Source organism: Cicer arietinum, chromosome 3 (genome assembly GCF_000331145.2).
Source record: "Cicer arietinum cultivar CDC Frontier isolate Library 1 chromosome 3, Cicar.CDCFrontier_v2.0, whole genome shotgun sequence".
NCBI classification, from domain to species: domain Eukaryota; kingdom Viridiplantae; phylum Streptophyta; class Magnoliopsida; order Fabales; family Fabaceae; genus Cicer; species Cicer arietinum.
Window position 1 is genome coordinate 63,521,855 of NC_021162.2, and position 68,333 is coordinate 63,590,187.

The 68,333-nt window shown below is 29.4% G+C and overlaps 6 protein-coding genes and 2 non-coding genes across 11 annotated transcripts; 2 read left to right on the top strand and 6 right to left on the bottom strand.

Moving 5' to 3' along the window:
- Positions 1-139: 139 nt before the first annotated feature.
- LOC113785912 (U6 spliceosomal RNA) lies at positions 140-242 on the bottom strand. Its single transcript, XR_003472093.1, has one exon. It is a non-coding gene; the product is annotated as a U6 spliceosomal RNA (small nuclear RNA).
- Positions 243-1,113: 871 nt separating this feature from the next.
- Positions 1,114-6,580, bottom strand: LOC101502528 (probable protein S-acyltransferase 7). Its single transcript, XM_004492941.4, has 5 exons — positions 6,265-6,580; positions 5,272-5,454; positions 2,525-2,821; positions 2,105-2,338; positions 1,114-2,005 (listed from the first exon to the last, which is right to left on the bottom strand). The coding sequence occupies exons 1-5, from the start codon at positions 6,349-6,351 to the stop codon at positions 1,502-1,504; spliced, it is 1,305 nt and encodes a 434-aa protein (XP_004492998.1). The 5' UTR covers positions 6,352-6,580; the 3' UTR covers positions 1,114-1,501.
- Positions 6,581-14,845: 8,265 nt separating this feature from the next.
- On the bottom strand, positions 14,846-19,718 carry LOC101503039 (probable serine/threonine-protein kinase PBL7). 4 transcript variants are annotated; one of them, XM_012713646.3, is made up of 6 exons: positions 19,055-19,718; positions 16,802-16,971; positions 16,493-16,682; positions 15,830-16,218; positions 15,451-15,511; positions 14,846-15,285 (listed from the first exon to the last, which is right to left on the bottom strand). In XM_012713646.3, exons 1-6 carry the CDS (start codon positions 19,185-19,187, stop codon positions 15,128-15,130), a joined length of 1,101 nt encoding a protein of 366 aa, XP_012569100.1. In that variant the 5' UTR covers positions 19,188-19,718; the 3' UTR covers positions 14,846-15,127. The 4 variants fall into 4 exon arrangements, with proteins under 4 accessions (XP_012569100.1, XP_073221919.1, XP_004493003.1 ...); XM_073365818.1 differs by adding an exon at positions 18,916-18,958 and having other exon boundaries at positions 14,846-15,511; XM_004492946.4 differs by having other exon boundaries at positions 14,846-15,511; positions 16,802-16,966; positions 19,055-19,717.
- A 2,462-nt stretch (positions 19,719-22,180) lies between these two features.
- LOC101504031 (zinc finger protein CONSTANS-LIKE 15-like) lies at positions 22,181-26,860 on the bottom strand. The gene is made up of 4 exons (XM_004492948.4): positions 25,973-26,860; positions 24,720-24,860; positions 23,203-23,462; positions 22,181-22,437 (listed from the first exon to the last, which is right to left on the bottom strand). Exons 1-4 carry the CDS (start codon positions 26,648-26,650, stop codon positions 22,326-22,328), a joined length of 1,191 nt encoding a protein of 396 aa, XP_004493005.1. The 5' UTR covers positions 26,651-26,860; the 3' UTR covers positions 22,181-22,325.
- An 11,007-nt stretch (positions 26,861-37,867) lies between these two features.
- On the top strand, positions 37,868-40,949 carry LOC101504771 (uncharacterized). Its single transcript, XM_004492950.4, has 6 exons — positions 37,868-38,224; positions 39,331-39,429; positions 39,539-39,647; positions 39,733-39,804; positions 39,921-39,926; positions 40,576-40,949. Exons 1-6 carry the CDS (start codon positions 38,043-38,045, stop codon positions 40,690-40,692), a joined length of 585 nt encoding a protein of 194 aa, XP_004493007.1. The 5' UTR covers positions 37,868-38,042; the 3' UTR covers positions 40,693-40,949.
- Positions 40,950-43,173: 2,224 nt separating this feature from the next.
- Positions 43,174-45,070, bottom strand: LOC101505091 (GEM-like protein 5). The gene is made up of 3 exons (XM_004492951.3): positions 44,385-45,070; positions 44,001-44,275; positions 43,174-43,606 (listed from the first exon to the last, which is right to left on the bottom strand). The coding sequence occupies exons 1-3, from the start codon at positions 44,686-44,688 to the stop codon at positions 43,400-43,402; spliced, it is 786 nt and encodes a 261-aa protein (XP_004493008.1). The 5' UTR covers positions 44,689-45,070; the 3' UTR covers positions 43,174-43,399.
- A 2,544-nt stretch (positions 45,071-47,614) lies between these two features.
- LOC101505412 (uncharacterized) lies at positions 47,615-50,822 on the top strand. Its single transcript, XR_012162501.1, has 2 exons — positions 47,615-48,029; positions 50,474-50,822. It is a non-coding gene; the product is annotated as an uncharacterized protein (transcript).
- A 2,494-nt stretch (positions 50,823-53,316) lies between these two features.
- LOC101505746 (protein AUXIN SIGNALING F-BOX 2) lies at positions 53,317-57,037 on the bottom strand. Its single transcript, XM_004492953.4, has 3 exons — positions 55,787-57,037; positions 54,641-55,136; positions 53,317-54,254 (listed from the first exon to the last, which is right to left on the bottom strand). Exons 1-3 carry the CDS (start codon positions 56,236-56,238, stop codon positions 53,487-53,489), a joined length of 1,716 nt encoding a protein of 571 aa, XP_004493010.1. The 5' UTR covers positions 56,239-57,037; the 3' UTR covers positions 53,317-53,486.
- Between the last annotated feature and the right edge of the window lie 11,296 nt (positions 57,038-68,333).

Consider the following 68,333-nt stretch of genomic DNA (forward strand, 5'->3'; position numbering starts at 1 on the left):
AAATTGTCATAGAAATCGAATCTCTCTTTTCATAGTAGCGTGGGGCTTTTATTCAGCGACGACAACCAGAAGAATGGGAGAACGAAATGCAGAAAAAGATACAGATCTGAACAGAGAAATCGTAAGAAAAAAATCCAAAAAAAATTTGGACCATTTCTCGATTTGTGCGTGTCATCCTTGCGCAGGGGCCATGCTAATCTTCTCTGTATCGTTCCAATTTTATCGGATGTCCCCAAAGGGACAAAGCTTATAGGTTCAAATATTGTATATAAAGAGTGAACTAATGTTAGCGTTAAATGATGTGGGACTAAAAGCAAGCAAGCGCAAAACTAATAAGCAAATCCTTCTCGTTCTCGTCCTTCACCGGAAGCAAGCGCGACCAACATGCATTTCCCTCTCATTTAGTTGAGTTTCATTTCATGCAAATGCAAATGCAAAGATACTCATATTTTATTTTAGTTGAAGTGGCCGTACATAGTAGAATAGACTTAATAAGTACCTCTTGTGTAGCCTTTTTTTTCTACACTCTTGCACCCTGCAGTCTTTTCATAACCTGTCACCTCATGTACTTATTTCTCTAAATATTTTTATTTGTATAAATATTACTTATTTTTCATATTTTTTCTATACTTACATTTTTGGTATAGCATAGTATAATATACTACTTGTCACCTTCAATTATCATTAAAAAAATAAATAAAAGTTATCATTTTCAATGTTATAGAGAGCCCATTTCAATAAACTATTAGCTTTCATGAAAATGATCAATTTCATATATTTTTTTTACTAAATTTTATAAGTTGTTTAAACATATTTACATATGTTATAATAACCCAATGAACTCTTGTTAACATCCCTTAGTTAAAGACCAAATTTTAGTTAACAAGACTTCTAATCCAATATTATTGTCAGAACTTTATTTTAGATGATCTCTTTCCAACTATTTACCCAGAATTGAACTTTTCATATGTCTTGATTTCAAACATGTAAGTTTACATGAACGGTTGCATATAACACCATTATCCTCGTACAATTAATGAGCCCTGAACACATTGGCTGTCTAATTACAAGGTGCATAATCTTTGTCCTTGAATATCAATAATGCTAATGTAGTTGAGGAAGAAAAATAGATATTGAGATTTGGACACTTTTGACAAATTTATCATCCTACACATCAATTACATTCGGAGATTAAGTTAGCAATAATAATTTCATTTGACAGATGTTCCTTCTTAGAACAAAGCATAAATAAATACAACATCAAGCAAAGCAGAAAGAACAAAACTCACTCTCACAACACTCCAAACAATTTCTTCTTAGAATCACAAAAGGCTAAAACAACACTTAAAAACACACTTCAAATGCCTACAGCCCCACCATTTTGCACATACAATAAATTTGCTGTATAGTTACCACATGAGAAAAGTAACTTCTTTTAATAACCATAAAATCAAATCTTCATGTCCCTTTTGCCCCCGCAATTCGCTACACAACGGCTTGCTTAAGATGATTCTCTCGTGTTACTACTGTTACCTTCACCAGCACGATTTGCCTCCCCAACCCTGGCTGCCAATGCTAGCACTTCCGGAGACATTTCCCAGCTTCCACTTTTTCTTCCCCAACTAGATCGTCTAGGATGATGCATTCCAGCACGGTCGACCGTGTCATCAACAGTCGTCCTAATTTCAGGAGACAACTCACCATCTTTTATAGACACGCGGTCATTGTTTAGTTGATTATCTGAATCGTCCATCCCAGCATTCATCTCCCATACTGCTTTCCTGCCCATTTCTATGTCATCAGTAGGTTTTCCCAAAGTTTGGTTCATAAATCCTCCACCCACGGATCGAGCAGGTAATGCCGGTTCATTTGGCACCATTGCCCTGAAATCGTTCTTCGAGGAGGGTATGCTGATGCAGAATATCTCTTTGAAATTATTCACCACTCCCTTGTTATACGGGTTTGCCCGCCGATCATATCGGTATCGGAAGTTTTCATAAGTAGTCTGCCCGAACAATAACATACATCAACTCAAGTTGTATATACATTTCAAGAGCTAGATTATATTTAAAGCATGTGGATAAAAAAGAAAGAAAAATGTTACCTGATTTGTACTTATCAGATATAAATGGAACGCCGTAAGGCCACCGACAAACCACATTGATATGAAGGTGTAAATTATTAAAACTATGGAGGCTGGGGTTTTGATCATTGCTTTCCAAATTGTTGTCTCCTCTGACCCCATAATTCTTCTAATATAGACCCAGCAAAATGCAAAAACATATACACAAAGTACCGTAGTTGAGAAGACGAACATGAAGAAGAAGCGGTAATTACGCTGCATAACAATTGTCCAAGCATTAGCATACATATCAAATATTCAAGAATGACTTAAACTGAAAAGTGATCAGAAGAAAAAATTAATGAAAAATGACGAATTCATAGAGAATGATAATGCCAACCTGAGCATGAGCAATTTTCAATAGCAAAAAGAGAAAACATATAGACAAAAGATCCAACTTACCAGCCCAATACACTGTCCAACCCAGGGACAGTGGTGATCAAACCGTTCTACACAGTTATTACAGATCGAGCAGTGCGAGCATCGAGGAGGTCTATAAAGCATACAAGTATCACAATACTTGACCTTAACAGCGACTCCATTGACCTCAACTTCCTTAATCCGTGGCAACCGCAATTGAGGAGTCTGACCAGAGCCAACATCTGCATTACTATCAAAACCTTCTGGTTCTGGAGGATGTGCATTGCGTGGTATTATGCCAGGATCTCGACCAGATGTTAACAAAAGAAGAACCAAGTCCTGAAAAGATGGTAGCATCAGCATTCGTTTGGAAATAATATCTTTTAGTGTGCATAGACACACAAAGGTCATGCAACAGCAATTTCAACTGTTGTGCCCAGGCTTCCCTTCACTGCTAATCAAGTAATGAATAAAAAACTAAGCTGTGAACAGAACTTCATCATTTCGCCATTTTGGCAACTTGTAAGCCAAACACCAAAATAAAGAATTTACATGAAACTCCAAAATTAACCTTTCAAAATAAGTTCCTCACATGTACAATTTTAAACTAAAAACAAAGATAGAAAAGCATAGCCTAACTGTAGCATAACATACTATGAATATCATCCAAGCCAATGTCATTATTAATCCTCTATGATTTTCCCAATTCGAATCCCTAAACCCTGTAGTTATAATTTGCCAGACACTAGAGTTAAGAGTAACCATGTAAAGTTGCAGAAAAGAACCATTATGTTATTACTAATAAGCAATAACAACCTACTTATACTTAATGTGTTGCTGCAACTATGATCTGCAACCAGAAAACCTGGCAGTTCGCCAGATTGAACAATAAAGTATTCTGAATCAAGATTAGAAGGATTAAACAATTCCCCTCTGCCTTGAGTATTCTGTTGCCCTTTCAAGGAAAGTTAGAAAATTTTATGACTTCGATAGATAACCTTTGTTAGTTGGTTACTAGTGGGAAAGAAAAATAAGCCATGTTGCTTATAAATAAGAGGAGTGATTTGGAGAGTGTATCTTGTCAAGGGCATTAAGGCATTGGAAGAGTATGAAGCAAAGTTTCTCGAATACTCTGGGAATTTTACGGTGATCCAGAGGTTTTTCCATATTTTCTACGGTAATACTAGTTTATGGTTCCTATCAATCGATATCAAAGCAGTTCTGATCCACGAAAAAGTTTCAGTGGTAGGAAAAATATGGAAGCACAAATCTATAGGAAGGATGCAATCAGTGAAGCAAGAAATGAAAGAGGAGCTACTGCAAGAGATGAGGGAACTGCAGCTGTTGAATGGTGACAGCAGCTGAATCTTGAGGAGGAGCAAAACCACGTATGCTGAGCAGTGAGCACAACACAGAAGTAGAAGAATCGTGATTGGGTGAGCCAAGAAAAAAACAGGAACAGCAACCAACGAGGAGGTCAACAAAATGGAATCTAATAAATTATTCACGGAACAAATAATAATGATTACAGTAAATTTTAATAGAAAATTTTAAAATTTAATATTATAGTTACCATGTGGATTATAAAGGTTTAAAATTGAGCTTATAATGTCAAGCAGATTACATCTTAGTGATTAAATTATAAGGTTTATGCAACCAGTACTTAAGTCATTGAAATTCATCAACAAATCCTAGTACCTCAAGGTCAAAAGTCAAATTTTCAAGCAAGATCCACATACACAATGCTATCCATAATCTAAGCCTTACTCGAAAAAGTCTATCTAAAAGGTCACGATCATTCCTCCCCTCCATCACCTTTGTTCTCAACAGTCCACGTCTGTCTCACATTCAAGATTTAAAAAACTCCAAAGTTTCTTGAAATCTCCATTATCTCAGGTACTTTATTTTAAGTGGAAATGTTAAGCTAAAACCCCTCTAGCTTTTTGGTTCATTCTATCCATTTATCCTCTAGCTTTGACAATTGGATTTTGACAAGGACATTTTGGAAATTAAAAAAATGCCTCTAAAATTAAAATCCTTCACATAGATTACAATACTCGGGCCATTACATATGAGCACGTTCGATGGATCTTCAGTAAATGCCCATAGTTTCAAACATTTTCTATTCATAGGTTTTAGCAGAAACAGTGGTTTTTTACAGCAACATGCTATAAAATGTTATCGTTTTGTGTTTCTAATTAAAACTGAATACTCGGGAAGAAATCTCCATCCGTAGACTTACTATGGAGAAATTTCTTCCCATGGCTTCAATTTGTTGTACCATGGAACTTTTCCAGAGAGCCCCACTCATAATAGCTATGGAGCAGAGAGATTGCTGAAATCGCTCTCTAAATCTTCATTATTATTATTGTTTCGCTACATTATTTAAGGAGGAGGATGTTCGATATCCCTTCCCTTACTAAATGATGATACTTTCATATAAAAATGGACAAGGACAACAATCCATGCTATTTGGCATAACCATGGACTCAACTTACTATTTATGATTACGATTGTAGGATTGTGTTAGCTGCACGTATAGCAGACTAGTTTGAAATAACTATGGCTGGTTTTGTTTTGGTAATGATTCCAAAATGAACATGTTAAAAGGGAACCTTTTGAAGTTGTATTTTATTCAGAAATTAACAGATTAGCTAACTACTAATACATCATCTGTTTTTTAGATTGAATAATATAAAAAACAATGCTTCTCATTATTCTAATCAGATTGGATTATCAATGCAGAAAAAAGAAATTCTTGTACATGTATATGAAAGAAAAGGACTCACATAAACTGTGAAAACAACTGCAACAGCCATTATGGTTACCCCCCAGTGGTGAGGAAAATGATCCAATAGTTTTCTGGCAACAAAGACACAGAAAAATGCGACAGGTGCTACAATAAGTAAAACTGTCAGCGCCAGTGATCTCACATCTGGTCCAAATATGAACCTTCCCTGAAGAAAAAATTTCTGCAAGAAAAAGGATGAAAGCAACAAATAAGAAACTCTATATTTGTGATGGAACAGAATCACCTATAATTCAAAACATAACAGTAACAGTCAGTATTTTTCACTTAGTAGTTTATTGTAATATCCAGAGCATCTTTGGATTGACAGTGAATTTAACAAAATCACATTGCGCCACCGTGATTTTAACAAAAACCACACTTTAAAGCTTCACCAAAATCACAGTGACACTATGATTTCATCAAACTCACCGTAATTCCAAAGATGTACCTAATGTAAAGAATTATTTTTCAATACTGAAAGATTCTTTACAGTTTTTGTCTTTTTGAAACTGTGGAAAACTTTGATCTTTTCCCATCATGTCTAAACTCCAAAGCAAGTATAGCTTTCAAACTATTTCAGTAACAGTTAAAAGCGACAGAAGCTAACAGAAAAGGCCCCTTCAAATATATGCATCATAGTAAATCAATTCCTAAGTTAAACATCAATTTTCTTTGTAAACAATATTTCTCTAACTCAACACATAAAAATAAACCCTTTCCAAAATGGGAACACTTCCAAGCTCTAACATATGTACACAATATCAGTATAAATTAAAAATACTCACACAAACAAATTTAACAAAAAGAAAAGCTACTACTTGAATTAGAGAAGCATAACAAATACTTGCTAAAACAAATGGGGAATTTTCTGAGAGCAGAATTGTGACAAACCAATAAAAAAGTCGATAGTAATAATTAAATAAAAGTAAAGAGGTGAAACAAATAACCAACAAAAAAGGGGGGGAAAACGAAATCTTGAATGGGAACTAACATTGCTTCCTTTCCAGGCTTGGTAAACCCGCAACCCACCGGATCCTGAACCCGGATCGGAGCGCTGCGGCGGAGGCACAACGTACATATCGCAAAGGCACAAGCTTTAAGGGATTCAGAGTTGAAAAACCCTCAGTGATTTCAGAGATTGAGCACCACAAAAAAGGTGAAAGCTTGAAGGCTCTTTAAGGATGGAAATTGAGAGCCATGGAAGAATTGAGAGACCCTTTTGAGGGAAGTTTCCGGCGAAGTTAATGGGTCGCGCCGGTTCGGCGACAACGCATGAGGGGTTGGTCGGGACAGAAGACAAAGAAGGTGGTGGTGCAGTAATTAATAATACTAATATGTAATTTTCTTTTTTCTCTTGTCTGTGGTGAGTGGTGATTGGTTTGTGTGTTGTGTGTGAGAGCTGCTTTTCTTTGTGTGGGAAAGGGCCATTGCAATTTGCAAGGGATTTCCTTTTAAAATATTCTTTTTTGATATTTTATTTTCGACAATTAATTTCTTTTAATTATCATATACTATAATTTTATAGGGTATCATCATGCGATAATCAATTTCAATTCGAATATTAATTTAAATTTTACTCATCATCTAATTAAACTCTAATTTTGTTTACGTAAACCCTAAATTACTAATCCCTTATATTTTTGAAAGTCACAAAATTATAAAAAATATATAAATGATTGTGTATAGAAAAAATATGTATGTATATATTATAGTTATAAAATTTCCACTGTTATTTTTAATAAATTAATCAATAATTTAGTATATAAAAAGTAAATTATTCTTTTTGTGGTTTTTAATTAAAATAGATTTTTTTTTTATTTATAAATAAAGTAATATAATTATTGTCAAAATTTTATATGCAAACACAAAATCTCAAACAAGTAATATTATTATATGATTTAAAGTTTAAACGCAAATAACTTTTTCTATTTTAAATCAATTCTATTCTATCTATAAACAAAGTTATATATTGAAATATCACTTTTTTAAAATATCACATTTTCTTAACCTAGGTTTATGTTTGACGATTTTGGATTCTCTAACGTAATGTTCATATTATATTTTTCATCTTAATTAAAAAAATTCACGAAATATATATTTTTTTATAAAAATAATTTATATTATTAATTAATTATAACTGTTTTATTATTAAATATATCTAATTTTTACTGTAATTAATTATAAAATTATACTCATAAATAATTATAATATATTGAGATTGTAAAATAAATTACATTGACTGCGTAAGATAATTATTATATTTATGGAAGAAAAAAAGTATACGTATATGTATTTCATTGTTTTATTGATTGTTATAGTAGCATCTTAGACTAGTCCCCGCTTTTTTAATTATTTACCTAGTTGTATTATGCATTTTTCCACAGTGAAATAATATAAGTTGATTTCAATTTTCAGTCAAAAAGAAATTATTTGTCTATTATCGCAACACATGGAAAATGACGTGCCTAATATTTTGTGGTGGTAGACCGATTGAGGTGTGTTATTCACTTATTTACTATTAACTCTTCTTGCTTTCGGCACTCAACTCTCCAATTTAAGACAAACAGCTTTTCAATACTCAATAATAATATTTTGTCCAAAAACAACTACTTCCTAAATATCGTTTAAAGTCATGTACAATTCTTAGGAGTTATTATTGTGTTTCTAGTTTTTATAGAACGATAAGTTTTATTGACAAAAATCTTTTACTATTAAAAAAGTTTTTCTTATAACTTGTATTTTAAAGAATAAAATATTATTATTCTTTAGTTTATTTTTAAGATTCAATTTGATTTTTTTATTTTAAAATCTATTATTTTGATCGTTTAACTTTATTTTGTTGACTTTGTATCAGTTTTTTTGTTGTAAAATACATGTAAAGAATGATACTGAAGACTAATGTAATATATGATATAGTTTTAAATGTAAATACTGATATTATTATATTGAATGTTTTGTCTTGAATTCGAATTAAAATTTATGTGAATAATTATAATATAATTTATTATCTCTTTTACAATTAAAAAAATTAATAAAATAGACTTCTCATTTGTTAATCTTTAATGACACTATTGTGTCATGATCTTGAACGAATGTTGTGCAATAATTATGTGGTTACCTATAGAGTTTGCAAAATATTTCTAGTCTACAATGTTACTTACCATGTGAGAGTTACCTATATATAGTTATAGAGTAAATTGGTTTAATGGTTTGGAAGAAACTTATCAATATAGACATGGTTGAATAATCAAATTGACATTTTCTAAAGATAAATAATCAACTTAAACCTCTAACTTAAATGACATTTAAAAGAAAATAATTGAAAAAGATAATTAATATTATATTTATTTTAAAATAATTTATTGTGTAAATATAATATGAGAAACAATCATAAAATTTCCTCAATGGTAACTTGGTAAGGCTCTAAAGCAATCATTAAAGGCTTTCCAAAACAATTAAAATTTTACTTAATAAAAAAAACGTATACAAAAAAGTTTTGTATTTAATAAAAAGATTTTATATTTTAATATTTTTAATTTAAGATTAATAAAATTTTATCTAAAATTAATATTGTCATAATAAATATTAAATTAATTAACTTAATTAACAATTAAAAAGATATTATATAAAATTGATTATATTAATTAAATAAATGATTTTGTACTCTAAAATATTTTAAAAATAAATTTTCATTGATAATTTAACAATTTATTAAAATACTATTATAAACTCTACAAAATCTCATAATAAAATTTGTTTTAGACATATTTATGTTTTGGGTCGATTTTGATCAAGTATATATCTTAAAAATAAATATAAGTGTGAATTTTTGGGTACGAATATAGGTGTGCTTTGTAATTTATTCTTATGAACAAAAATATCTTTTTAGTAATATTATGGCATTATAGTATTGTAATTGTAATTGTAATAGTAATTTTTATACAAATATTCTTATCAATGCACTCCATAAATAAATTCAATTTAAAATTGTCCAAGGTATAAAACCGATAATGTGATGCAATGTACAAGTAACTAAATTATCATGCAGATCTGTGCCAAAGATTTGAGATGAACATTGATTTGGTGACTCTTTCAACTTTATACTCCATCCATTTTAGTTAGATCGCCATCGTTTAGCTAATTCTGTCGCTATTCCTAACGATCCAATTATCTATTTTTATGGTAGTAACCATGTTGAAAGAGATAATAATAATAATAATAATAATAATAATAATAATAATAATAATAATAATAATAATAATAATAATAATAATAATAATAATAATAATAATAATAATAATAATAATATTATTATTATTATTATTATTAATTATTTTATCAATTTCTTATATTACCAAATCGTTTTTATATTAGTTAAATTGATATTCTATTCTAACAAAAATTAAGTTATATATATATTACAAAAGAAGGCCTAAAGGCATGAATAAAACAATTAATAAGTAACTCTAATAAGTTTAAGGAAGGAGATCCTATAATTATCATCAATTAAAATAATTTTCAATTTATTCGATAAAAAAATTTGAAGAATGAAAAACTCAATATTGTTTAAAGTAAGACTATAATTGGCTAATTAATCTGCACAATAATTTTATTCACGTCATGTAAGGTTGAATTTGATATGCCAATCCAACTGAGTCATTTTTCTGGTTCTAAGGACTAAGTTTGGAAAATTGTGGGCATCCACGTTCTCTTTACATAACATATTTATCAAAATTTTAGAGTCACTTTTGACCACTAGGTTAGTAATCATCTTTTGTCAAGCTAACTCCAACTCATGCGACATTATTCACATCTCAGCGATGAAAGCATTACACATACTAATTTTTCGCGCCTGTCTCATAATCCAATTATCCGAAAAAGACATCCACATCCTCCAATGAAAGTAGAACTCTAGTAAGTACCATCACAATTGAGCTTGATTTAGTTGTTATATGATCGACTCCAGTGGACATGTCTAGTCTCTGATCTCAACAAACTCACATTCTTCTTCACACGGTTGCCATTTTCGATTCCCTTTGCAAGATGCATGATTGTTTCAATTGGGTTATCATAATGGTGAAAGTCTTCTTCAAAAATTGCGTTGTTCCTCCATTTCCACAAGTACCAACACGATATCATAAAAAGATGGACCGCCGCTGAACTCTCTGATAATTCGTAAGATCTTCTCTAAGATTGAAAAATATCCAATCCCTACAAGAAAAATAGTAAACCTGAGTCATTTGGTTAGTAGGAACAAATCTAATTCATACATGTGCCTCATATGGCATCACATGAATCAAAGTTTCTACTAGTGGCGTGTATGATTTGTCAAAAGTCTCTCATGTGACATAAACCAAGTGAAAGTATGAATTATATGGGGCTTTTCCATTTCGATATGATTTTTCAGTCAGTGTCAATAGCAGTAACAATTTGAGTTGTAGAAGGATATTTATAAGCATTGCTAATAGGAAACTCATCAACCCCATTATCACCTCAGCCCTACTTGTCTTCACCATCTTCAGGAAAAGAATGAGGAATAACAAAAATGTGATTAACCATATCGGTAATGAACCATTTTTTATGCAGATCAAGGTTCAACTTCCCTTCCTTGTTTACAACATCTTCAACTGTCAGACTAGTATATAAAATTACACTAGTTTGAGCCAAATTAAAGATAAGAGGTTGCTCCATAGGAATCTAACAACCAATCTAAAAATTGATCTTTATTTCATCTCCAAGCTTCCAAGTAATATTATAATGAAATTTGTCTCAAATATTCGCTAGAGATCCCCATAATAGGGAACCATTAAACATGCAAATCATATTCTCCAGCAAGTTTTGATTATTGCCATACTTATTCAAGAGAATCTGATACCGCAAGTCTTTAGAATTAGTCAATAAATTCCAAAGCATTTTTAGAAGAAAATCACCATTCATTAATTGAGGTCATTTGATGCATATAACACTATTCTCCTTAGGCATACAACAAACATCCTAACTGATCAAATGAGCATTACGAGATATCTCGGTGTCTCCCCAAATAAAACCTCAAATTTTTTTCGATTCACTACAAATAAGTGTAGTAATTTTGGCATACTGCATACGAAAGTAAGGGATATAACTCAATACAAACTTACTCAAAGTAATTCTTCCTAACAACCTCAAACACTGGTGCTTCCAATCACTCAAATGTCTTTGAACTTGCTCAGTAATATGCCAAAACCTATTTATAGACATCCTCCTACCATGTGTAATTTTTGCTCCAAAATATTTCCCCAAGCTTAGAGTTTATCTAAACCTCATATGTGGCATAATTAGAGTTTAACTAATTCACGAATTTGATTTCCCTATTTTAAAAGTTGACCGTTTTGGTTCCTCCCTTAGATTTTTGAACTAAAAAAATAATAATCTGATATATTTTAAATGACGTGACATACAATTTCATACTATAAAATTCATCTAGATGCATTAATTATTTATATATGATTAATTAAATTATAAAAAAAGATATTCAAAGTCAAAAGTTGAATTTTTATAGAATTTTTATTACGATTTTATGGATGTTAATAATTATACATAATCATATTGTATATCACGTTATTTAAAATATATCGTATTATTATTTTATAATTAAAAATAAGAATAAAAAACCAAAATTATTAAATTTTAAATAGAATAATCAAATTTATAAATTGATTAAAATAAAAGTATTAAAATTATAATAAAGTATTTATATTGCATGTCATGCGACGCTTTCCGTAACACATGTCCCCAAAAGAAGCAAAGCCAATTTGAACCCATACCAACTTTTGAGATTATGTTAAAATACACCTGTCCAAATAGGAGAAAAGATTCCAATAAAAAAACTAGCATTAAATATTAATAGTTGTCATGGTTCCACTAAGTGCCATAATTTCTATCCAATTGTCAAGGAGAGAGAACAGGCAAGATGCAGGAAAAATATCACTAAAATAAAAATTGTGTATTTTTTAGCACCAGTCAAAAGACTAAAAAAAACATAAAGTTTCTATTGGAAAATGTATTTTTTACAGAATTTTGAAGGCAAATTAGAGAAATATTAATTGTTAATAGATTAAATTAGAAGTAAAAGTTTGAATGTTGAACTTTTTTCGTCATTTGAAATATACATTAATGCACATTTATTTTACTAAGAAAGTTTTTTGACTAATACTAAAAAAGCTGAAAGCAACAAAAAAAGCATGATCAAATCATAGTAAATATGCACAATTTAGTTCAAGATAAAGACTAAAAATGATAAAATTTCATTTGTAGAGATTAAATTTAAATGATATTCTCAAAGCAAATATTAATTATCTTAAAATAAATTATCATTTTATTTTTTTAAATAATATTAAATATATATTTTTTCAATTGTATTGTTTAATTAATAATAATTGCTTCATTCCACATTGCATTAATGATAATAGTAAACAAATAAATAATTGATAATAGTAATTTAGTAAAAATATTCAAATGACCCACTTATTGTAGGACGGAACGAATAATCATTTATAAAAAATAAAAAATATATTTAACTCTCTAGACATTTTTGTAAATGTGACTAAAAAGTTGAAAGCAACTTAGAAAACTGATTGTGTTTGAACTGAGTGATTGAAAATTTTAGAAAATTTAAAATTCTAAATAATTCAAATGCTTTAATTATATTTCCTTCATTTATAAATTTTGTTGTTTAAAGTGAACAGTTGTTTATTTAAAAGTTGTGTAATTTTTATAAATTTTAAAAGTTTTGGGACCAATTTTGCAAATTAATTTGACCAATTTAAAAGATTATTTTGCAAATTTTAATGACCAATCTGCATAAAATATAGGGACTGGTGAGCAAAATTTGAAACATGAGTTCAAACTTGTAAACTTTTAAAAAATTATAAGGATAATTTTATGATTTATATATTATAAAATAAACAGTGAATTTAAAATTATTAATTTTTAGGTACTCTAAATTTAACTTAGACAAAATACATCATAAAATCTTTTTATTTTAAAAATTATCCAAATTTAGGTTTAAACATGCAAGTTGTATCTCCAAAATGTAAGAAATTTGATTTTAGTACTTACAATAAAAAAAATTAAATCCTACAAAATACAAATATTTTCATTTTAGTCTCTAATTTTTCCTGTAAGTTTTTAAAAGTTCAGTAATTAATAAATTTAAACTTAACTCTTACAAAATTCATGAAATTTGGTTGTAGTGATGCAAAATAAAAAATTTGTTTTAGTCTCTGCAAAATGCAACAAATTTGATTTTAGCCCCTTATAATAAAATTTGTTTTACTCTTGTGTACCGCTTTTATAATAAATTATAATTATTATCATTTTTATTTAGAAGATATTAAAAATATTATTTTTATTAATTGATTAATGATAAATACTTATTCCGTGTATGATGATATATTCTACTAGCTTCTTTATCGACTCATTTTCAAACAAACAACAACGTAAAAAAATCATTGTTAATTTATTATAATTGTTCTTATTTTTATGCTAACGATATTAAAAGAATACTAGTTTTAATAAATTATTTATTGATAAACATTTGTCTATGCATGATTTTAATAAAAACTGTGAAAATTTATTATTATAAACATGACAATTTTTGTCACAAAAGAATTAGTTAGCATTTGGATTTTATTAATATCGTCAACATAAAAATGAAAACAATTTGAATACAATAACTATAATTTTTTCGTACTCTAGTTTTTTTTACTTTTTTTGTTCTTTTTAAAATGAGTTACAAATGAAGTTTTTGGAATGTACTAAGTATAAATGTATTATAAAAATCATGTACATATTTGACCATAAAGAATAATTTAAAATTAGTATTTTTTAATATCTATAACATAAAAATAAGAACAATTATATAATTTATTTTCATGTTGTTTGATTAAAAATGAGTCGTTAAAGAAGCTCGTTGAACTTTTAATCATTCACGGAATTAATGTTTGCTATTAATTAATTAGTCAAAATTAATATTCTTTTATATCTTCGAAATAAAAATGATTATAATACACTAATTATAATTTATTATAAAAAACCGTACACAGGATTAAAACAATTTTTTTTTATGTAGAGAGTACAATAAATTCTTGCATTTTGCAATGACTAAAATAATTTTTATTTATTTTTTTTTTTCAAGAACTATAATCAAATTTCTTAGATTTTTCTGAGACTAAGTTTAAAGTCATTAATTATTTAACCGTTAAAAAGTTAATTGTGTTAAACATTAGAGACTAAAACAAAAACGTTTTATTTTACATAAACTTAAACTAAAAAAAACATTACAGAAACTAAAATCAATTTTTTTTTCTTCATTTTGTAGGAACTAATTATATATGTAAACTCTAAATTTATTATTCAAATAAAATAATTTACACCTAATGATCTAAAAATTTACTCATCCAAACACACTCTAGATGTTTCATATTAACACAAGAATAAAATTCAGTAATGTACTGTCATCTATTTGCTATCTGTTTTTATTTTATGTTAAAAATGGAAAATTTGTGTTTCCTAAGTATGTTGGAACATAGAAATATTGATAAAATATCATATTTTAATGCACCAACCATAAATAAATACCAAAAAAAACTTATGTTAAACACATGTAAAGTTGAGCCTAATGTTCACAAATGCCTAAACAACACTTCTTCAAAAATAGCTAGCCAACAAATTTTATTTAGCTACAACAAAATCTTGAAGTTTCTTCACTTTTTTCTAATCTGCATCAAAGAAATTATTTTCTTCATCCTCCCTGGACTTTTATGTTGAATCTGCTTCAGTATCACGATGTATGTATACAAGAGAATAGAAAGTTTTTACCTCCTTATTTCATCAGGACTATTTTGACCGCATTGTCTTCTCTTATCTCTCCATGTCTCCCCCCATTGCTTAGCCTCTGCAACAGCTTGCTCTCTTAGAGAGTCTTTAGTCAAAATCACAGATGTTTCTTTCAGGGATTCATCGTTCTCCATCCCTACCACGTTAACTATTTCAGATACTTTTGAAACATATTGCTTGGATGTCAAGTAATCAAATGCTAGTATTATATCGCCTGCATCAGGCCGGAGACGTGGCTCTTCTCGAAGACACATACATGCTAACTCGACGGCCATCCTTAGACCAGATACAGGGTAGTTACCTTGCAAACGTTGATCTACTAATCTCGAAATATTCCTTTTGTCTCTAAACATTGGGCGTGCCTGTAGCCGGTAGGAAAATTGAGCTTTGTTAGCCTTAGCATAATTATAAGCTGCAATAACTCATGAATGATATGCATATTCATAGATCAAGTAGAAATGTAATGTAATATTGTGAATATCTATTTGATCACACAATACTATCATTCATTTCTACAATGCTAACACACCTAAACAAAAGTAGTAGTTTTGCAATTAATTGTGAAAACAGGAAGATAAGCAATTCAAGAAATAATATTTTCATATTCCTCAACTTTTGAGAATATGTTTTCTATTGAACATTGCTAAAAAAGCAAAAATTATAAACATATATGAAATTACCCAATCAACAAGATGCTTTTCATGGCCGCGGTTATCATCATATGCTCTACGTCCAGTAATCAACTCCAATAACACAACTCCAAAACTGTATATGTCAGATCTCATTGTTAATTTTCCGGTAGTTGCATACTCAGGCGCACAATAACCATGTGTTCCCATCACTCTAGTAGCAACATATGATTGGTCTCCGGTCGGACCAAATTTCGCAAGCCCAAAATCAGAAAGCTTTGGATAGTATTCTTCATCCAATAGTATGTTGGATGTTTTCAAATCTCTGTATATAACTGAAGGCTTCGCTTCATGGTGCAGATAATTTAGTCCTCTTGCAGCCCCAGAAGCTATCATCATTCTGGTATTCCAATCAAGTGGTTCTTTATCAGGCGGAAGATCTACAAGTTACGTCGAAAAAAATTGTTGCACAGATAAATTTAATAACTGTGGAGACAATCTTCACTTGTTACTATTATTAGGTACAATTTGATACACTTGTCAAACTGTTATCAACTATCAGTATATTATTTCATTCTTTCAAGTAAATCGAGCCTTTAGATAAATTTACTTTCATTTTCTTTTGTAGGAAGAATGAGGCAGCATAAATAGATGGAATAACTACTAATTAGTAACTTTGACGTTGAAAAAATGATAAATGTTGCATTATGTTACCATGGAGATGAGATTCTAAGGATCCCAAAGGCATGTATTCGTACACAAGAAGTCGTTGGTCTCCTTCAGCGCAATAACCGATCATATTAACGAGATTGGGATGGTGTAGAAGAGAGAGCATGAGAACTTCTACTAGAAATTCTTTCTCCCCTTGGACACCAGTTGTATCAAGTCTTTTAACAGCTACAAACTGATCAAATGTTTCAAATCACTTATTTCAGTAAAATAGTTAAATCGCATAGCAGATTTATGAGCATTATTGTAAATAAGAAACAGGTAGAAAAAAATCATCCATGCTTGAAGTTATACCTGACTAATTTTATCTATCTTTCCTTTGTAAACAGTTCCAAATCCTCCTTGCCCGATAAAGGTTTCGTCCCTAAAATTTTTTGTCGCCGTTGCAAGCTCTCTGAAGGTAAATATTCGAGCCTTACCAGAACTATCAGGAACCTCTTCTGGAGTAGCTTCTGGTCTCTGTTCTGTATCAAACCAGATTATGTCAACTAACTTTTCAGATTTAATGAAGCTTGTGATCATCTCATTGACATAACATAAGAGGGGATTCTAAAAGGGTAAGTTAAAAGAAGACATCATTAAAAAGAAAAAGCAGAAAACACCCTTCAAAATACATGTATAAACTCAAGAAAGATATTTAGTAACAGAGAAAACAACGGCTCTTATGAGCTTTTGATCATTCTCCATACATGGTGAGCATAAAAATTAGAAACACCTTTAAACTACTGCAACAAAAGTCTAAATATGTTATTCCTCCTTCAGTGCAAAAATGACTCATATCATTAGTTAAAAGAAGGAAAGATGAATTGATATTCTAAATCTGGATAAGATGTTTAAACCATTATCCTGTAATTTAGACTAATTATGAGTAACGCGTCCATATATCTAGGTGACACTTTTTGGAAGTGAAATATTAGGTTCAAGTAAAACTGAAAATCTATATTATGTGTTTACTTAGTACAAATGGATTAGAAGTAGCTGCAGGGGTAGAAATTATGCAGAATTTGTTAATGGAACTGTCTTTCAGCTCAAAACAAGCACTATATATGTTTACCTTCAAAAAAATTTCATGTTAAAGAATGATTGTAAGAAAATGCAACTAGAGTAAAACAATGATAAACTCAGTAGAGGAAATTGAGAGTTGAAGCAGACAGACCATTAGGCAATGCAATTCAAATGACAAAGTTTTCTTAGGAATTGATAAAAGGCGTAATAGTTGAGGTGCAGTGAAAGAAGGAGTTGCTGATAATAAGGAGAAGCAAATTTGTGCTAAATCACTATACAAGGTGAATCTGTAACCCATACATATGACACTAGAGCTATTGAGAAGTTTCAAAATTCACAAGGACTATTTTGAAAACAAAACCAAAAGAAAAATACATGATTTTTTTCCTCAGAAGAGTCAAATGGTGTGTGTGAAGATGCATCTTTACATAAAGGTGTAGGTTAGAAGTAGCTGCAGGGGTAGAAATTATGCAGAATTTGTTAATGGAACTGTCTTTCAGCTCAAAACAAGCACTATATATGTTTACCTTCAAAAAAATTTCATGTTAAAGAATGATTGTAAGAAAATGCAACTAGAGTAAAACAATGATAAACTCAGTAGAGGAAATTGAGAGTTGAAGCAGACAGACCATTAGGCAATGCAATTCAAATGACAAAGTTTTCTTAGGAATTGATAAAAGGCGTAATAGTTGAGGTGCAGTGAAAGAAGGAGTTGCTGATAATAAGGAGAAGCAAATTTGTGCTAAATCACTATACAAGGTGAATCTGTAACCCATACATATGACACTAGAGCTATTGAGAAGTTTCAAAATTCACAAGGACTATTTTGAAAACAAAACCAAAAGAAAAATACATGATTTTTTTCCTCAGAAGAGTCAAATGGTGTGTGTGAAGATGCATCTTTACATAAAGGAGTAGGGAAATAAGTTATATATCATATAAAATAGAGGTTCCAAGGCTTGTGAAATACCATGCTTCCTTTAAATGAGAGTCAAAAGAACATGGTAACTCAAAAGGAAGCCTTTTTAAGTGGTATGAAGTTTGATATTCTCCTTCATCTGTTGATTTATTTATATTCTTTTGCTGAGGCATGTGTTTTGTCACATCCAAATAAAAAACCTAGCCTAACATAACAACAACAGAGACCTTTTTTCCTTTTATCAAAGCACCTTTTAAGAACTATAAACACAAGAATCAGATGAAAAAGTCATTTGTCCAATAATTCCAACTCAACAAGCCAATTTTGTCCTAAAATTTGAAGAGACAAATATGATGGAGAAACACAGAAAAAACTGGAAAAGAATGATAATCTAACATAGTGAATGGCTTAAACCCAAACTAGGAAATTAATATAAAAAATACAATTGTAGTGCATGGATGGTGTCGAAATCACGGCGACCTACCGTGATTCTGCAAAGCGTTACAGTTTTTGTAAAATCCGTGATTCTGTAAAATACACAATGATAACAAACATACATTGAAAAACAAAGAAACAATAAAAATAACACAATGATCATCATAAACATAATATGAAAAGTTTACCTGATGATCTTCCAGAGACAGAGACAGTCCCAACAGATTTAAGACTCTTCTCAACATCCCTTTCCTCTTCTTCATCATTGAGATTCTTCCCTTTTCTCTTCTTTCTAGACCCAAAACATGGACAACGACCCATCACCGTTTATCAACAGAGTTCACCACAAAAACAAAACTTTTTCTTGTATTGTTATGAAACAAAGCCACCAATGACGTTAAAAGATGTTGGGTGGGTACAGATAACAAAAAACATAAATGAAAGCTATGAATCTCTAAGAAGAATATGAAGCGTAAACGAATCTCTTCAGAAATGTGAAACTTTGAAGATACCCTATACTGAGAGGTTAAAACGTCGTTGATTGATGATCGTGTTGAATGGTACATTGTAACAACGACATATAATTGTTACTATAATAATGATGATGTGTGGTATTCTTCATATGTGTTGTGTTGGTAAAAAGGAGAAGAATTTGCAGATAATGATGTTATCTTTTGTATTAATGGAAAATTCCCCAGATTTGGATTTGGTGCTTAAATTGTATTATGAGGATCATATATGTTTCGTATCGTCGTGATTTTGTATCCAAATCTGTCTTGTTTCCACATTTGTCTCCTCTTGTTCTTGTTGCTCTTTCATTGCTGAAATTAAGGTTTGTGATGTATCATGCTTTAAACATGTTGTAAATCTCATTAATTAACTATATATTTTTAATTTGTATACAAATAATACATTTTTTATACATGTATCCGATCAATTTTAAATATTTTAAAAACTAATTTAAGAAAGTGATATTATAATGTGATTTGATTGAATATTTTTTTACAGTTTCGATGTGTGAAAATAAATTTAGTATTGTAAACCTCTTAAAAAAGGTACAATGTAGAAATATTTTAGAAATAAATATAATAAAATAGAATAATAGTGAAATAGGATTGCATATATAGTAAAACTTTTTTAACTCAAAATGCATACTAATTAAATTTATATTACACATCGATCATTCATTCTTAAAATAATTATGATTATGATTATATATTTAGTAAGTTTTATTTTATAATTTAAACTAATTTTGTATATTTTTATATTCTTGCATTGGTATAAAATCTAAAAGTACTATTTTATATATAGTGATGTGATAATTATTGATCCGTGCATCCCATGTTAGATACATGTACGAGTTATCAACTAGTGTATTATTTTCTATTAAAATAAAATAAAAACTTGTCTATATACCAAATCACATCATTATGTACTTTGTGATATTAGTACATAAAATATCTCCACAAATAGGCGAATGTTCTATGTGCTAGCAACATCATTATATAAATCACGATGCATATTTTGTTTTCTCCTTCTTAATTCTTATGTTATTTTATCGTTGGTTTTACATGTTCTTTTTAAATACTCAATAATTTCGATGGAGCGTTGTTTGGTGAAGCTTTTGCTCAATTACTTCAGTTAGAGATATTTTTGTTTAAGCACTTTCACATACTGAATGTGTGTACCTCTCAAAATCAAAATTGAATTGTGATTCGTTGCGTTGAGGAGAACTAACTCATTCGCCAAGACCCATGAATGTATATATATTATAAGAACTTATTCGCTTGTTTTAGTGCAATTAAAGAAACTTATAACACTCGCTCTGTTATTATTAACATAAATTCTGATTTCATATAACATGAGTAAAATCACATAGCAGATCCTACAAGTTCAAAACTACGAAATCCATCAAAGATCAAGAAAAGTAAAATATTGCTAACTTATAAATCAAATCAAAACTTTCTTTAACAATTGAACCTTTAATAGAAAGAATGGAGGATACTGCACAATCAACATCGTGTGTTGGTACAGATTATAGGTGGGAAGCAAAACATCTTCTAAGTAGCATTGTGAAGTGCTTGTTTTTTTTCTTTCATAAGCAGCATTGGAGAGTGTTATATTCAATGACACCATTTTGCAGCCACAATCATGATAGGAAATAAAGAGAAGGAAAATAAGAACTTGTATATGAAAAGAAGGAAATTTAACAACTAACTTCCTGTATGCTTATTGTTGGAATTAATAGAAGTATATATCCTAATACTTATCATGAGCTAGATATATTTGCAGCAGTACAATGCCAATGTTAGGAAAACTTACAGCTGAAGTGGAAGCACAGTAATACATAAGCATATACATCGTTAAAATATCAAATACCCCTAATTAATAATACCACAAAATCAATCAAAAATATTATAGACCTATCCACCTAATGAGGAAGCTTAGGGAAACATGCTTCTATCCTATTTAGAAGTCAAGATGCAAATTGAGTTGAGTAATGTTCCTGTTATGAAAACATTTCTATGAGTGTTTTTCGATGATGTTTACTGTTTATAATGTGACGGACATCGAGTTTTTTATTGATCTAGTTCCCATATCTAATTTGATTTCAGTCGCTCCAACCTACCAAGTTAGCCGAGCTTAAGATACAAGTAATGTATGTATGGTTTATGGGATAAAGGCATTAGCGGTGATATTATTCGCTAAAAGAATATGATCAATTGATTTATCTATTGCTGAGGCAGAATACATGTATTGGAAGATGTTAAGGAAGGTATATAGCTGCAAGAACTTGTTGAGTGCTTGGGAGTGAAGATGCCAAGACCTAAGTTTTATTCTGATAGTTAGGAGTGCACTATGACTAAGGTATATGAGGGTTTTGCGCTTTGTGCACGTTACCGTGCACTTTGAGCATGTCGCAGCAAGTTTTAGTTTTTTGTATTGTTGGCCCAATTGCTTAGCGTTGGAGGTTGGATCAGGCAACCAGATGCTTTTCATTATATTTGAGAAGTCAGTGAATTTTTACCTCTTTGAAATCGTTCTCTGTTAAGTAAGAAGCTTTCTCAGATTGCCCATAAATGTAGGCTACAATGGCTGAACCAACAAAAGCTGTGTTTGGTCTTCTTATTCTTTCTTTTTAGTCTTTTGTGTGATTTCTTCTGAAAGGAAGAAATGGGTTGAGCTGAATAAGAGTTAGTTGCTTAATGATAATGTGGTAAGTGTCAAGAGATGCTCAGAAGAGTGTTGGTTTGGTGAGTAAGGAAGTTTATAGGGAGTAATAAAAATTCATATAAATCTTCTACCAAGAAAGATTCAAATCAATAAATCGATACTCATGAAATTACTCATTAAAACTAGAACCTATCAATATTTCTCTGATATTATAGTATAATAATATATATGTATACACATTCAGGGGCAATGCCGTGGGATGGGATTTCTTTTCTGAGAAGGCACTCATCCTGCTTGAATATCACTTGTATCAGTTGCCTTAACAAATCTCCCTCTCACTCTCTTTCTCGTATCAGCCCTAGCCTTCCTTGACTCATAGCGAATGTGCTTGTCAAACCTGTGTAAAGTTTGATGCCACGGCTTTAAATTAATGATAATGTGATATTTCATATTTCTAAAAAAAAATCTGAGTTTAAACTTTTTACTAAAAACAATCATTAAAAAAGGAAGAATATAACATGGCATTAACGCTGTAAAAAAATTTACTCTTCGATTCAATCATATCTTACAATATAGATATTTGTGAAGACAGTTCAGTAACTGATATAAAAAAGTGAGAGTGTGGTGTATTAGTATGAATATGTGTCAAAAAGTGTTACACTAAACACCAGCCCATGAGGACGGACGAACTTGTACTCTTGGGGAGCCTTATTCCCCCTTTTCTCAATTGTAAGTCTTGTAGGCTTGTAGTAGTATAGAGATTCTACAAAACATGTTGTGATCTGTGAAATTGAGGTAATTGTTTCATAAACATCCTAATTAACAATCTTTTAGCTCTTTCAAGTTAAAATCCTTATTGTCTTGTACAATCCTAGTTTTCATGGCGTGTGTATGTCTATTGTTGGGTTTGACATTACTAGCTCATTGTTAAATTATTATATCTTGAAAGCTGCTATAGCAAAAACAGAGGATAGAATTAGGTTTCTGTAAAACTTATTTATTAAATAAGGATTTTAATTATTTTTAACAAGGGGTTTGGTTTTATATTACATTTGTTATAGTTGGCCTCCCAATCATTCTATTATGGGTAAATGCTTGTATAGGTTTCTGTATATATTCATTTGCATTTGCTTCGAGGTTTCGGATATTCAATGAAATGTACCTTCGAGTTTTCTTCTTCTCCTTGTAGCGTAACATGGCATCCCCTCTATTCCTTGCTTGCTCTTCCAAGATAACCTTGGCTTTTATGTTGCTATCATTTTCACTCCCACTCAAAAGAGGCTCCATAACCGGTACAATGTTGTTAGTGCCATGTGTTATGGATTTAGTCAATTTGGACTGAGATGATAGCCCATCTTTAGTTTTCTTGTTGCTTTCTACTTTCTCCTTCACATGGCTTGATGATGACTGATCTGACTGATTCTGCAAATTTTGCGAAGACAAACAATTCATCAATCATTGTTTCCTAATAAATAAACCAAACATGACAGAAATATATGACAATGAAGGAAATAAAGGCCAAATCATATAAAGTTTTACTGCAATCCTTGCATAACAGTTCATATAAACAACTAATTGTGGAAAATCACCCGTGCAAAAAACATTGGAAATAGTGCTTATATACTATAGGCAAAATACATTTTGCAGTCCTTTAGTTATTTAATTGTACCAGATTAATTCTTATAAATCTTTTTTGTCTCAGATAGATCATTTAAGCCCCCCATTACATACGCACAACTACCATTTTTTTTACACATCCCAAATTTTGAACCATATACCTCAACTTGCTTTGACCAAATTTTATTTATATTTTGGGACAAATTAAGTATAATTTAATTTATGACTCTACAATTTTAGGGGTGAAGTTGTTGTAGCTTTAAAGTTAAACTAACTAGGTACAACTAAAGTTGGAAGATTTTCTATGAATCTTGGGCAATAAAATCTTCCCGACCTTTATTGTCCCTCCCCATGTGAACTCTGTACATTGAATCAAATCCATGTAGGCCCACAGTTTTGTCTGTATGTGTGGATTTCATTTTCAAAGCTGTTAAACCCATGTTTACACTGCAACTTTCTTTTTCAAAATTAGTTGTTGCTTTCAAATCAAAATTCACGGTTTCATTATAATTAAAATGTGTCAGAACCTCACATAATAATGATAGGAAGACAAAGAACCTAAGAAAACATTTGTATATTCCATCAAAGACCTCACATTAGAGAGCCTGAATCTGAGTCACTCAACCAATTTCATCACATTCCCACTAACAGTTTGCAATCGAATGACCTCACTTTACAGTAAGTGGCAAGTAGTAGGCTATAACTTCTTGCACATGCCTGTAAATTAAATACTTTAAATTATAAGACTAACACAATTAAACTCGTATTAATTCCTTTAAAGACATTTGGTGACTCATAATACACTAAGCTCAGAGATGCACGAAGTAAGAGATTAGATGTGCAACTGCAGTGTAGTATAGAAAAAGTTGAATAACACCAGCCAATACGAGAAAGAAAAATATGAAAATTTTCTCTGATTCTATTGTAAGTGTTACTAGTACTACCAACATCAAAATTAGAGACCAATTTGTTTTTCCGTCTCAAATGTAGTAATTCAATTTTTTCTACGTGCTGTTGAATTGGCACAGATTGAAAAACTACTATATACAAAGAATGGCTTACATTTCTTGATAGAATATAATCACCAAGTGTTGAGGAACTCATATCGAGCACATGTTTCATTGATTTCGGAACCGATAAGGAAGCTTCTTCCGCACCATCATATGTCATATCTCTTGATTTTTGTAATTGAAAATCCCAGACCTGCACAAACATAGAAAAACTATTTATAGCATATGTCTAAACCAACTAGTCCATATTTACACATATCAGGATGTGAGTTGAACCAGTACACCACAGCTAGTTCAATCAATACAGGGTGAAAATTTTGATGGCCATAACTTAGGAACAGGTAAAAATATTCAAAAACAGGTAGAAGCAAAACATTATAAAATTAACTAAAAAAAACATTTTCCAGGATCTCAACTGAGTTTTTACATTGAGAATAAAGCTCTTACTGAATATGTTGGTAGTCTTCAATCACATTGTCACAGAAAGCTGCAAGTAAAATAGTTATCAAAATGATGATGCAAGATGACAATGCATTTAAGCTAGAAAATGATGAATTTCATTGTCCAAAGTTTCAACTTTCAAGCCAGAACATTATATTTTTAAAGAGATTGAAGCAACCCTATATTTACCAGCAACCAATTACAATTAACAATCCTATAGAAATATTAAGTGTAAATGCAATTATCAGTTAGATAGGAACGAAAAAACTAGCAAAGAATGGTAAGGAGCGGTCCAAGTAACCGAAACTAATGAGAAGAATTCATTCTACAAAAGCTAAAAGCCTAGCAACAAGAGTAAATGTTTAGAACAAAATCATACTTACATATTAATCTATATTTACAAGAAAAATAAACCAATTTTTTTTGTAAATGCTACATCATTCACCTAGTAACAAACAATGCAGCCTAGTTACTCGAATTTATTATTTATTCATCAGTCATTAAAAATGTAACTAAGCTTTTTCTATTAAAAAAATGAAATTGAACTTTAATCACACAAAAAGAAGAACTAAGACTTCCTATATCATGGCAAAATTTAGACTAGTATCTAGAAGCTTCTCAAATTATACTAATAATTATTTCCTAATTATCTTAAACAGTTACTCCGGAATTAAATAAGAAAAAAAAAGTATTTGAAAATTTAATATATAAATCGAGTTTTCATATATCATTTTGTTTATATTTCATTTAAAAGTGAGTATTAGAAAAACATATTTATTAGAAAAATTATACTATTATTTCTTTAAATTACATTGTTATAAAGTTAATCTAAAATGAGTTTACATAAGATTCAATTTTACAAACCTGAGGAGGTTGATAGGTGGGGTTACGATCCCAGAGAAGAACACCGGGTTCAGTTCCGTAATCATTGTTATTGTTTTTCTTAGCTTCAACTTCAAATTCAGATGGCCAATTGAGCATAGAAGTAAACGGAGTTTGCTGAAGAAGCAATGAATCATCAACTTCATTACTACAATCATTGAAATTGAACTCATTTTTTACTTCACCACCACACACTGAACCTTCAAAATCCCTCTTTCTCTTTGCAACTTCCACTACCTGTTCATAAACCTCATCTCTATTCTGAACAACAGGAACCACGGGACCTTCGAACTCCGCGACGTAAACGGCGTCGTTTAGCTTCAAATCAAGCCCCAGAGCAGAGACGATCTCGTGAACGGAGGGACAGCCGGAGAGACCGTCGAGACGGCGGCGGTTGTGGAGAGGAGGGGAAGAGTCGTCGTCGCCGTCGCCGTGAGCTTCCCAATCGCAGCGGGGACATCGGACTAGGTTATCGGTGAAGCAACGAACTGAAGCGGCGTCGTTTTTGCAGTTTTGGCAAATTTGGTATCGCACGTGCTTGAATGCGAGTGCGTTTGCGGAGTGCACGTGCTGATCACATACTAAGCATAGTTTGGCGGAGTCTGGTCTGCAGTATAGCACCGCGCTTCTTGAGTCGCAGTAGTCACACGGAAACGACATCGTTTTGATTCACAACTACGAAACTAAGTAGTGATATTTTGAGAAGTGAAGTGTGAAGTAGCTTTATGAAGAAAAATAGCATCGCACATGATAAGCATGGGAAAGTGAGGACGCGGAATGTATGTGAAGGTAATAGTAATAGTAATAGTAATAGTAATAGTAGTGGGGACAAGTAGAAGGTGGTATAAAGATATTTGTTTACTTTTTGGATCCGATAGATTATTGAGGAGTGAATCTTGCTTGCATTGCATGTGCCATCTGTGTTTGTGTTGTAACTTTGCTTGCTTGTACAGATTCCGTGTTGTCCCTTTGTTGGAGTGAGATGCCGTGTGACAGTTTTTGGACTTTGGGCTTCTTGGAGGTAAGGTAGGTGGTCTTTTATGTTTGGGCCTATTGGACAGGTGCTCGCAGATCCAACTATGCACGTTCATGACTCATTCACGTCGAAATTTCTTTCCCACAATTTCTATTTGGATTAATCAAATTCAAATATAATTTTTTATGTTTTTGGAGTTAAAATACAAGTTTTAAAGATTTGTTTAATACATAATATAAGATATTAAAAATAAGTTGTCATATCATGAATTAATACATACGATAAATTAATTCTTAATTTATCTTATGTTATATTTATAGTTGAAATTTATATTCTCAATATGAGTTGAGTTATAAACTAAGATAAAATAAAAATAATAATTTATTTAATTATTTTTAAAAACTATAATTTAAAATTTAAAATTAAAATATGATAAAATATAAATATTAAAATAATTTTTAAAATCTAATCTTAAATATAAAAATATAAATGTAAGTCTGCAGTATAGCACCGCGCTTCTTGAGTCGCAGTAGTCACACGGAAACGACATCGTTTTGATTCACAACTACGAAACTAAGTAGTGATATTTTGAGAAGTGAAGTGTGAAGTAGCTTTATGAAGAAAAATAGCATCGCACATGATAAGCATGGGAAAGTGAGGACGCGGAATGTATGTGAAGGTAATAGTAATAGTAATAGTAATAGTAATAGTAGTGGGGACAAGTAGAAGGTGGTATAAAGATATTTGTTTACTTTTTGGATCCGATAGATTATTGAGGAGTGAATCTTGCTTGCATTGCATGTGCCATCTGTGTTTGTGTTGTAACTTTGCTTGCTTGTACAGATTCCGTGTTGTCCCTTTGTTGGAGTGAGATGCCGTGTGACAGTTTTTGGACTTTGGGCTTCTTGGAGGTAAGGTAGGTGGTCTTTTATGTTTGGGCCTATTGGACAGGTGCTCGCAGATCCAACTATGCACGTTCATGACTCATTCACGTCGAAATTTCTTTCCCACAATTTCTATTTGGATTAATCAAATTCAAATATAATTTTTTATGTTTTTGGAGTTAAAATACAAGTTTTAAAGATTTGTTTAATACATAATATAAGATATTAAAAATAAGTTGTCATATCATGAATTAATACATACGATAAATTAATTCTTAATTTATCTTATGTTATATTTATAGTTGAAATTTATATTCTCAATATGAGTTGAGTTATAAACTAAGATAAAATAAAAATAATAATTTATTTAATTATTTTTAAAAACTATAATTTAAAATTTAAAATTAAAATATGATAAAATATAAATATTAAAATAATTTTTAAAATCTAATCTTAAATATAAAAATATAAATGTAATCAAATATAAATATATAGATAATTAATAAAATTTCATCTTAAATTTAAAAATGAAATATAAATAATTAATTTAAAATATGCTTATGATTTTATCACAAGGATGGTTTTATCTTTTATATAATTTAATAAATTAGTATTTAAAATTATAAAAATATGAAAATTAATTGAAATTTCAAAATAAATATCATTTGTTTACAAATGTATTTTTGCCATTTACATATAATATATATCATATATTTATTTATATTCTAAAAAATAAAATAGAATTATTTAGTTATTTATGAATTTAAAAAAAAAAATTATTTAGTAGTGTCAATGAATAGTTTTAAATATAAAATTATTTTATTACTTATTTATATTTTTAGTTTCTTTTATTAAATTATAAAAAAAATTGTCTTATAAGAGATTATAAATTCCGCTAGAATTAACTCACAACTATAAGGTTCCAAATTCAAACTCAGAGCAAGACATCCAATATAGCAATATCGATATTTGTCAGTTGAGCTAAGAATTAAGAAGAATTTATAATATTTAAAATATAATAAGCTATTTTTTTATTAAAAAAATAGTATGTAATTGTTCACAATTAGGGATGACAATATCACTCGGGTACCCACCAAAACTCGCTTGATTTAGGCATGGAAACTCATATTTGATTGGGTGTGGATGTAGTTTCCTCAAAATTAAAATTATGGGGCACTGGTGGATTTGGGGTGGTGATATTCAACCTACACCCGGACTCGCAAGTAATATTATTATAATTTTTAAGTTTTATATACATATATATATTGAATATATTGAATATTTTTTTAAATATTAAAAATTATAATTTTATCTCGATATAAAATATTTTTTTTATTTTATTATTGTCTAATAATTATTATTTTACTATATTAATTATAATATATATGATTTTAAAATTTATAATTTTATTTATATAAATAGGTGCGGGCAGAGAAACCCAAATCCCATTGCAGGCGGAGATGAGACTTTGATTTCAAACCCGCTATGAAATGGAGGCGGGTGCAGGTTTTCTCCGATCAGTCGTGTGCGGGGGTGAAGGAGGCAAAATTCGCCTCCGACCCGCCCCATTGTCATGCTTATTCACAATAATAATTTTTTTATTTAAATATAATATATATTATATTGATGAGATGTGTATCAAATATATGACAAAATAAAATATTGTTATCATATTGGTTATATTATACCATTATTTAGTTTTATATCATATAATATCTCTATCATATTTTATGCACCAAATGAACCATAAATCTATTAGAGTTTACGAGATAAAAGAGACCACTCATTCACCTTATATTTAAATAAAATATACTCTATTCGATTTTAAATATAAGATAAAGTGAATCAATAAAAAAAGAATATATTTAGTTGTACAATGCCATAATTGAAGTAAAAGTGAATGTCATGAGAAAAGGGGTTGAATTGTGATCTTTTTTAAAATTTAGTTCTTGCACTTATATTAAAATTTAATTCTCATCATTTTTATATATGAGAGGATGATTTTTTTCAAGAGTCCATCCTCATATTATGTTAAGTGTGAAGATGAAAGTTCTTATCCCCCACATAAGAGTGCGTGATTGATGTGATGTCATTTCTACGTTTACTTTTGTTAAACCTTAAATAGTGTGAACAACTTGTCAATTTTTGTCTTGTTGTAGTTTTATGACATTATTTTTCAATAATTGTGAGATAAGAACTTTGATAAATATTTATCATCAGATATGAGATTGTGAAGAATATTCATCATCGAACATGAGATTATGATGAATGTTCGTTCTCAAATTTATCCTCGGATAAGAGATTGTGAAAAATATTCATCCTCAGATATATCATCGGATTTGGATACTTCATCATCTAATTTTCATACAGACACATCTTGACCCATAATTGTTCTTTACTTTTTCCAAAAGATTTATGTGTGATTGAGGTACACCATATAGCGACGATCATTCTCTACTTGAGGATAATCATATTTATATTTATGAATTAGGCTCATCGATTATTTAGTATGGTTAAATACACTACTTGAAATGGTGTGGTAACAAAGTACATCATTTGTTGTACGTTTCACATATGTTCAATTCTGCAAGTGCAACTATACTTGTATTCTTGTTGATGATCCATCAATATGGTATTTTCTTGAGAGTTGTGATGACTTTTTCATTCTCTCAATTAAAGCTCTTTATGGTTCAAATGATAGTAAACTTCGAATATCTTTATGTAGTCTATGACGCTACTAATGTAATCTTCTGATGTTACTATAATTATTTCATTGTTGAATTAATACAATGCACTTGTTCATGTTAGTGACTTCATGTTAGATCATTTTTGTTCTTTCAACAAAAAAAATCAAATGCAAACATCAATAGATTATCATTTGGAAAACTTAACAGTTATTTCATAAGGTTTATTGTCATTAAAACACATATAAAAAAATGTTTTTACTTCAACAAGAATATTCAACCTAAAATGCATATTTACGAACATGAAATCTTGAAACATGATTGATAATCTATTTTGTTCCCTATCGTGGCATCTTCCCTCCATCACCCTGATATTTTCCCTCAATATTATTTTGACGCTCCAATTTTACATTCAACCTATATATTCACTTCATTGCATCCATAAAAAACATGACTAAGGATCACAATTGAATTACAAACCATCTTCGTCCCTTACCCCAACTTTTTTTCTCTCATCAATCTCTATATATGCGATATAATTATATTAATCTATTTTAGATATGCACAAATTTGTGTCATTGGCCAATCCCTCATTTTATCTCATCACAACTAAGTTAATTGAAGACCCAACCACAGAAGACTCCCCATGGATGGACAATGAGGTTATGTTGCAATATTTGGTAGTGACGTCTCTACTCAATCTGAAGAAGAAAAAAATGTTTATATAATTCATATATAAAATTGCAATCATTTGTAAGATGCAAACAAATTCACTTGTTTCAAATTAATTTCCCATCAAACAAACAACACACACCACTATTTTCTTCAAGAAAATGAGTTAAGTGTTCCTCGATTATATAATACACACCATATTTCTCCATTTATCTTCGACTAAAGTTGTGTTTGAGTTCTTACTTTGATCTCTTGCAATGTTGATGCATGTAGACACTTATATTTTTATTTGATTGAAGATTTTGAATTTAGATCTTGTCCATTTCTCGTTTGACTTGCTTGGTTTTTATTCCGATTATAATTTGATTTATGGATTTGTTGCTACTAAATCCATCTTATTTGTTTCATTCTTCTAGATTGATGGTCATAATGAATATTTGGATGAAGAGTAAGGATAAACTTAAGGTGGAAGGAGGGGGTAGATTTTTGAATTTTTTTATGAAAGAATGTGAAAAAAAATTCATGGTTATTGGTTGATTTAGATAGACATATTGTCACATCGTAAAAAACTGCCACATCGAAATGGTCAAATAGAGCTCTATTAGCCACATTTTTATTTTTCTAATAGAAGTTAACATCAATGATTAAAAATGATGGTTTCTTACTTCATGGAGAATAAATAAAAAAGTTAAAAATAAAAAATAAAAAAAAAATAAAAGGAGAAAAAGGTTTAAGAGTGGAAATTTTTCATCTAGAGAAAAATAAAAGGAGAAAATCTAAAATATTTTAAAGACAAATTATAAGTTTTATTTGCATGTATTCAACCAAGACATGTTTGATGCATACATATGGATAGATGCAAATATACTTATATATTAGGATAAGATTAAAATTGAAAAAAATGCAAAGACATAACATCAAAAGGTGATGGGGTAGAATACAACCTGGTACGAGGTGGATCCTGAACGCCGACTAAAAGTGATGAAGCATAACTCACGACGCAACTCAAAGTCTCTTGTGAGGATGGTGTGCCAACACACACTCTAATGTTCAAGTCACAAGGAGATTGATATGAATGAGTGGTGATAAGGGTCAAATTTATCAATGAAATGATATACTTTAAAGACACTTATTCACATATGTTAATGAAAATTATATGACTTTTATTTCAAATTATGTACATAGTTTTTAGTAATTTAATCATGAGAAGTATGATATTTGCATATTTCTTACTTTTATAGGTAATCGATGATTAGACTGAGAAATATTAACAGTAAATTACATTACAATTTAGAATAAAGAATGGTTGCAAGGACAAATTCGTTTGACGAATTTGGTAGTGACTAAGCACATTCAAGTTAGAAAGTTGGAATTTTGCAAGTCAAAATTCGCACAGCGAATTAAAAGTTCATTAAGCAAATTTGAGGCAGTTTGACTAGCTGAAACGCACTTCAATCTCAAAAAAATCCAAATTCTTTAAGCAAAATTTCACTAACTCAAACACTATATTAAGCAAAACTATTGTCACTTTTAGGAATCATTAACTTTCATAGATAGAGAAAAATCGAACTAGAGGAAAACACTAATAGAAGAATTGGAATTCATCATTTGAAGCCAATTACTAATCTTTTCATATTGATTTTGTAAAGTTGCCATGACAATGAGTAGCTAGAATTGTTTCCTTATGAATCTTTCTTGCAAACACATGATAATATATTTATTATAATCAATATTATTTAAAAAAACAATTATCATATAAATTAATGTAAGACTACTTAATCAATCTTGTAACATAATAGTCTTAAATATTTAAGATTTTAATAAATTTCAATTTAGAGATCACAAAAATACATTTTAAATATATTTTATAAAATTTTCAACACAATAGTATTTACAAATCGATATTCCCTATAACTTTTTAAGCACTTAATATAGTATTTTATTAGTTCTAAACCTATTTCACATGTTACACCCTAAACCCCAAAATAACATTTATAATAATATGGCTAAATTACATTTGTGGTCCCTTAACTTAATTTCAGGTAACGTTTTAGTCCTTTATCTTTTTTTTTTCCCAACTTGGTCCTTTATTTTAATTTTAAGTGACAATTCGATATTTTATGTTTTAAAATTTCAACAATGTTATCATTTTTTATACAAAAATTCAAAAAAAAATTAAATCAAAACTCATAAAATTAATTATATTCTTCAATATAATACAAATTTCATCAAATTCGTAACGCAAATCTTCAAATAAACTCATATTTTCATACTTTATTTGATATTTTTACGAATAAAGGACTAAATTGGGAAAAAAATAAGATAAATGAATAAAACGTTACCTGAAATTAAGTTAAGGGACCACAGATGTAATTTAGCCTAATATATGCTAAATTATTTGAAGAAAACTTGCAGCGGATAAAGAAAATATGTTAAAGAGAATAAAAATTTTAATATCTAATTTAGGATATCACGTTTCTCTAAATACACATGTAACAATTCAACTTTGTTTTTTCAATTAAAATAGTACAATATCAATAAACTTGATTCAACTAGAATTTCTTGATTTAATTCACAAGACTTACTCGTACTAAATTTTCATATAAAAAGTCATTTATAATAACATAAGTAAAATACACATTACAACTCTTAATTCCTGGTATCACCTATCAGAGCTGGGTTTCTCCCAAACTTGAACTTCGAGACTCATTAACCTGTAATAACTGCGATTTCGCAAACGCAGGGCCAAGTCAGTTAAACACAAACAACGAAGGAGGTGAGTTTTGAAATTATGTTGATAGTATAATATAAATAATATGAACACGCAATTAATCATCAATAAACCGTATCATTACACAAACATTCTTCAAAGAAAAACATTACATTATATAGTCAAAGTCAAAGAAAATCAATACACTTCACTGTAACATCAAATCATCGCATAAATTATTATCACACATAATACATAGTAATCACAACAAAACAATCACAAGAAAATGCAATGATATGCATGAGCTTAGACTCTACTTCGCAATGTGGTATCATTCTAACTCTGAAGTACTTGGTTATGAGGCTCGATACTATGCCACCATCTCGGTGGACGGACAATTCAAATTGACCCTGTCCTCATAGATCCCCTCAACTCAACCCGAGACACATATACGTGACAGTCGAGGTAAACGTGTGTTGCGTGGTAGCTCCTGACATTTGGAGTGCTACCTCCAAGTCACCTAGGAATTCCCCACTCGAATACCTCAAAGGTCTAACAATCTTGCCTTAAGGCTCAACATCAGACCGCCATGATCAGGCTCATTCAGTTGTACTTCCCCGTAATCACTAGGCTTGTCAGGCCCTACCTATACAATGACAAAATAATCTCCACTTCACAAATTCTCAATATTTATTTTCTCCCCTCGTTGGCCTATGATACTCCATTAAGTCCGTCATCTCAAACACAAATTAGAATCAAAATGATTTAGCCAAATATGGGGTTACTTCAATATTCTCATCACAAATTCACAATATCACTATCATTAATCATATCTCATCACATAAACTCATCACAATTTTATAGAATCACTATCATCAATCAAACATCATCATAATCATCACAATGATATCAAATATCACAATAATATCAAATATCACAATAATGTGAAATATCACAATAATATCAAATATCACACATTTAACGAAATTAAATCAATCAACATCTTATAAATATTTCTATTCCACATTTTAATCTCACAATTTTCTTATTTGCAGATTAATTAATTTATCACTCAAATGGCTACTGCGGAACGTAGCGAGCCCCAGATGAATCGTTGGGAAATACGGTTTTCCCGTTCATCTCACAATATATTATACTCATGAATTCAAACGCTCTCTCACCCATTACCTTATTTCGACGCTTTCACACACGAATACAATTCCACGAGCAAACAGCCTTTGTTCATTGACTTTTGTCCATCAACCGATCTAACTCGACAGTTTATGGGTAAATGTTAAAAATAGTTTATGAGAAGATACTCTAAAAACTAAATTCAAAATTCGGTAAAGGAAACTTACCATAAATCAAAAAACAAATCATTGGATAAAATATAAATTTTTCGCACGGTCGTTTTGGTGTTGGTTTCACTCAAATCGAACTTACGGTGAAGGAGAACGATTCAAACTAAGGAATTTTTTTATAAACGGAGAAGTCGGATATTTTGGAGAGAAATTTGGATGGTTAAAAAATATGAGGAAGTATGTTTATTTGACTACCTAAATGAATAAAACAACATACTGAAATTTGGACAAGAACGGATAAACTTTTCTGGAACAATTATCGATCATCAGTGTCAAACTATAGATTGTTGTTGTGAAATCTTTGGTTTTACGACCGTCGTCCAACTCCCTTCCTTTTTTTGTTTGTTTTATTTTATTAACAATTATGGTTCACAAATGGGTCAAACCCATTGGTCTCCTTTTAGGTTTTACTAGTTTTATTTTATTTTTTAAAACACAATTTCATTATAAATCATTATTAATATTTCAAAACTAATAATTTATAAATAAAAATAATTAATCTTTTAAAATACATTAATAACCAAAACTCTCATATTCAAAATAATCCCTATAATAATACTTATTTTTCCATATACTCAAATTAAAATATTACCATCATTAGAGAATAGTCGAAATTATAAAATAAATAAATATAACATCAACACTTTATATTAATTACTAAATCTTAATAAATATATATAAAATCACAATGTCATAATACATATATAAAAATAAAAGAAATCAAACACAATATCAATACTATCTCAAGATAATTATTTATAAAAAAAAATAACTAAAAATAGAAAATAGTTATAAATAATTAAAATATAACTACGTGCATACTTAATATCAGTCAACCGCACATAAAAGTATTAAATTAATTGGGTACACGTATATACACGTAAAATTGTATAATTTTTTTTTAAAATAAATATATATATATATATATATATATATATATTACACTAAAATATTATTATTTTTTAAAAATAGATCAAAGAGTAAAATATAATATTTATTATTTATATCGCTCATGTAATCTAACACTTATAAAACTAGCACATCATATAAATCACATATATAACGAAAAATTAATCACAAAGTTTATTAACATATATTTTATAATAATAATTTAACATCAAATTAATTATTTAAAATCCTATTTAATTAATAAAATAGTTTATCATAAAATTTATGGTGTTACATCACACGTTACTTCTTTTAGTACACTTTTGCTAAAATATTTCTCACTATAATAAATATTTTATACCATTCAATTAAATAAGAATAAAAAATTAAGATTATTATAATAAAAGAATTAGACAAATAAATAGAAAAAATATTGAACAGTTGGTATAGTATTGTACGGTGAGACTTTTTGAATAGATGATTTAATACAATGAATATAAAAAATATTAGAGAGATAAAACATAAAAATATATTAAAAAATAATAATAAATTCAAATTTAATTCAAATACTTTCGAATCCAATTATTTCACATGACAAACATTCTTTTGTTATTTAGTTTGAATACTTTTAATTTTTTTAACTCTATATAGAAAGTATATTGGTTTTTTAATAATATATACATAGTTTTTTAATAATTTTTCCAAACATATTTATATTGGTTTCTTTGAAATCTTTTGCATATTGTGATGCGTATATAAAATCAAAAGTCAAACATGAGTATTAGAATCTTTATCAAAAATTTAAGTTTAAAATTATTCTCCAATTTATAAGTTTACTCTTAAGTTATAATTTGAAGTGTTATAAATTTTAACTAAAGAAATAATGAACAAAACATAATTTCATTTTCAATATTAAATAAAACAATTGTGTATATTTTATATTATTTTAACATAATTCTTTTTACATATAATAATTTTTTTATGATTATTTTAATTTGACATGTATTATAAGAATTATTTCTGCTTCGTGTATTAAATAGATTAAATAGCACCCGCGATCCCTTAACTTAATTTCAATTAACATTTTAGTTATTTATATTTTTTATCTTGATTTGATCATTTATTTTAATTTTAAGTGACAATCTGATATTTTACATTTTAAAATATCAACAATGTTATCATTTTTTTTTACAAAAAATTAATAAAAAATTTCAAATAAAACCCATAATAATCTTAATTATCATCTTAAATATAATACAAATTTCATCAAATGCATAGCTCAAGTATTCAAATAAACTCATATTTGTATCTCCAACAAAATCAAATTTATCAAATAAAGAATAAAATAAATCCACTTTAATTTTATATTAATTTTTTTATAATATACTTAAATTAAATAAATAAAAATATACGCAACGCACGAATTAACATCTAATTAACTCTTTTTTTTTAATAATTTAAATTTTGAGAGACATAATTTTTTTTTTATCAAATTGACTTGGATCAATTATCTCAATCATAAAGATCAAAAAGACTATTTCAAAAAACATTTATGATATTCATTAAAATTTAGAATAATTTTGAAATAATTATTTATTAAATATTAAATATTAAATAACGTTTAAGTAAAGTATTGATTATGGGTGGACCAAGGTCTGCATTAGCCGTAGTATATATTGTTACAGTATTTGCTTGCACCCTTGGATGCGAACCCTAGTTGTGGAATTAATGTGTCCTTAGATCAAATTTCAGAATCATATAATTAAAACCACACATAAAAATAAGTCTCACACGATCTCTTCTCTCTTTCTCATTGACTCTCTCTCTCTCTCTCTCTCTCCATTTCTCACACTCTCTCCCTCTCTCTCTTGTTGCCAATGGCGGATCCAATCTCCAAGCCTCTCATTTCGTTTCTCCTCATAGCTTCCTTGTTGCTGTGCTCGCACGCTTCCTCTGACGTCCCCTTCATCGTCGCTCACAAGAAGGCATCTCTCAACAGGCTTAAGTCTGGCGCTGAAAGGGTCTCTGTCACCATCGATATCTACAACCAAGGAACCTCGTATGCTCCGATCTACAACTCAATTTTCTCTTTTCTTTTTATTTTCCCCCATTTCAGATCTCAATTCCCCATTTCCATACATGTTCTGATTATTGGATTTATGTGATTTTATTCAATTTTGTTAATGTCTATGGTTGTGTTTATGCTGTCTGGAAATTCGGATGCTGATAAGATGTTGGTAAAGATGATTTTTTTTTTTTGCTGGATCTTGGATTTATTTATTTTATTATTTATTTGAAAGTGGTATTGAAAATTAGGGAAAAGGGTAATCTTTGATCAGGTGGGCAGGAGAATGAATTGATAAAAAAAATATCTTTCATTTTTTTTGTTAGCCGTTTTTTAAGCATCTGAGTTCTGAAGCTTGCCCATTTTGCTTGCTTGCATGCATTAGTAATGGGGAGGAAATGAATTTGATGCTGGAGGTTTTGCTTGTTTCAATTTGATCTGGTTGAGATGATGTGGTGAGTTAAGAGTTCCTGTGTGTTTTGGGGATAATTGGTTATGAACTTGATGTGGAAAATTGAACCTTTCGGTGGATCAATTTGAGTTTAAACTTTAAAGGGCTTATGCTAATGTTATCTCTGATTTGACATATTGGTGATTCAAAGTGTGAAGTGCGTTGCTAGTCAACATTGCATGTTTTTTTGTTTGTTTTTATATGAATAAAAGTTGGCTGAAGGGTAGTTCCAAAATGCAAAATCTCTTCCTGTGTTTTATGCGATTGAGTTTAATTATTGACATGGATTATGGTAGGTTAGTAGCAGAGGGTTTAAATCAATAAGATAGAACTTGGTGTGCCGATGCCTTTTTTGAATCATGGTTTTGTTTTGTTTCACAATCGCAACACCTCTTGTTTTGGGTATTAATCAATAAGATAGGACTTTGTGTGCTGTTGCTTCTGTTGAATCATGATTATTTTTTAAGAATTGTAATACCTCTTGTTTTGTGTGTTCCTCTATTGTCTCAGAACATGAGAGGTTAACAAGCCTTGTAATCCTTGTTAAGTTGTTGAATTTAACAATTTCGATTTGCTATTGATCTTCTATGTTTGCTATTGATTTTCTGTTATCATTTTAACTTACCATTTTTCTTTCTCACTTTTAAAGGACTGCATATGATGTGAGCTTGACAGATGATAATTGGCCAAGTGATCTTTTCAGCTTAATCAGTGGTAGCACTTCAAAGACATGGGAAAAGCTTGATGCGTGAGTTTCATATTAATTGCTATAACATTTTCTCCATCTTTGGTTACCTTACGTTTCCGCTCTGCTGCATTTTGGTTTATTTCTTTTTACAAACAATTCATATTTGCAGCGGGGGCGTCCTTTCCCACACATTTGAGTTGGAGGCAAAATCAAAGGGAGTATTTTCTGGTGAACCAGCTGTTATAAAGTTCCGTGTCCCCACAAACGCCGCTTTACAGGTTTAATTTTTTGGCATTGTTGTCTATTGTCTTTTATTTTCTAGTGAGTGAATTTGTTTCCCTCTTAATGGTTTGTTGCTATCAGGAGGCATTATCAACTCCCATATTGCCTTTAGATATTCTTGCTGATAAGCTTCCTGAGAAGAAGTTTGAATGGGTAAGTTTCTTGTATACTTGACTGTTGCGCAAATCAATCTAAGTTGCTTGCATTGACTGACATATTGCTTTTTTTTCCTTTCATATATTAATATTTGGTTGGACTGGATTTCTCAGGCTAAGGTATGGACAATTATTTTATGCTCTTTGTAATTGCAATTTTTGAAATTATTTTGTGAATGATATGAATTTGAATTTAGAATGAGGGCTGCCTATTTTGTTAGTTGATTTTGCAAGTTGCCGGTCAAGCATGATGACTAGTTCAGAGTCATTCTCTTTCAAATTGTTGGTGCAACTATTTTCCATTATGAAGAAATGGATGATCTTGTGTGTACTGATGCAAACCTCCATAAGGGTCTGTTTGGTTTCAGAACAAGATTGTTTCCACTTTTAATTACAAAATTGCCACCTTATTTTCATTTTGTTTCGTATTTACAAAGGTTTGCATGGGAAACAATGAAAACCAAGAAAAAGTTATTTCATTTGTTTCCTATACAAACCTTTGAAAATAGGAAACAAAATGAAAACAAGGTAGCAGAGTTGTAATTGAAGTTAAAGTAGGAACCGAAAACTGAAAATATTTTTTCTCACCGAAGACCCTAAACTTCATCTGTGTTTTGCTTTCATGTGCATTTTTATCTTCTGATGTATTTCACAAGGAGATAAGGCCACAACTTCAAAATCTTCTTCATGATGTGCTATTTTTAACTTCTTTCAGGATGTATCATAATGTAATGTCTTTTCCTTAATGTCAAAATGTTTTTGTCCACAGAGGTTGCTGGCTAAGTATGGATCTCTAGTCTCGGTGATCAGCATAATCGTTCTGTTTGTGTACCTGGTAGCTTCACCCTCAAAATCTGGTGCAAAAGGAAGCAAGAAGAAGCGTTAATCATCGACGAATCATTACCTTTACAATCAGACATTGGAAGACTAGAGCATGACTTTCTGTCAGCGGTCAGTTTTCACCTAGTTTAGCACACATGTTTTTGAACTTTTTGAATGAATGGTTAAATGAGTTAGTGAGAGAACAATTTAATTTCTCGCCGGCATAGCCTGAACAGTTGTTTTCAGTTCTCACATGGATGGTATGGATCATAGCTAGCAAAAGTATATTAATTGAATACGTGAGCTCATAGCTATTGTGTACTGATTACTGTTTATTATGTTTTGACGATCCTCAAATCATGATGTCTGCGAATGAAAATTGACCACTTTACTAACTCAGTTATCTAAAAAGTTTGTAATTGACATCGATAAACTTCAGTGTCCATAGTTCTCCCTCATTTCGTTTCTTTCCTTTAGAGTTTGGATGTAATTTATGTAAGCATCAAGTCTTGAGAATAAAGGTGTGTGTCCATTGTCCAACACAGAGCGGTGTTCAATTCTGGCACGTAGTTATGTGTCAATGTCGTGTCCTGTTTGTGCGTATGTGTTTCATTTCTTGGTAGCCGGTTTTGCAACATTAGTGGTCGAGCAAAACAATTACAGTTACAAGAACATAGTAAGATATGGCGTATGACAAAGACACCCTCCAACATTTGTTCTCCGTTTCCTTTTCGCCTTACCTCCGGAATATTTCCTCTCCGAAATTTCGCATCTTGCTCTCAACTAAGATTTGAATCGCTTTCCTAACGTCTCTTTTACTTTTCTACGAACAGTTTTCTTGTTTTTGTTGGCTGCCCAAAGAAAAACCACAAACTCCTCATCTAAGAAATATTGAAACATAACTTGTAGACCAAATCATCATTTCCGAGGAGTACATAATATATTGTTGGAGAACATGATATATTGTTGATTGCAGAACTGAACTTTTGCTCTAATCAGATTTTCGTCAATACTGGTATTTACCTCTCATTGTGCAATTGGCAAAAATGTCATGGAATTAAGTTTACTTTGTTGAAAATTGACATTTTTTTTGACAATTTTTTATAAAATCAAGTCAAATTTTATAAATTATACTTCGATCATTTGAGTTTTTTAATCTTAAATTCTTTGTAAAATCCGAAGCCAGTGGTTTTTAGTAACATTTATGATTTTTTTTATAAGTGATATTTTCATACTCTGTTCTACTAAACGGCGCTTGGTCTCTGTAGGATTAACCAAATAATTTAGATTGGGACACTGAAGTCAAGGATTTGATAACATTGGATTTTCATAAAAATTAAAAAAAAGAAACAGTGATGGTTACAATTGTACTTAATCTTACACTACTTTCGATTTTCAAATAAACAAATAACATTCGTTGTGTGTGACTCATTCCTATTGACTTGTTTCAAATGAAAGTGTATTTCTCTTTGGCACTACACAAGCTGTTTTTTATAATCGAAAGATGAATGTAGTTAAATAAATAAGTAGCAAGTTGTTTTTACAACCAAATAATTGAACTTAAATATTTAATGAATTTCCATTAAAGACAAAATATTTGAGGAGAACGCTAATTTATATCTTGAAAAATAATCTTAAATCAAATTTTATTTTATATATGAATTGTTTGAGGAGAACAGTAGTTTATATCTTACCTGAAATAATTTTTAATTAATTAAACTTTATTTATTAACATGAGGTTAAGGACAAAATAAACTACGCCGTGGACACTTGTCAATTGGGTGATGAGCCACGAACTAGCCTTTTCATACCCACCCAACTCCAACCTCTATAATCAACTTGAATAACAAATAAAAAATGATGACTCATCCTATTTTCATAAATACACTATCAGCTAACTACTACCGAGCTTAGTTGTTGGGGTTGGTTTAGCATCTCGCAAAAAAAAAAAACCTCTATTCTCATCTAGAATTGAAAAAAATATCCAATTCATTCCATTTTTTTTTAATTATACCGATTTATATATTTTGTAAAATAAATCACATATTAAATTTATTTTTACTTAAACAATATCAAATACATCAGGTTAAACTTGACTTAAATCATTTTTAGTCTCCTTCAATCTCCAATTTTGATCCCTTACTTTTAATTTCACAATTTTAATTCTTTAATTTTTTAAAAATTAAACATTAAACATTGTGACCAACTCTTAATTTTAAGCAAAAAGACATAAATTAGATATCTATGTGGATACTATGGAACTATTTATAATTTTTAAATAACTTAAATTTATTTATTTCTGAAATAAAAGAAAAATATCAATTTATAATTCTTTTAAAGCTTCTTATCATCACATTCAAAATTTATAATTATCAAAATTTTGGTCAAAATATCTTATTTTTAAAAATTTAGGAGATTAAAATTGTAGATTCGCTATAACAAGGAGAACAAATCTGTAAAAAAAAAGTTATATAACTATTATGTTTATTTAAACATTATCAAATCAGTGATCTTATCTTGGAGCATAAGTAATTGAAAATTGCAATAACACTAAGAAATGATGCAGAGCAGACATCACATATTAACTGTGTTGTAATGAAATTTATCATACACCCTACAAAATTTACATAATCAACTATTGATTCAATGCACAACATACAAAATTATACTGCTAATAAAAAGTGTTCATCATGATAGTCCATAAACAAGAAATTAAAACAACCACAAACACTCCAACAGAAATACAGAGAAAATTCCAGCATCAAGCACTATTACTTAGTCGATGGTACAGCTACACCTGCCACAACAAAATGTGAGATGCCTTCTGATAGATTCTTTACAGCTTTATCATAATTAACAAAACCCATGAACCAAAAATCATGTCCATCAACTGTGACTATTTGGATATACTTTTCTGATTGATTTTCTTTCATGATCACAGGATTAACTGTTCCAATCTTCCCCAGAGGCACCATTACCTAATTACACAACAAAAGAACTCAAATTTCTTCTTAAAAAAAATCAGTCAGTTAAGTATATCTGTTTCCTGTGTATTAAACACACAAAAACTTACTTCTTTAAACTTGTTAAAGAATACTCATTAGCATAATTTGCTGTATATTTTATAGAGATTTTTACGGTAAGATACAAATATGAGAAATAATCTAGAGGGATGAAGCATAAACGCAGCATAATCTAGAGTTTCACAAGGGTTTATGTCAAAGATAAACTCAAAATAATCTAATTCAAAGAGACCCATATATAAAACTTTTTTATAGTGTCATATATCATAATTTAACTCTTTATAATTATCCCTCTTATTTGCTCTCTAGCACTTAGAAAAGTTGAAGTAATTTTGAGTATAATGAATACCTTGTAATAGCTCCAAGTCTGTTGACCAGAGGGTGCAGTGAAAGACAAGGGGCGATCACTGCAAAATGCTACATGAATATCAGATAAGTAAAGAGTTCCTGCAACAGGCCCTGTTGTTGTTGAGAGGTAACAAGCGAATGTCTTCTTCAGCTTCTCATTTGGATAGGTAGTGAATATTTGTTTGTAAAGTGACTCAAATCCACCCTCTGATATTGCTTTTACTGTCAGATTCATCTTCCCCATAGCAGCTGATGATACTGAAGGGCCTGTTTTAACTGCAAATTTTAAAATAACTTTTTAAATTGTAAATACTAGAAATATGAAAAATTGAATGTTAAATTGAGCTATACAAAGAATATTTAAAGTTGGGAATAGAGAACTAACGATTGTGCCATATGTTGTTGGCGGTGGCTTCAGCTTTTTTACTCCACGAATCAAACATGTGGAGAATAGATTCCATGGGAGAGTTGGAAGGCTTATCAACAGGGCTATGTTGGACGTAAGGATGGTCGTGTTGGTAATATTGAAACTGAGGTTGTTGTCCAGTTTGTACGGCTGCTTTTTTGTTGTCGGGGTGACTGCTCGGTACAGCTGGTGCTCCCATGATGTGTGTTCCCCAATTCTCAGTTCCATCATTTTGTGATGCAAATGGGTTTTCATCAGGTGATTGGTTCTTGTTATTGTTCATGTTTGTAAATATGAGAGGAAGAGAACGAACTTAGTGATCAGAGAGAGATTCAGCAGAAAAAAAAGGTTGGATTTTGGAAGTAAAGTGTGTGTTGGTACGCGTTTATACAGACATGGATTTGGTACACCGACTTTGCTTTCAACACAGAAACCGACTATGCTTCTTTGCTTAACCGCGTATACTCATCAACCATCACTTCTTTCTTTATTTTAAAACATTGTTTTTTTTATTCGAAATATTTAAAATAGAAACTATTGTTTTTTCCGATGTCATATTGTGATAAATTATATTACTGGTATGAACGTCAGCTTAAGGTGTAACAACAAGCATAATAAGTGAGCCAAAACAATTTTAAACTTATTAATATATGGTATTTATGTCTTCAAAACATTTGCCCTAATTTTAATCTCCTATTTTTAAAATTATTAATATTTAGAGTCTGTTAGAATTACTTGATTTTTAGATTTTAAATTCTATCTTCTAAAAATAATTTGTGATAAGTTTTTTTTAAAGGAGAATAAAAAAATCATATATGAATAGATGGGATGGGTCGGTAATCTGACTCTTTTTAAAAATGATAGTACATCCCAATTAACTTTTTTAAATGGTTATTTTCATTTTATCTTAAGTATACCACTCAAACAATTAATTTCTTTTAAATTTTGTCATAAGAAAATTTTGAAAGTAAATTTTTTTACACATCAAAATCATTAACAAAATTTTAAAAATAATTATAATAAAAAAATATATATATAATAGTTGTGATTGACTGAACGTGAATCACTAAATTCTATTAATTAACAATAAAAATAATAACTTTAAACGTTTTATGGATATTTATTACAACAACAAAAATACTATTTAAATTATTATGTATGTTTTTTATTAACTTTTATTGATGTTTAAGAATATTTTGATTTAAGAATTAAATTAATTGATATTTTTTAATTTAAGAGATTGATTTGCAATTTTGTAGATTTAAAAGACAAAATTAATAGCTTACAATTTTAAATATGTATGTATATTTGCTCTTTTATTCCATGTTATGCATGCTCTATTTTCTCTTTAAAAATTAAAAATTGATAGTAAAACTAATTTACACTAATACTAGTTTACATTAGTTATTCTTTTTTAATTTTCTTTTGGCTTCTCATAGGTTCTTTTAGATAGTCTTATTTGATGTGTGGATATAGAAATTCTACCTCAACTTCACTATATTATAATAAAAAAAACTAAATTGATAAATTTATTGAGTAAAAAAATTATTTTAAGCATGGTATTCATTTGAAAACTTTCAAATTTATTTTATTTTATTGAAAATTTATTTTATTTTTACAAATATGCTAATTTGCATTAAAGTACTTTATGAAACTTTTTGAATCAACAATATACTGACGGATCATATGTCACCAAAAAAATAGACCATACAATGCAAGAAATACATAGGGTGGAACATTTTTTTTTTCCGAAAAAAATAAGGTTATTTATAATTACATTTATACCATTAATGAAAACTAATATTTATCCGTGTGTCTTCAATTCTAAACTTTGCCAAAGAGAAAAAAGGAAAACTGAAATGTAAAGTATATGCTCAAGGTAATTTTGGTTTTAAAAAAAAAAATTAAAGTAGTTTTTAAAAACAATATTGTAAAACATTATTATCAAGCAAGTTTTTAATTTTTAAATAGAAAAATAGTTTTTAAAACTCAATCAAACAAGTATCTAAATCTGAATTTCAATCTGTGATGTCCATAGTATGATACAGAAAATCATGATAATTTATAGTTTAATTTTAAAGTGAATAATATCACATTAATGATTTAAAATAACTAAATATTCTTTACATTAAAATTTTCTTTAAATGAAAAAAAAATTAAAAACATTTTTTTGTTTTAAATTTTCAAAAATACTGTTTTTTTTTTAAATTTCAAAAGGTCACAAAAAACCTCTACTTTAAAAAAAGTAAAGTAAATAATTTTTGTGAGTTTTAGATTTTTTTTTGAAATTTTAAAAACAAAAGAAATTATTTTAAAAAAAATATATTTGAATTTTCAGAAGTTTTTAAAAGAAAAAAAATGTAATTTAATTTTTTTTATTTAAAATTATTAAAGTGGTATTGTTTAATTTAAATTATATATTATCACATATTATCATTAATGATTGTCACATCATAAAATTCAAATTAAGAATAAGAGATTAAATGTCAATATTTTTAAAAATAATTTTTAATTAATACTAGATGAATTTTTAAACGTCTTCCATATATATCCACATTAATCTATTTGCAAAAAAATTTATTTTAAAAGGATTGTCAATTTCAATTTTTATTATGTTTTTAATTATACTCGTTAACTAATACTATAAATACGACTCTAAATTCAATATAATTTTCTATTGTAAAATAATTAATATAATTTTTTTTGTTTAAGAAAAAAACTAAAATTAAAAGAAGAAAAAAAATCACAATTTTGTTAATTTTTATCAAATTATTGACTTTAAAATGATTATTGTGATTTTCTTTTATTTATTTTTTATTATAATAAAGGAAAAGTGGATGATAATATAAAAAATGTAAATGACATTGACTTCAAAATAATACAAATAATATTAATAATTAGAAAATAATAATAATTAATATCATATTCAAAAGTGAAAATAATACTTTTTTTTAGAGTAAATGCAAGACAATGAAAGATTAAAATTTTAAAATAACTTTTGATTTAATTTAAATAAAAAATTTAAATCTTAAAATCAATGAAATTTCAATCTTGGAAATGAAAGGTAAGACGGTGTGAGCGTTTTTATGTATTAAAAATGTAAGAAAATATACAACACAGCAGAGGTTTTGGTTGTGTGTATTGTAACGTGGCAGACGATGATTGGGAGAATTTTGCGAGTAACAAATAGGTCCCTGGAACTGATATACACGTTTTCATTTCCTTCTAGCAATCATCCAAACACAGAGAAAGAAAGGAAAGAGGTGCGCACACAGTTCTTCCCTCAATCCCTTGCAAAATGAGCAACTACCAGAGAGCACCTCAAGACCCTTATCCTCCACCACCCTACGGATCACCTTACCCTCCACCACAGGGCTACCCCCTATCACAACCTCCACCTGGCTACCCATCAGCACCACCGCCACCATCCTACGAAGGCTATCCTCCGCCACTGCCTCCTGGTTATTCAACCTATCCATCGCGTCCTCAACATGAATCCTACCAAGGCTATTTCAACGATGGCTATCCTCCTCCACCTCCTCCTCCCAATTATCATTGCCACCAAGTCCAGCATCATTGTCACGATGATAATAACGCCGGCTTTTCTTCTTTCTTCCAAGGCTGGTACGTTTTTCAATTTTATCTTCTATTTCTCTTTTGAATTTCCCCCAATTTTATTGATTTATATTGTTATTATATTATTCGCTTAGGGTTTTTGTTTCGTGTTATGTACTATTTCATAGATTTATTTTATTACTAAACATTTCAGAGAATCATATGGACTCGTGTTGACTTGCATTGCATAGAATCACAAGTTTGAGAACTTTTGAGTGAATCCAATAAAACGTTATGGTTATTATCCCTCCAATCATGCCTAAAATGATATTGCTTTTCTTTTTATTCTAAAAACCCAACATGCAATCGCTGAATGATAAGGATTCTCAGTACACATAACATTAACCTCGGTTGTAGGCTTGTAGCACTCAGTTCTACGCATGCATCTAATATACTAATGTGAGCCCATTTGCAAAGGAGGTGAATGATCATGTATTGAGTCTCAACACCATAGCTCTTAGGAAGCATAAAGTAAGTCAGAGATCAGAGAACATGGACAAACTATAGGATGAGCTGAAACCTACCCTGTTGAGTTAAATCTAGATCCAAGGGAAACAGGGTCTCAGCATCCTTCTCTCTTAAGTGTGTGTATGGAACTAAGTTTGAACAACCAAACTCACATCCAAACACAGATTTTGCCATGAATTTAAGAAGCTCCTAATTGGAGTGTTGGCCCAAACGCAGGCTCCTGCCATGGAATTTGGTTTTTCCAAACATATGCTAAGTAATTTTGGGCCTTGTGATTGTCAATGTGTCAAACGAGTTTGAACACGTTATGCTCTTTTTTGTGTGTTGAGTTGTAAGTTTATCTTTGATTTGTTAATTTTTCAATTAATTTTGATATTATGTTTGTCGTTCTAGTTTAGTTTTGGCAACCTTGCATATGTACATATAATATATAAGAAGTTAGAGATGTAGGATACAATCAAATATTGGTAATGATGAACTACCTTAGACACAATTACAATGTGAGGTCAAAGATCATAATAGATTATAGAAGGTAGCAAGCAAGGAAACAAAAAGCTAGAGCTAATAAGAAAAGATTGAATTCTTTTTTGTTTGTTGGCCAAGGAAAAGTGAAGAAGAATTGAGCAAAATAATTTTACAGTAATTGAAAGCTTTAGAGCTAACACAATTTGATGAAACCCTAATTAAAAATTCAATATTCAAAATTAAATCTGAATTAAAATTTAAAAACTACTCCCCATTTTAAAATCACACACCTTGGAATGGGTACAGAGATGAAATATCTATACAGACACCATCAATTGGACCATTACTATTAAGCTGCCAACTGACCAGCACACAAAAGTATGCATTATTCATTCCTAACATAGGAACTGGTGAGGGAAGTTCTGACAACAGCTGTGCACAAAGTATATGCCAATCACATACTGTTAACTGGAGTCTGCATTTGCGAGACAAAGACAAAGTCGTAGACCACTTGAAGTAGTTTACATTTATGCTAACATCATTGATGGCTCAATCTAACCGTATAGGAAACAAGTTAACTTGTAGCTTTGTCGATTGTCATATAATATAACTAACACTAGCTAGATCAATGTCAACTTGTATGTACTACTACAGATAAGCCGTAGGTATATCCCTCACCTCCCATCACCCAGGAACTAAAACGTTTTAAAGGTCCACTTTATAAGACTTCAATTGTGTAAAATTTGATAACACTAAAGTCAATCTGGGTAATATTACTTGAGGTTTTCTGGATAACTACAACAAAATTTGATAATATAGTATATGTAAACCGTCAGTAGCATTACTTTAGACTACCATGTGCCACTTTCGGCCATATCTCATGTGCTAGCATATGTATAGCTTCAAAGAATTCATCAAGCTAAATTTAATTTCTGCTAGAAACATGATAAAGAGTAGAATGAGTAGAGTTGAATTCTCTTTATTCATTGAAGTTTGCTACATGTATTATCTTTCTTCATTAACTGCATGTTCCACTTCAAACTTAGGCAACCTTGAACCATTATATCAAAATAAAATCAAGAGTCAAATGTAGCTAAAAAAGATAGTTCTTCTTATGATACCTACTCTTCTTTGTTAAAAATAATGCAGATCTCATTCTTTTCTTAGTTTGATAAAGAATTTATATTTTAGTCATTTGTTCAAATTTATTATGCTTATGCCAAGCTTTGTTTCTGGCAACTTTGATTGTCAATTGGTTTAACAAACTATCTGTCAAAGTTTAGGGAGAAATATTGTGTCACACTACAAGCTTTCCTTGATCTTCATAAGTAATCAGTTTGTTTCTCTAACTTACTATTAAACAAGAATATTCTATGGAATTGTTATATTGCAGCTTGAGGCATCAACTTTTAATCAAAAAAGTCGCATGAATTCTTTTTAGTTTTATATTATTTGTACTTTTTAAAACCTTTATGAAGTTAATTTGAAAGTAAGGTTTATTTGCTTGTTTATATGTGCAGCTTGACAGCGCTTTGTTGCTGTTGTTTGTTAGAGGAGTGTTGCTTTTGATGATCATATTGAAAGCTGTGTCTTCAGTTTGGTGCACCTGGCTGGTTATAACTCTCTGGATAAATGTTGCTCTAATGTACTGTCTTGCTTGATTTGTGCGGGATCTGGGACTGTTAGTCATTCTTGTAACTCTTGGTTTTTACTTTTTACCCTTGCCCTTTTTTGGGTTGTTCATAATTTCTGTGAAGTGGTCTTTGTGAATCTCTCTCTGTGTATGGACTTATATCTATTGGAAACTGGAAACAACAGTCTATGGGTGGAATTACAACCTAAAATATTAATCTACCTTGTCTTGCTATATTATTTTCTGTAAACACCACCTTTATTCTTTCTGACTAGATCATTTGGATAACCTTTGGATCCTCCCCCCTTCAATTCTCCCGATTATCTACTGTGGAAAATGAATACGGGTGATAAGTCAGGAGTGGAGAGAGTATCCTATGATTCAAATAAGGTTTGGTCCACAGTAGACCAAATTAGATAACCATGGTTTATTGTTAAAAACTACTGATTAATAATATATACCGTTCCATTGCAGATCCAAAACTTTTTAAGTTGATATTGAAAAATCTATAGAAATATGTTTTTCAAGGTTTATACTATTCAAGTACATTTTACCTTTTATTCTTAATAGTAGGATAACTTGTACTTATCATATCTTAATCACATTGTGATTAATATTAAATACTAACTATTGTGGAAAAGCAAGTTTTCAACTTCTTATGCTGTAGGGATGAGAAAAATCATTTGACTCAGACTGAATCCGAGCCAACGAATGGACCAATTTGATACAAAAAATTGAAGTGCATCAAAAACTGAATCAAACTGAACTCTTTTTAAACCAAATCAATTTATAAAATTGGGAAACAAATTGTATTTATAAAAATTGTTTGTTAACCAAATTTTTTTAAAAAAATAAAAATCAAATTGGAATGGAACTATTTTAAATTCAGCAAAACCTAAACCTCAAAATCAAACATGACTTAAAATCACAAATATGCAAACTGAACTGAAGAACCACATGACTATTGCCGCCATCGTTCCTTTCTTCTCATTTAACTTCTACCGCAAATACCTCTGTCGTTCCTATCTTTGACATTGTTCTTCGCGGAAAGAAAAAAAACAAAAACGTGTGTTGTTGTATTCTTTCATCTTGCCTCAACTTTCCTTAATTTGGTTTTCTGCATATCTACGATTATGTATTTTTCATATGGATTTTCTAGGTATTTGCTCAATGGATTTTCTGCATTTTTCATAAAATTCACGGTGACTAGAAATCGACCACTCCACTTACGCCTAGATATAAGAGCTTATATTTTTAGGGTGAGTTTCTCATTCTCACTTAGTCATCACACCACCAATATGATAAATGAGTTAATTGGTAAAAATCTACACAAGCATTGACAAATATTAAAAGTCCAATATGTTTTTTTTCTTCTTAAAAATATGAAGAAAATTTTACCTTATGCACCCACTGCTATACTCCTAACCTCAATTTAAAAAAAAATGTCAATTTTACCTTTTTTATTTTTATATATTCAAATTTAATTTTCACTTTTCACTATTCAAAGTTTTTTAGGTTTATTGCTCCAAGATTTCTGTTATGCAAAAGTAACTCGAAAAACTTGGAGATTTCAAATTTCCCGAAAATATACTTACAAACTAAAAAAAAAAAGTTTTCTGCTCGGTACAAATTTGTTTTGGAAAATTGAAAACCCCTAAAATTTTAATAACAATTAGAATTTTTTTTTTAAGTTTCTCGACTCAAATTGTGTATCAATAAAGTTGAAAAAAATTTATCAGTGTTATGTACTAAAAACTTGATAAAAGTTTTCTCATAATTTAGAAAATTTTGACACTCATGCTCCGAGAAACTTGAATAAAAATGTGAGTGAAAATAACGGTTACTAATATTTATATGATAGAAAAAAAGAATTTCGTTAGATTCGTTGGGGTAGAAGTACAATTATAGAGTTCAAGATAAAATTTTCAAATATGAATTGGAAAATAAAATGAATAAAAAGTTTTAAAAAATAAACAATCAAATAAAAAATAAATTCATCACTCAAACCAATTCCCCTGCAGTATTTGAATTAACCGAAACCCACTTAAATTGATGCAAAAATAGGAAAAAATTGAGCTTTTGAATCGTATGCTAGGGTTTGGATGGATTGACAAAATTGGACGTGAACTCACCCAAACACGACCAAAGCTCAACCATATTATGTTGTCCAACAATGTGAATGCTATGTTAGACTACATTCATAAGTAGACCACGATGGATCTATGCATAAAAGACATCCAAAACACTAGCATTGATTGATGAGTCTCGTCCATACCAAGTCCTCTCTAACCACAAATTTGCTTCTCCACTCTCTCTGACTAAACCACAACCACCAGACAAAATGAAAGGAACATCTCCTAAGAAAGCCTCGTTTGGACCTCAACCAAAACTATCAGATAAAGGTACCAACTTGTTTATGTGGTGTGTTGGCACTAATGGCTTCCTTTTGAGGGGATCGTTCTTAGTTTTAGAGGTGACCAATGATTATATTGGAATGTTTGATAAAATGTCTCCAACAAAAATCATAGAGCATGAAAATTTATTTGTAGTTCATTCCAATGACATCATCTACCTATCCACTCTTCAATTGGCTTCTAATCAAAAGATTTCTTAGACATATTCCGCACAATCCACAAATAAAATGTTTCTTGGAGCAATTGAATCAATTGAAATCATTTGCAAAGGCGTCACATAGAATACAAGTACATAAAACAAGACTCAACACACTGATGAAGTGAAGTGGCATCTAATATTATGTATAAAAACTAGCAAAGTGCAAGGACATAACAAAACCACTACATATCCGGAGAGTCTAAATAAAATTGCATTAATCAGTCAGCCTAAACAGAATACAAACTGCTTAATAACAGAAGAAAAATTAAACTGAACCTAAAATGCACCTATAAAGTCCATACATATTCTGGTGCATCGTTCCTTTTCCCAGCCACTGTGCGATACAAATACATCTTCTCCACTCTCTGCTCATCTTCCATATCACAATCTTCTTGTTCACTTTCATTGAAGATCTCAACATTCAGCCTCGGCATCTTCTTAGCTAGTGTCTTGCACGCTCCTACAGTCACTTCGCACGACGACATCCAAAGGGATCGCATTGTTTCATACTTCCCTATGTCTGTCAGAAGAGCCGAGTCGCCAAAAGGACAGTCTCTCATCTCAAGCTTGCGAAGCTTTTTGCATCCGTTCAATACATAGAGCATTCCCTTGTCACTCTCACCAGCAAATGCTATAGACAACATTTCAAGCTGATCAGCATACATTCCGATGTAAAGGAAGACCTGGTCAGTCAACTTCCCTGAGAGTGATAACCGTCTCAGTCGCTTGCATGACTGCACGATCGCCCCGAAACCTTCATCGAGTGGCTGCATAGTATCAGGGTCAGGTTTTGTTGCATCAAGAATACATAACCTAAATCGGATAAAATTCGGGCAGTTCTTAGCCACTGTTATGAGAGCTGCATTAGTCATCTGGTGACAGAAGTAGAGTAATGAGTGAAGCTTGGGGCATCCCATCGATATTGCTACCAGTCCTTTTTCTGTAACAGCTGCATGATTTCCAAAGGGAGCTGAGGGAAAAACCCTCAATTCTTCCAAATCTTTACATGAACTAGCTACAACACCTAGTCCTTTGTCACCAATGCAATCCATTATCTGCACAAGTACAACACCAAGTCCTTTATATCATGATTTGGTTTTGGTCCCTACATAAAAGTTTTTATTTGTTTATCATCCTTGCAAATATACCTCATTTTGCTTTGGTCTTGTTCAGTTTTAGCCCCTGCAAAATTTTCTCATATTGGAATGGGTCCGCCTAATAGTTATTTTAGACAATATTACGGGGACCAATTCCTATATTAAATTTTGCAAGGATTATGACAAAGCACCAAGGACCAAAAGGTAATGTGGTATATTTGCAAGGACAAAAAATAAAAAACTTCATGGACTAAAAAAGGTATGCTTACAGGGACCAAATGCATATTCAAACCTAATAACTATTAACAAGTAAAAGGAAGACATTTTAAGCTTGATATAGTTACCCATAAGCGCTGTAGTTTCCCACAATGGCGAATGAGTTTAATCAGCTCACTGCTCTGAATGCCTGCAGCATAGCTTAAGTTCAAGGATGTTAAGTTTTGCGAAATTGGATATATAGCTGCCAGGCTAAAAGGAGCCACTTCCAAAAACCCCGACAAACTGGTTATTGACTTGCACTTAAGAATGGTAGCCTTAAGCTTCGCATAGGTATCTGAGTTGAGATCATGGAAAAATGACCCAATACCCAAATCCACTAGCTGAGGCGCTCGCATCAGTATCTTTTGAAGTGCATCAACAGGCACAGAACGGTTCAACCTTAAACTCTTGAGGTTAGGAGATCTTGCCACAAGTCTCTCAAGTGCTCCCAAATTAATTTCTCCTTTAAGGCAAGCAAAATTCAGAGAGACAAGTGATGTGCAGCTTTCGGGAAAACAACTTAGCCACTGTCCTTTGTGGTCTTCAACTTCATTCTCTTGCAAGTCCAGCTCCCTAAGAGACCTGCATTTCAATATAACATGAGCCAATCGCAAAGTCAATAACACATTCTTAACATGCTGCACACAATTCTCAATCAGCAAAACACATTTCTCAACAATGTTTTCCCTAACCCCAAATGTATCACACACAAGATAATCTGGAGCAAAACATTTTCCCAACTAACATTGCTCGTCTTTATGAATTCACAAATTGATAATGAAATAAACAATTGTCAATCAAAATCCTCAATATACTTTTCGTGATACTAATGAAAAATAGTATGTCCATAAAACTAGACACGAGGTAAAAGTTAAGCTCAAAGCACTCAACCACTTTGCTGAACTAATTGTACTCTTATTTTCTAACCGGTAGCAACAAAGAGAACACAAGCCAACAATAAACTAATAAATATAAATAAAAAAACATTAAATTTTGATAGTACAATAAGACAAGGACATACACCAAAACAGAACATAACTGCAATATACCTTAACCGTACAGATAGAAAAACAAAAACAAAAACAAGAAACCATCAAAATTGTACAGACAGAATCTAAACACCATATGAAAACAAAGACAACATAAACCAAAAACAAATTATCCAACAAATACATAATATAATTAAAAAAACACTAACAACACAAGATTCAACCCAACAAATCAGCTCTCACCTGCAATTTGCAGCTACAGCAGCAAGACCATCAGTGGTGAACCCTTCACAACTAACAAGAACTAAAGACTTAAAATCCATGAAAGAACGAGAAAGTAGCTCTAGGCTATCATCAGAGACAACCATTCTCTTCAACCTAAGCTCCTCCAATCCAACTTTACTCTTAGCCAGTGCTTCAATCCATGGATAGACAAAACCACCCCAACCATGAGGAACCAAACTAAAGTCAGCAAAATGAGGTTTTCCTTTCAAAGTTAAAGATTTGAGACTTGGAAACCTTTGGACCAACCTCTCAGGACTAATAGAGTAACAGTTCCCTATGAAAACTCTTTGTCTTGTAAATCTCTCTATTCTACACCAACTTTTGCATACCAAAGACAAAGCGTTTCGGTCACTATGTGACACCACATAGTCAAACACATGTTCTATTACCTCGTCTGGAAAATAATTCATTTTTCTATAATCTCACTCAACAGTTCCAAATTCTACAACTTCCATAGAAAATTTTCATACTCTCAACGAGGAAAAACAACAACAAAGATAGAACACACGCGTAATAAACAACCAAGATCTAAAACACTGAGACACCTTTAGAAATCAGAGAAAAGAAAAACAGATCTTACTTAACTAGAGTGAGATAACAAGATCTTTAAATCTATAACATGATGAGAGATCTGGAAGGAAAAAAGGCTAAAAATAATTTAAAGGAAAAAAGGTACTGTTAAAAATTGAAAATTTAACATTTTCTAGTTTGGATCTGCATGATAGCAACCAAAAAGGACACAAATTTTATCTGGTGAATACAGTTACAGAAGGAGAAAAAAAATTGAAAAATGGTATGGAAGAGAAGAAAACCAAGCAGAAAAATTATGATCTTGCAAACCAAAGGGTTGTAGTGATGATGATGGTGAAATGGGATTTTTCTAAAAGTAAAAAAAACAAAAAAATGAAGAAAAAAGAGAACTGAAACTGGATAGATGATAGATCTAAGAAAATCTAAGCTTATGCAGAAATAGTAATTACATTATACAGCACATAGCAACTAAAGAGAGTGAGAGAAAGAACAAAACCCATTTTCAGTTGTTTTTCTTTGAGTCACATGGGGCTTTGTTGTTGTTTGTTAAAACCATAATAACTCAGAGAGAGAGATATATTTAACCATGGTTAGATGAATGAAACGGAGAGCGTGGATTTGAATGATGGGAAATAGAGAGAATCTGAACCGTTGAATGGGTGAACATGCATGTGTCTTTGTCACTGCTTTCGAAGTGAGCCACCCCTCTGCCAAAAGCATAGCACCCTGTTTACCAAAAGAGAGTTTTCAAAGAGAAAGAAAACAAATAGAAAACGATTGTTGGATTATTAATTCATTAATGACACCTGGTTTCGGGGAAAACTACGATATTGCCCTGCCTAGGTCTCCTTAGATAAGACCGAAATTAACACGTGTCATTAATCTTCTTGCTCGTGTTCGCCACTCGCGGTACTGTACTATACTAGACTAGTTAAACTTACTAACCAAAAATAACTCATTTTAAGTTCTACTCCTTCTATACTTAAACATTAATATATTTTTATTAAAAAATATTGCTAATATTCTTTAGTATAGTATTATATACAATCTTTCATTGTAAATGGCGGAAACTGTTTTCTTGAAATAAATTTTTGGTTGAACTTTGCTATTTACAGGGAAGGGGTTTAACTATGCAGTTTTTAAATTTGACTATAAATTCTTTGGACGGTAATTGTAGTATTTTTGTACGATGGATTAGAATATTCTTTCTATTCTCATTAATAAAAAATTTCCTTATAAAAAAAACACAGATTTTGAAGTAAAAACATAAATAGCAAAGAAAAAGGTTCAAATTGGCATCAGAAAAGGGCCTAAACATAAATTTTGGAAAAGTGGATGACTAATTTGAAACATTATAATTTTGTAGGGACTACTTGCAAATTTTGAATATTATAGGACCAATTTGAAAAATTATTAGGATCAATTTGCAAACTTTGAAAACAAATATGGACTATTGTCGTGATTTTAACACATAAAAGAACAAAATTATAAATTTTGAAAAGATATAGGAATCATTTCAAATATAAGGTAAAAGAGAATTATATGCAGAGTAAAAGAAGAGAAATGGAGCAAAGATTTGCAAGAATGTTCTTATTATTTCTCATATTTTATTTGCATATGACTATTTCTTAATTTTCAGAGGCAAGCCATCTAACTTGAAAAAATCATAAATATTTTGTAGCATGAATGTGGAGTAGCAAACCAAGGACACTACAACTAATATGTTGGGTGTTCAGATTCATAAAAGATAAAGTTTGGAGGAAAATCAACTTCCATAATAGTAAATGTTTATTGAGAGCAGAGAATGAAGTTTTGATTAAATTGATGCTTCAAATTATACCAACATATATCATGAGCATATTCATTCTTCTATATTCACTTCGAGATTGGGAAAAAATGTTGAACTTTTTATAAAGGGATCACAATGATAATGGTGGCAAAGGTATTTGTTGGTTTTCGCAATACAAACTTGCAATGCACAAGGAAGATGGTGGAGTGAGCTTCAAGAATTTTAGTGCTTGCAACCTTGCAGTATACGCTTGGCAAGTAAGGGTGCCATTTTTTGACAAATTCGAAAAGCTTTATCACTCAAATCTTCAAAGTGTGATACTTTCATAAGGGTTATTTCCTAATGTCCACATAGACCACAATCCAAGGTGTGGAGGAGTATTTGGAGCACCAAGTTTTTTGTTTTGAGATTATAGTAAATGCTTCATTGGTGATGACATTAACATTTGTATTTTCACAAACACTATATTTGTTTTGATGGATCAATCATTCTCATACCTTCATACCTTCTCATTTCCCTCTCAATTAAGCTAAAGTCGAGTAACTGTCTTACTCAACATTGTACCTAAATCTTAGAATTATCTATTATGGAATTCTCTCTTTGATTCAATCATATTCAACAAGATCACTCACACTTATTTGTTTAAATCTATTAAAGAAGATAGAAAAATTTACAAATAACAGAAAAATATGATCTATTCAGTGCAAAGTGTTTATAAATTTTATATAAATGAGACTATTAATACTTTAAATAAAAAAGTCACTCAAACTTCGCGAGCCACCTTTTCTTCGAAAATAATGTATGCTTTATATTGTTATTATACAATATCGAATAAGATAAAATAACAAATCAATATATATACACCAATAATGTAAAAAAAATTTACACATGCATTCAATAAAATTATGTTCAAGTGCCAGTTTATTGTGCTAATTATTAAAATATATGGACAAATGTCTACATAATGTGATTTTATTGGATACATATATATAAAAAAAAAAATTACACAACTGGTGTATACAAATTAAATTCTAAAAATAATTACTCATTTACTTATGTTTTATGATACTTCTTCACCCTTGCAAAATATTTTTTCTCTTCTCTTGAATGGTTTCTTGTCAAAATATATTGTGTGAAAAACCATCTAAATTATACATTTTAAAATAAACAATTAGTATTAAATTAATATTTAGACACAATTACTCATGTGATCCTTTAATTTAATTTAAGATAACACTTTATTCATTTTTTTTTTCTTTCGATTTGGTCATTTATTTAATTTTAAGTAAATAATTTGTTTTTTATGTTTTAAAATATTAACAATGTTATCCTTTTTTACAAAAATTGATCAAAATTTTCAAACAAAACTCATAAAATTAATTATCATCTTCAATATAATGCAAATTTCATCAAATTTATAACTCAAATATTCAAATAAACTCATATTTTTATTCTTTATATTTTCGAATTTTTGTAGTAAAATTAAATAAAGGATAAAATTGAAAAAGAAAAAAAAATGATTGAAGTGTTATCTGAAATTAAGTTAAAGGACCGCAGGAGCAATTGTGTCTAATATTTATAATTATTCAAATTGTTGGGATTTTTTTAACTATATCCCTTTTTAGAAGAAAAAATTGTCAATATACCCTAGTTTAAAACTAATATACAAAAATGTCATTTTTTTAATCTTCGAGAAGTCGCAAAATGCACCACCAAATGAAATAAATTTTTGTTTGGCTCCTTTAGAAGGTTACATTAGGGAGATGCGATCATATATTCATTTTTTTAACAAATAATAAAATAATAATTTAATAAAAAAATAATAAAAAGTAAATTATATCAATAAAATCAAATAAAATACATTAAATGAGAACGTGGTTGTACAAGTTGATAGGAGATGGTTGTATAACAAGTACAATGTAACTCTATTAATAGAAATTGCATAGGATGTGAACAACAATGTAATTCTCATTGCTCGTGTTCTGGTGGAGGGTAAGACGAGAGAGAATTGAAGTTTTTTTTCTGAGAAATTTGAGAAAATATATTATTCCACATACCAATCTTTGTTTGATTTCATATAGTCATAAATCCATTAATGAGATTATAATAATATAAAAATAGGGGGCAAAATACTCAGTCAAATCATGTGTTTTGCATCCCACATATTTCACAAATTTTCGCGATGGAGTTTAAGGATAACTATCTCTTATTTTGCACATAAATTAGCTACTTAATTTTATTTTGTAAACATAAGATATAGTTGTGAACAAAATAAAATTAAGTTGATATAATAATATAGCACATTATTTGTTATGACTCATCTATTCAACCACATTAATTTTGATTTATTGGTTTCAATTTAATGTATTTTGTTTGATATTATTAATATAATTTACTAATTTTTTTAATTATAATTATAATTATTTTTATTATTATTATTTTTATTTATTTATTATATCTGAAAAAAATAGGAAAAAATTATTAACAAAATAGAATTAAATTGCTAATTTAAAAATAGGAAGGATATGTTAAAATAATATAAATTTATCTACAAAATACAACGGAGTTGTTAAAATAATATAACACCTTATTTGTTTTGGTACATTTAGTCAACCACATTTTTTTCTTCAATTTAATGTATTTTATTTGATTTTATTGATATAATTTTGTTTTTTCAAATATTTTTATTATTTTTAATTTATTATAAACAATTATTTAATTGTTAAAAAAAAATTAAAGGCTGGTACATGATTGCATCTCCAAGTTGCGACCTCGGGTTAAAAAGAATTGTCTTGTCGGAATGTCACCTCCTGAAGGTGAAAAAAAGTAGAATATTTTGATATATATTTGTTAATGTGGAGTATTTGGTGACTTTAAAAAAAATGATATTTAAATAAATAAATAAAATCTGATAATACACAAATACTAAACAATGACAATTTGATAAAAGAATTATTATCTCTTTTTTATTTATATATTTTTCTTAATACATCTGAAATGATCAAATGACTCAATTGTGAAATAAAAAGAGTATTCAACTATAAAGAAAATATATGTTGTTGACATTAACAAAATCTACCAAAAGAACTACTACTTTTACAAATGATATATGTGGTTCAATACTTAAAAATCATAAAGAATATGACCAGTGGCGGAGCTTAAAAAAAATATTTGGGTGGCCAAATTTTTAAAATTTTAATGAATAAATATAAAAATATTAAGTTGTAAATTTATAAAAATATATTGACGGTCAAAGTCTTAACACTTATAAGATAGAGCTAACAGATCAAACTTTAATTGACAATTTTAATAATTAAAAATTCATTTATAGTTTAATTGTTATGTTTTATCGATGTAAAAAGTTTGACATTGTCAGCACATCATAACCTTCTATAAGTGTGACTTTAAAAATAATCATAATAAAAGTCAAATTGTTGTATTAATCTGATAGTTATGATTAATTGATAATGTAAAATATTTTTATATTGTCGATGCATACAAATTAAATCTAAATTTTTACACTATTAATACAATTTTCTTAACTACAAGGACAAAAACAATATATATAAAATTATGAAAATACATTTAAACATCATACATTGTTTAAGATATCAATATTGACATAGTGTTAATAAAAGATAAGTGTTTTTCTTTAGTATTATGCGATCTATTTTAAAATTACGTGAAATTATATCTCAAATCAATAAAGGTTGAAGTTATTGATTTATTTCAACTTAGACGCAAACTCATAAAAAAAATATTAATCTAATTTAATCTAATTTTGGTTTGATTTTTATATTTCTATAAGTTTAGGTTGAAAAAATTAGTTTATTTTATAATTATAATAGTTGTTTTTGTAATTGTTTTTATAAATAATTTCCTTTATTTTTTTTATAATAGACATTTGAGTTATAATTTGGTGAACAAAAAATAATGTATTTGATTTCTAACATGGATCAAATAGATCAATTTTGTTATCAAATTATAAGTCAAATGAATTTCATAAAAAAGAAAGTAATGTTATTGGAAAACAAAACTTAACACAAATACAATACTGAATACAATAAAGATAATCACATTTTGTATTTGTATTGTAATAAACATTGTATTTGTGTCTCATTTTGTGTCAAATTATGTTTCAATAACATTATTCAAATAAATAAAATAAAAACAGTAATATTTAAAAAAAAAAATTTGGGGACCTTGGGGTGACCGTGTGAACAACCTATGTCCCTACAAAGATCCGCCTATGAATATGACGATGTTGAAAACACTCTTTAAAGATAACAACACATAATCATCGTTGCTTTTAAGAATATGACAATAATTTGATTTCGATTCAATACAAAATATATATTTAATTTTTATCGAACCGAAATTATATATTATCCCAATCATAAAGCTAAAAATAATAATTAACATATATTTTTAATAAACAATTATTGTAATTATTTTAATTTTTAAATATTTTTTAAAATTAGTCGCGATAGACTATCGATCGTATTAGAATTTACCCAAAATTTACAGAGTTGGTTTTAACGTGACAGGTACGAAGTAGTAAATGACAATATTAATTGCAAGTTACATATCCATAAATACGATAACACTGTGCTGCTACTAAGTACTAACTTACACATGATTTCTTGTTTTGTGTTTTTTTGTCTATCAGATTCTTTGATGATTCGGTGTGTTATGGTGCACCGTACCCCTTGTAAGAGGCCCACGTAATTGGTTACATCACTGCATGATCCCACCATTAGGATGCGTGAACACAGTGATTTTTACGTTTGTGACTGCCTATTCCATCAAAATCAATGATACTTCGAGATTGAATTTGAAGAGGTCAACTGCCATAAAAAACGGGATTATGGGAATGGTTCAGGAATTTTTTCAACTGTATCCTCTTTTGAAAAAACATATTTTTAATATATTATAATTTTAAATTAATATATGAAAATGTTTTCTTTGCCTTCTAAGAGGTGGAAATGCTACCGTGTATATGCAAAATACATTAAATAAAAAAATTGATAAATTAATTATGTCTATTTAAATATTTTCTAATTTTATATTTAAATTGTCGTCTATCTATTTCATTGAACGATTTGAGGTTGTTTTTAGATCAACTAAAACAATTGTTATGATTAAAATGAAAATTTAGCAGAATAATCTCAAGCAATTCGTTACACAAGTTAAACAACAATATATACATAGAATTGTAAAATATTTAGGTGGATATGACTAATTTATTAAATTAATATTTTTCATTAAAAAAAAAAAAATTCAATAGATGATCTCACTCCCATATGTGACCTTTTCAAGGAGGCAAACAAATTTCTTTCACCTAGGATGCGACCTCTTTAAGTAAAAAAAGGATATCAGCATTTTCGCATAGAAAAAATTCCAATGCTTGAAGATAGACAATACTATATTACTGGGACATCAATGAGTGTATCTTTAATTATATGGTGATAAAAATGAGATATACTATATATTTTTGTGCGAGTGTGTTCAAGCAAATATTTATTGATAAAGAATAATTTTGAATAAATTAATTTTATAAAATTGAATTTATTTTAAAAACAATCAAATATAAAATAGTTTATATTTAGATAAATTTATATAAAAATGAATTGAATAATAAATTTTAAAGTAAAAAACTACGTTTATATTCAAAAGTTAAAATCAAAGCTTTAAATTAAAATTAATTATAGAGGTATAATCAACTGTACTCAAAAGAAATAAAAAATGTAAAAATCAATTTTACATTCACATAATAAATTTTATTTGCCCCAAACATGAAACCAAGGATGGATTGAATATTTTCACTTAATGATTTTTCTACCAAATTGATGATTGATTGAATTGTGCTTGGGGCTTGGTGGCACAAGTGGAGGTTTTAAAATAAAATGAGCCATCAAGTTTTAAGAAATCTTAAAATATTAGATATGTAGGAATATATTTAAGTTTTAAATTTGACTTTTAAAGTAAAAAACTCTTAAACATCACGAGAAACCTTTGGATTTAAAAAATGTTGACAAATTTTTATTTTTGACAAAACTGTTGTTGTCTAATCCTGATTTTACAAAACAAAGTAATGTTGGAAATGTGCGACAATGAATCTAAATTCCCGAGAAGAAGCCTAAGGAAGAAGTTTCAATTTGTTATTACCGATTGAAGCAAGATTTACTCTTTGTGGTTTGAGTGAGAACAAGTGCAAATTGGAATGTACAATCTTTGCTGACGTTTTTTTATTGCGTTGTTAACTCAATTTGAAGGGACCGTGACAACTCAATTTATTTTTGGGTTTTAGGACAACTTAAGTTGTTTAGCTTTACTATGTTGCAGTGTTTGTTGTGTAAATGTATATTTAATCACTCTAAAATTATAAAGTTTAGTTTTTTAAAATATTGTTTTTAATTTTTTTAAAACTATTTTGATGGCTTAAAAACATTAACTTTTTGCAAAAACTTTATAATGAGACTAAAAGAATAAAAATTAAAATTAGAAAATCATAATTTTATAAAAACTAAAAATGCATTTAATTAACTTATAATTCAACTGAGGCCCGTGTTGATTGTCTTGAGTTAAAAAGTCGAATTCATTTTTTATACAATTAAAAAGTCTCTTTTTATACTATATCTGCTCTCAGATAATTTTTGTTCCTACACTAATTCCATTAATATTTCTAGTACGAAAATTTCGTAAATTGTTTTCGGTGACTTCTAATGTCTTGAGTTGGTTAAGTGGTTTATAATGAAAGAGTAATTTTTACTATTAGATAATACAATTCCATTGAATTTAATGGTAGACTATCCACACTAAGGGTGAGTTTATTTCAGATTTAAAAAAAAAAAAATTCAAGGTAAAAATTATTTTGTAGAATTTAAAGAGGATTGGTTTTAGATTTTTAAAAAATCATTTTATTAAAAAAATTATTTTTTGACTAAAATAAAAAGTTAAAAATAATAGCACAATTGATTCTTGCGATAGATAGAGAGAAAAATTAAACACAATTGAAAAACATAGAACTTAACTATGCAATTACCCTTACCTAATCTTGAAAATTTCAAATTGTTCTCCATTAACTTTTAATAAGTTTTTATCTATCAATTTACATTAACTCATTAGTTGCGCGTTTTTCACGTCCATTTTTTTCTTTACACAAGGTTGTTAGTTTTCTCATTTTATGGAACCATCATCTAGGTTTTCATCCAACAAATTTTGTTCTCTTTTTCTGTTTTTTTAAGTCGTCCTTTTTTGGTTGTATGTGTTTATTTATTGGGTTTTTTTAAGAGTACTCAATTATATTGATCAAATTTTAAAATGTGTATACGAAATAGTTATTGTAGTTTAAAAAAATGATTTTTTTAAAAATCTCTAAAAAATAATTTATAAATTATTTAAAATAAAAGTCATTTTTATTTAAACTCAAACAAAAGCAACCTAAATCTATTTCCTCTCCTTCTCCAGTCTCTCCATTGTTCCTTTCACATGAGTTTGTGATAAATCGGAAATTATTTTGTGATAAAAGGAAAATAACGGCGATGTGAATGATTCAAGTATAAATGGTTAAGTCTTCTATCGACTAAAAATGAATTAAATATTAGATATATAAGATAAATGATTTATACATCAATTGTCTAAAGGTTTTGACTTGAAATGTATGTGATGTCAAATTCTTTTGTGGTATTTAAATATTTAATATCTTGTTGTTCCAGAGCAAATCAATCTCACTATAAAATAATAGGTTTATCTTTCAATAATTAATTCAAAAGAGAGTATTAGAATATCTAAAATGAAAATTGTTTTACCCAATATTCAGTGAGACCTATTAGGTAATCTCGTTAGAGATTAATAAAATGAGTGACTAAGAGGAGAGTAGCTCTACAAACTCTCTATTTTTTTCTCTCTTTACTTTTTGTGAATCCTACTTAATATATCGTATTAAAATAAATGAATATTGTTGAAATCTAATAATATAAAATTATTAATAAAACTCATTAATAATTTTGTTTAGAAGTGTATGATTAAAAGAATTATGTCGTTATTAAATATTAATATTAAAAAATTATAAATGAACGATGTGTAACTGTGGGACTTACTTCAACAACTGAAATCATCATAATTGTGGATGTTCTTAGGGTAAGAGTCGAAGGGACATATGATGGTTTTATTTTAATAATTCAATAATAATATTGAAACAAAATTGTTCTTTCTAGCATTGTCTGATGGTATCTAATTCAAACAGTAATGATAGATGCTCATATTTTTCATGCAAAATTTTGGGGAAAAAATTATACTTGCTAGAAAATCAAGTCAACTTTTGAGAATTGTAATTTCACTTTGTCCTACCCTGACTAAGAAAAGCCATCAGAAAAAAAAATAAATAATGAAGAAAAGCATCATTTTTGTTGTGAAATATACATTGCTATTAAGTAAAAAATTCATAAGATCACTACTCGTGTAAAGTTTAATTCGTTTATGTATTTTACTATGTAATTCGGTGTTTAAAAAAGAGGCAATAATGAAAAGTGTGTGTTAAAAGAATATATTAATATTACTCTTAAAAAAGTATTAAAAATAAATAATGCTAACAAATATTCTTATAAGGTTAGTGAAGGAGGCGAAAGGAATTATATATGATCCCCTCAACGAAAAACAAAAAACTTGAAGAAATAATATTTTAAATCTAGACCTTTAATTTGAAATTTAAAAGGAGAAAATTTTGAAAAACAATTAAGAAAAATTAGTTGAATATTGAGATTAGAGACTTACGAGAACATGAGAAAAAAAATTGAGATGATATTTTTTTGGCAAAAGAGGTAAATTTGTATAAAAAAATGATGCATTTATTCATGAACAAATATTTAACTTATATTTTCTAGAAATAATTTCTCGTAATAGATTTTTTTAACAAATCTTTTTAGAATATTCATCAGCAAGACAATACAAAATAGAGAGAAAAAAAAAATAGTAAGTAACAAATTCACGAGGTGCTTTTTGGGCGTTGACCTGTAAATTGAACCCAATAGTTATGGGATTTTATGGTTGGAAAACGAGCTTTTTGTTCAACAACCATAAGAGCTCGCAAAAGACTCACCTAAAACTAAAGCCATTCTAGCTGTGTGTCCTCTTAATCATTATTACTTTGACTGTATTACATATAGTCATTTCTTCAATTATTTTAAGGTATATCCTATAAAAATATTGAAATATTGTTTTGAAAATAACATCTTTAATTCTTTTCAAATTTAAATATTAATTTGAAAGTAGTGTGTGTATTTAATTCAAAACTTCTATTTTTGATTTTTTAACATGTCCTCTTACAACACTTTTTTTTAATCAAAATGAATTCATTTCATTTCATAAACAAATAATATAAGCAATACAATGAGGGATTGGTGTTCCAGCTTTGGATTTTCCTCCAAATGGCACTATTGAGATAAGCAAAAATTGTGCGTTTGTTTCTAGTTTTAGTGTTACTATTGAATGACATAGCTGACTTCTTGTAATTGATAGCTTGGCCACTAATATTTTCATAAATCTTGAACACATGTTTCATATGATTAAATTTAGAAGCATTGGCCCTACAAATAAATGATGGAACAATATAGACAAATAAAATATGAGTAATAGAAAGACTTTTTTCTACAAATAGATTGGAGGGTCAGGTGCTTTGTAATTCAAGGTATTTAAATTTGTGGATTAAAATCTTCTAAATGAAGGAACTGGATGTAGCCAAGTAACTGGTGAAGCAGGATAAATTTATGTGTCAAATTATTTATGCTTTCACTGTTTATTGCTTATGAATCTGATTGCTTCTTATATAAATAATTCATAAAAACTAATCAACCTTCATCAAATTAGCAAAAAATTATCAACTTTGTCAAACACAATTCAACCATCATTCTCGTGTTTGCACCTTCAAAAGATCAACAAGCAGAAATTTAAGGTATTTTTATCTAAAAATATATCAACTATGGAAACGACTTTTTAAGTCAAATTATGTGGGTTGACCTAACTTCAAACCTTTGAGGTGTTCCTATGATTCATCAATGAGTCTCAAAAGATTCATTATCCTTTGTCTTGGATAGACTAAAATACAAACTAACAAATTGGAAAACCAACTCTCTTTCATTTTCAGGTAGAGTCACTCTTGCTCAATCACATTTATCTAGCATTCCT

Coding starts and splice junctions, on each gene's coding strand:
- LOC101505091 (XM_004492951.3), bottom strand. CDS start 44,688: ATGAACAATAACAAGAACCAATCACCTGATGAAAACCCATTTGCATCA. Junction 44,276..44,384: donor CAACAACATATGGCACAATC/GTTAGTTCTCTA, acceptor TAAAATTTGCAG/TTAAAACAGGCCCTTCAGTA. Junction 43,607..44,000: donor AGACTTGGAGCTATTACAAG/GTATTCATTATA, acceptor TTGTGTAATTAG/GTAATGGTGCCTCTGGGGAA.
- LOC101504031 (XM_004492948.4), bottom strand. CDS start 26,650: ATGTCGTTTCCGTGTGACTACTGCGACTCAAGAAGCGCGGTGCTATAC. Junction 24,861..25,972: donor CCACCTATCAACCTCCTCAG/GTTTGTAAAATT, acceptor ATGTTTGTGCAG/GTCTGGGATTTTCAATTACA. Junction 22,438..23,202: donor GAGAAGAAGAAAACTCGAAG/GTACATTTCATT, acceptor AACTTTACACAG/GTTTGACAAGCACATTCGCT.
- LOC101503039 (XM_004492944.4), bottom strand. CDS start 19,187: ATGGGTCGTTGTCCATGTTTTGGGTCTAGAAAGAAGAGAAAAGGGAAG. Junction 16,683..16,801: donor AGATAGATAAAATTAGTCAG/GTATAACTTCAA, acceptor ACATTTGATCAG/TTTGTAGCTGTTAAAAGACT. Junction 15,512..15,829: donor AAAAGCATCTTGTTGATTGG/GTAATTTCATAT, acceptor TACCGGCTACAG/GCACGCCCAATGTTTAGAGA.
- LOC101502528 (XM_004492941.4), bottom strand. CDS start 6,351: ATGTACGTTGTGCCTCCGCCGCAGCGCTCCGATCCGGGTTCAGGATCC. Junction 5,455..6,264: donor AAGCCTGGAAAGGAAGCAAT/GTTAGTTCCCAT, acceptor TTTTTCTTGCAG/AAATTTTTTCTTCAGGGAAG. Junction 2,822..5,271: donor CAGTTGTTTTCACAGTTTAT/GTGAGTCCTTTT, acceptor CCATCTTTTCAG/GACTTGGTTCTTCTTTTGTT.
- LOC101504771 (XM_004492950.4), top strand. CDS start 38,043: ATGGCGGATCCAATCTCCAAGCCTCTCATTTCGTTTCTCCTCATAGCT. Junction 38,225..39,330: donor ATCTACAACCAAGGAACCTC/GTATGCTCCGAT, acceptor TCACTTTTAAAG/GACTGCATATGATGTGAGCT. Junction 39,648..39,732: donor CCACAAACGCCGCTTTACAG/GTTTAATTTTTT, acceptor TGTTGCTATCAG/GAGGCATTATCAACTCCCAT.
- LOC101505746 (XM_004492953.4), bottom strand. CDS start 56,238: ATGAATTATTTTCCAGACGAGGTAATAGAACATGTGTTTGACTATGTG. Junction 55,137..55,786: donor GCTGTAGCTGCAAATTGCAG/GTGAGAGCTGAT, acceptor ATTGAAATGCAG/GTCTCTTAGGGAGCTGGACT. Junction 54,255..54,640: donor GGAAACTACAGCGCTTATGG/GTAACTATATCA, acceptor GTACTTGTGCAG/ATAATGGATTGCATTGGTGA.